This window comes from Trichomycterus rosablanca, chromosome 1 (genome assembly GCF_030014385.1).
Source record: "Trichomycterus rosablanca isolate fTriRos1 chromosome 1, fTriRos1.hap1, whole genome shotgun sequence".
NCBI classification, from domain to species: domain Eukaryota; kingdom Metazoa; phylum Chordata; class Actinopteri; order Siluriformes; family Trichomycteridae; genus Trichomycterus; species Trichomycterus rosablanca.
In genome coordinates, this window is record NC_085988.1 from 13534252 (window position 1) to 13606340 (window position 72089).

The 72089-nt window shown below is 40.9% G+C and overlaps 1 protein-coding gene across 1 annotated transcript; it reads right to left on the reverse strand.

Moving 5' to 3' along the window:
* Window positions 1–8351: 8351 nt before the first annotated feature.
* Window positions 8352–56288, reverse strand: sncb (synuclein, beta). The gene is made up of 6 exons (XM_063000052.1): window positions 56223–56288; window positions 47663–47797; window positions 35901–35930; window positions 22481–22599; window positions 14992–15081; window positions 8352–9175 (listed from the first exon to the last, which is right to left on the reverse strand). Exons 2-6 carry the CDS (start codon window positions 47781–47783, stop codon window positions 9143–9145), a joined length of 393 nt encoding a protein of 130 aa, XP_062856122.1. The 5' UTR covers window positions 47784–47797; window positions 56223–56288; the 3' UTR covers window positions 8352–9142.
* Between the last annotated feature and the right edge of the window lie 15801 nt (window positions 56289–72089).

Consider the following 72089-nt stretch of genomic DNA (forward strand, 5'->3'; position numbering starts at 1 on the left):
ACGGGGAGAACATGCAAACTCCACACAGAAAGGACTGTATACTGTAAGTCGCTTTGGATAAAAGTGTCTGCTAAATGCAGAAAATGTAAAAGTTCACCTTGGGTGCCCTGGAGAACACATGCTGCCATCAAGGCGACATCTTTCTCTGAGAAGTCCATGCTCATTTCAGCAAGACATGTTGGTGGTGCAGCTATAAATTGCAGTGATCCAGGGTTTGAATCCAGTGGTGCTATCAGCCAGGTTTGGCTGCTTTTGGGGGGAATGACTGAGGACACACAATGGATTGGCGTCCTGTCCAGGGTGTGTTACTGCCTGGTCCAAGCGATTCCGGGGAAACCAGAACCAGAAACATAAAAATGAAATGCCAGGCAATATTCGACATGCACTACAACAGCGGGACTTCATAGACACAGAGTATGTGTGCTTGATTGGCCTGCCTGCAGTCCAGATCTGTTGCAGATCTGCTTTTCTGCATATTTCTGATGTTTCTTTTTATTAGAAGTAATAATTTCTATTGAATTTATTTTATTATTTATTAATTCATTTTTTGTGACTTAACCGGTTGAATTTTTCCTGAGGTTTAGATCCCTGAGGTGGATCAACAGCCAATAGTCAGACATGGCCGATCAGATCATGTCTGTGTAGACTGAGCTGGTGTAAAGATCTGCTGCCCCTCATGAACGCCTACATGCCTGTTTACTGTTTTTGAAGTAGCTTGTAGCTTAGCTTATTTTATTTTTGAAGCATCCTCTTGTCTGGGGCATTGTGAATGAAAGCTCATTGTCAGATGTGTGTTATAGTATCACCATAGCTACTAATAACTACTTCTGTTTAGTGCTCTTCTACTGACCATGAAAAGACCAAAAACACATTATACCTTTGGATGAGAATAATAAAGCTTTACAGGCTGAGAATTCTACTTTCACCCTCAAATTATAAAAAATTATACTTGATACTGTTTTATCAAGTTATAGGTTATATAACTTTTGCAGCACTGGGAACACCCCACCAGAGCTGCAGTTTTGGAGATGCTCTGACCCAGTCGTCTAGCCATCACAATTTGGCCTTTGTTAAATTCACTCAAATCCTCATGCTCGTACATTTTTCCTGCTTTTAACATCAACTTTGAGGATAAAATGTTCACTTGCTGCCTAATATATCCCACCTACTAACAGGTGCCGTGATGAAGAGATAATCAGTGTTATTCACTTCACCTGTCAGTGCTCATAATGTTATGTCTGGTCAGTGTATGTGCCTGTTAAAATTCTGGCACATTCCTGTGCATGATCATGTCCCTTACAAGTGTGTACAAATTGTAATATTAATATTTTATTTGCAATTGCATTAAAAATGAGGGTTCATTCTCCTCAGGAGTTGTGGAAGCGTGTGTTGCTGGTTATGTTGGCCTCGATCTGTGCGAGGCTTGAAACCGCAGCATTAATGCATTCCCAGTACTGTAGTGTGTGCTTTATGAGCTGGTTAATAATGTAGACACAAAACAAGATCTATTTTTATTATTAGTCCACCATCACATTAAAAACCACAGCAGCTGGTGCCCAGGTGGTGCAGCGGGATATTCCGCTAGCACACCAGCGCAGAGATTCTAAGCTCCTCGATTCGAAACTCGGCATTGCCATCGGTTGGCTGGGCATCTAGCGGGCATAATTGGCAGTGACTGCAGCAGACACGGTTCTGCTAGGGCGGGATGACCGGACTATGTGGGTGGGGTCTTTAAACCCTGTGTAAGGACCCCGATTGGCAGATATAGAGGCGCCTGTGCAGAGTGTATAGGTGAAAAAGGGTTCAGCTAAGGGCTGCGCGTGTGTCAGAGGAGGCATGAGCAGCAATATACCCACCTCAACTGCAATCAGGGATCCACCAGCAGTGGAAGACAAATTGACTGATTGAGGAAATTCAACAAAAAACACACCAAGTACATCCAAATAAAAGATTTAGTTTATTTAATCAGATCTGTTCTCAGCTTATTACTCTCAGAGCTGTTATTTGGTCCCCAGTTTTTGTCCGAATTCCTTTATGGTGTCGGAGGCTTTGTCTGCTGCTGTGTTTATAGCAGACTGAGTCTGTTTGGATGCTTCCTCAGCAGCTGCACACACACACACACACACACACACATCATTAATATAAAGTATACAAGTCCATGTAAAAAATATGCACATTTATAGCAGAACATAAGTAGTTCATTTGTTTATTTTTGCTGTTGGGTTGTAAATGGTCCAAAGCATACACATACTCACCTGTGCCTAGTGTAAATTTAAAGCAGCCAATCCACCTACTTCTTCAGCAATTTCAGCTACAGTAGCTCGTCTGTTGGATCGGACCACACGGACCAGCCTTCACTCCCCACGTGCATCAATGCACCTTGGCTGCCCATGAACCTGTTGCCGGTTTACCACTGTTCCTTCCTTGGACCACTTTTGATAGATACTGACCACTGCAGACCGGGAACACCCCACAAGAGCTGCAGTTTTGGAGATGCTCTGACCCAGTCGTCCAGCCATCACAATTTGGCCCTCGTCAGACTCGCTCAAATCCTCACACTCGCCCATTTTTCCTGCTTCTAACACATTAACTTTGAGGATAAAATGTTCACTTGCTGCCTAATATATCCCACCTACTAACAGGTGCCGTGATGAAGAGATAATCAGTGTTATTCACTTCACCTGTCAGTGGTCATGATGTTATGCCTGGACGGTGTAATTCAGTGTCAAAAAAGATTCCTTTCACATTGACTTCACTTTTAAACTGGTAGGTCATTTGGACATAAATACATTTTGCTGTTTTAACTTTGTAATGTTTATGTTTATTGCATTTACTTTATTTTTTTATATATATATTTTCCTTCCTTTTTCTCCTGACTTTAGTGCGTCAAATTACGCGACTGCATTATCCTCTCCACTGATGCCAATCCCCGCTCTGATTGAGGAGAACGAAACTGACACACTCCCCCTCTGACACGTGTGCAGTAGCTGACTGCATCTTTTCACCTGCACTAGGATCAGCTTTGTGTACGAAGAGACACACCCTGATCATCACACTCTTTCCCCGTCTCTGTGCAGGCGCCATCAATCAGCCAGCAGAGGTAGTAACTGCATTAGTTATGAGGTCCCTAGCCGGCTTTCCCACCCTGTATGAACAACAAGCCAATCGTTGTTCATATAGCCATCCAGCCCAGCCGGATGGCAGAGCTGAGTTTCGAACTGATGAGTGGCTTGCAAATACTTTATTCACATGATGATTTACAAAACCCATTTCCTGAGAATGTTGTAAAATGCAATATTTACCTGATAAAAGTACAGAGAAAATACTTCCAGTGTTTTCACTGATCGTTGTACTTTGTAAATATTAGCACATTTAGAATTTAATGCCTGAAGCACACTCTAAAAGTTGGGACAGAGGTGTGTTTACCACTATGTTACATCAGCTTTTTTTATTAATGAGATTTTTTTAAGGTTTGGGAACTGAAAACACTAATTGTTGCAGTTTTTGATCATTTTTGCTAAACCATCTCGGGACCCCACAATCATGTCTGTGTATGTAATTCTACCATTAGTTAGTTAGATAGTTAGTTAGACCATAGTTAGTTAGATTTGTTAATGAAATGAACTGAATGAATTAACACTATACAAAGCTACTGTAGATGAAATAAATCAGATAAATTTGTAACCTTGTTCCTTACCAATATTGGTGCTTTCTTTGGATGACTCTGCCACCTGGTGCACAGCATCTTGGGCCGTTTGCACTAAAATCACATTATCACACAAAAGTCAAGCTCTTCATCCATGACCTGCATTCCACATTGTTCTAGCATGACTAGAATAATACTGAAAAAAGGGACTTATTTCTTAAAATAACCATAAAAATTGTGCATTTCTGCACATTTATATTTCATGTGGTTTAATACAACATTTGCATGATGCTCTTACATGAAAACATAGCAGATTTGTGAAATGACTAGAATGTAATACTGTAAATGGCAGGTTTTGAGAGGTAGTGTGCTGTAGGTAAAAATAATTTATTTTTCTCATTTTTATTTTTAACATTCTCAAATGTTCTTAACTCCATCTCTAGAACACACTTAATCATTGTTCTCCTTCTTCACCCCCAAGACCTCACCAATCAATACAGAGTCAGTGAACAGACAAAAGCAATCATACCATTCCAGCATATAATCATCTTTGTTAAATCAGATCCAGCATATGATTACTTTTTTCTTCTGCCTCTGTAAAGCAACCTTGGGTGTGACCTAAAGGTAGTTTTAGCCTAGCGGTTAAGGTACTGGACTGGTAATCAAAAGGTCGCTGATTCAAGCCCTACCGCTGCCGATTTGCTACTGTTGGGGCCCTGAGCAAGGCCCTTAACTTAAATGTAAATGAGAAAGGCACTATATGAATTGATCTTCTTATTAATATTTTCTTAACTGAGAAATTAATTACTATTTTAATTAATCCATTTCAATTAATTATCCTATTATTCTTATTCTTTTTTTTTTTTTACATTTTCTTTATGCTTTCTCTCCACCCCTATATGAATAACAGGCCAATTATTGTTCATGTGGCCGAGCTGAGATTTGATATGATGTATTCGAAATCCCACCTGAGCGGCCAGCTATTATTATTATTCTTAACTGAGAATTGTAATACTATTTTAATTAATCAGTTAACCATTTTCATTAATTACCATATTATTATTATTATTATTTATTTCATTTCATTACTATTGTAATTAATCCATTATCTATTTTAATTAATTACCTTATTATTATTATTATTATTTTCTTAACTGAGAATTTCATTACTATTTTAATTAATTAACCTATTATTATTATTATTATTATTATTATACCAAATTTTATGCCAATAACAAATAATACAGTCTTTTTTTAACATTTAGAGTACTGTGGTTATGAGAAGAAACATGATTTGCTGTTCTAGATGCCCGATCTGGTATCTTTTTTTCTTTAAGTCAGGACTTCTCAACTTATTTTGGCCAAACACCCTATTTTATATTTACACTGGCATTTACTTTAGTTTTAAGTTTAAATTTTTTATTGACTCCACCACAATCCCATAATACAACACATTCAGTCACAAAACTTATATATACTTATGTATACTAAAATGTTACTGATATATTGAGCATACCATATTTCAGCTGATGAAATCACATTTAATGGTGATTTCAAGTAGATAAAGATCACTCCCACTGGGTCATCTTTTCAGCTAGAACAACAGTCGCTCTTCTGAGAAGCTCCTCTTAAGACTTTGAAATATGTCTGGTTTGCACTGCTAGTCAGTGAGCATGTGAATAATAATTACTTTGGGTTTAAATCATGAACTGTTCTGTTTATTTGCACAATACCTGCTGTGTCAGTGACGTTTTTGGTAGTCGACTGTGCGGTGCTCTTCAACCCCTCCAGAGACTTCTTAAAGGATGCCATGTTCTTCACAGATGGTTCTCGTGGATCAGCATGGCTTGTGTGAGCAGTCAAAATTCGAGTGGGAGGCAAGAATGCCTTTTAATACCCCACTGAGGTGCAGGGGGGCAGTTCAACCCTGATTATACACATGAAGTGGACAATAAAAATAGGCTTACGGGAGGAATGAAAACGATTTGCTTCTCTCAGCAGATTTTCTGTCTCTCAGCCAAACATCCTGTTTCTGGGGTACTGAGAGACAGAAAGGACGGGTGAGAAGAGGGGTGCAAATAGTAGATTCAGGAAGTATTCACACCCCTTAATTTTTGCACACTTTACTGTTTTGTAAACTTGATTTTAAATTTATACAATTACTAATTTTCTTTTATCCGTCAATCTCCCAAATCCTAATTAATAATCAAATAAAAAAAATCAATAACCAATCAAACCAAAATAGCTGAGTGAGATTCTCCCTTTTTACTGCACAGAAATGTATTCCAGGAAACAAAGGTTTCCGTTTCTTTGCCAGTTTGGGTTTTCTTTCAGACCTTCGGGACCCCCACAGGACCACTCCAGAGCAGGTATTATTTAGGTGGTGGATCATTCTCAGCACTGCAGTGACACTGACATGGTGGTGGTGTGTTAGTGTGTGTTGTGCTGGTATGAGTAGATCAGACAGAGTTTTTAAATACCGTGTCCACTCACTGTCCACTTTATTAGACACTCCTACCTAGTTGGTTCACTTTGTATATGTAAAGTCAGAGACGATCGCTCATCTATTGCTGCTGTTTGAGTTGGTCATCTTCTAGACCTTCATCAGTGGTAACAGGACGCTGCCCACGGGGTGCTGTTGGCTGGGTATTTTTTGGTTGGTGGACTATTCTCAGTCCAGCAGTGACAGAGGTGTTTAAAAACTCCAGCAGTGCTGCTGTGTGTGATCCACTTATACCAGCACAACACACACTAACACACCACCACCATGTCAGTGTCACTGCAGTGCTGAGAATGATCCACCACCTAAATAATACCTGCTCTGTGGTGGTCCTGGGAGAGTCCTGACCATTGAAGAACAGCATTAAAGGGGGCTAACAAAGCATGCAGAGAAACAGATAGACTACAGTCAGTAATTGTAGAACTACAAAGTGCTTCAGTATGGTAAGTGGAACTGATAAAATGGACATTGTATATATACAGGGGTTGGACAAAATAACTGAAACACCTGGTTTTAGACCACAATAATTTATTAGTATGGTGTAGGGCCTCCTTTTGCGGCCAATACAGCGTCAATTCGTCTTGGAAATGACATATACAAGTCCTGCACAGTGGTCAGAGGGATTTTAAGCCATTCTTCTTGCAGGATAGTGGCCAGGTCACTACGTGATGCTGGTGGAGGAAAACGTTTCCTGACTCGCTTCTCCAAAACACCCCAAAGTGGCTCAATAATATTTAGATCTGGTGACTGTGCAGGCCATGGGAGATGTTCAACTTCACTTTCATGTTCATCAAACCAATCTTTCACCAGTCTTGCTGTGTGTATTGGTGCATTGTCATCCTGATACACGGCACCGCCATTGGATGCACATGGTCCTCCAGAATGGTTCGGTAGTCCTTGGCAGTGACGCGCCCATCTAGCACAAGTATTGGGCCAAGGGAATGCCATGATATGGCAGCCCAAACCATCACTGATCCACCCCCATGCTTCACTCTGGGCATGCAACAGTCTGGGTGGTACGCTTCTTTGGGGCTTCTCCACACCGTAACTCTCCCGGATGTGGGGAAAACAGTAAAGGTGGACTCATCAGAGAACAATACATGTTTCACATTGTCCACAGCCCAAGATTTGCGCTCCTTGCACCATTGAAACCGACGTTTGGCATCGGCACGAGTGACCAAAGGTTTGGCTATAGCAGCCCGGCCGTGTATATTGACACTGTGGAGCTCCCGACGGACAGTTCTGGTGGAAACAGGAGAGTTGAGGTGCACATTTAATTCTGCCGTGATTTGGGCAGCCGTGGTTTTATGTTTTTTTGGATACAATCCGGGTTAGCACCCGAACATCCCTTTCAGACAGCTTCCTCTTGCGTCCACAGTTAATCCTGTTGGATGTGGTTTGTCCTTCTTGGTGGTATGCTGACATTACCCTGGATACCGTGGCTCTTGATACATCACAAAGACTTGCTGTCTTGGTCACAGATGCGCCAGCAAGACGTGCACCAACAATTTGTCCTTTTTTTAACTCTGGTATGTCACCCATAATGTTGTGTGCATTGCAATATTTTGAGCAAAACTATGCTCTTACCCTGCTAATTGAACCTTCACACTCTGCTCTTACTGGTGCAATGTGCAATTAATGAAGATTGGCCACCAGACTGGTCCAATTTAGCCATGAAACCTCCCACACTAAAATGACAGGTGTTTCAGTTATTTTGTCCAACCCCTGTATATATATATATACACAGTATCTCACAAAAGTGAGTACACCCCTCACATTTCTGCAAATATTTCATTATATCTTTTCATGGGACAACACTATAGACATGAAACTTGGATATAACACTTGGCACTTTGGGCACAATTTGGACATGTTCACTGTGGGGTGTACTCACTTATGTTGCCAGCTATTTAGACATTAATGGCTGTGTGTTGAGTTATTTTCAGAAGACAGTAAATCTACACTGCTATACAAGCTGTACACTGACTACTCTAAGTTATATCCAAGTTTCATTTCTATAGTGTACAGAGATGATGAATAATGGAGAGCAGTGCAGACTCTCAGTAGGTGATACTGGTTAAGTGGGAGGGTTAAGTGTTAGAAACAGCTCGGCTCTTCTCGTTGCTGTAGATACAACAGGGTAATTGGATACAGTTAGATTAAAAAAAGTATAAAAATGCAGAAACATAATTAAAAAGTAACGTGTTTTGGTTTTTGTTTTGTTTTATTTGTTTATTTACACAGAGGATTTGCTCGTCTTGCCTGACACAGAAACCTGTATATTGACATTTCCAGCATTGCGAAGCACTACTCTGACATCCATAGACACTTTTACAATAACTTTTAAAATCTTCAGTACACAAACACACGCCCACAAACGCACGAGCACGCACAAACAAACTGCTCATTTCTAACAGAGCTCACTGGAATGATTTTACAAGCAACTATAAAGTTACAATGTATAAAACTTGTACCTGAAAAACATTAAAATAACAACTTTATTATCGAAAAAATACAATTAAAAAAAGAAACCCACAAACAGGCATCATACACAGCTCTACACACATCTGTTTACCCCCAATATGGCATTGGAAGATCTGGAACATCTATTACACAGATACAAACACACGTACACAGGCACAAAGAGGCACGAAGGGCGAGCGAGTCGCGTTTCTTTGGGAGGGAATCAAGGAAACGAGATCTGGCGTCGCCCGGCAGTCGATAAAAAGAACTATACCCACCACGCTACAGGACATTTACAATAGATCATATTAAAAGTATATTTATATTTATTTATACATACAGATCTTATAGGAAGAACATGTTTAGCAGGAATAATTGGTTTTTTTTGTTTGTTTATTTGTTAAGTTTTTTTTTAAATGTATTTATTCATTATTATTTGTAACAGGGGTTATTGGAATGAGTTCGATGCTTGTCCTTTTATTGATAGAAACATTATTGTGCTGCTGGTCAGACGTTGTGTTGGAATGACTGCTTTATGCTTCAGGTTCGTAGTCCTGGCTCTGCTCCTAAAGAACATGAAACAAAGGCATGATTAATAAAACGTTTCTGAAGAGTAAAGTGTCAAAATACAACCCCAAATCAGAAAAATTTGGGACGGCATGGAAAATGCAAATAATAAAAACCACAAAAGTTTCTTACATTTACTTTGACTTTTATTCGATGTCAGACAGGATGAACCTGAGATATTTCATGTTTTATCTGCTCAACTTCATTTCATTTATTAATAAACATCCATTCCTGCATTTAAGGTCTGCAACACATTCCGAAAAAAGTTGGGACAGTAAAGCATTTACCACTTTGTAATGTTGCCGTTCCTTTTCACCACACTTAAAAGACGTTTTGGCACCGAGGAGACCAAGTGATTTAGTGTTTCAGCTTTTATGTTGTCTCCTTCTTCCTGCAAACACGTCTTACGATGTGCAACAGTTTGGGGTCGTTGTTGTCACATTTTCAAAATTCTCCACACATCCTCTATTGGGGACAGGTCAGGACTGCAGGCAGGCAGTACCTGTACCCTCTTCTTCCACAGCCATGCCTTTGTAATGTGTGCAGCAGGTGGTTTTGCATTGTCTTGTTGAAAAATGCTTGGACGTCCCTGGAAAAGATGACGTCTTGAAGGCAGCACATGTTGCTCTAAGATACTCTAAGATGTACTTTTCTGCATTAATGCTGCCATCACAGAAGTTTTATTGACCTTTGCGAAGGGCACTGACACCGTCCCATACCATGACAGACCCTGGCCATATTAACGAATGAAATGCAGTTGAGCAGACAAAACATGAAATATGTTTGAGTTCAAACTGTCTATGTAAAGTAAATGTAAGGAACACTGCATTTTTTTTTTATTTGCATTTTCCATACTGTCCCAACTTTTTCTGATTTGGTGTTGTACATACTGACGCCCTCATTTGCGTTTACCATAAGCTTTTTTTTGTTTGTTTATTTTTTTAAGTGACACTGAAACCAATGCAAGAAATGAAGGGTTAAGGGCCTTGCCCAGTGGTCCAGCAGTGGCAACTTGGCAGTGGTGAGGCTTAAACCAGTGACCATTTGACCTACTTCACTAGTCTAGTACCTTAACCACTAAGCTACCTCTCACAATTGTATGCAGAAGTGTAAGCACCCCTAAATGTCTTACTTCTTTCTGTCTTAGGACGCATTCACATGAGAAGCGTTTTGCGCTTCGTTCACTGCGAGCCTCGACTCAAATTGCGACTTTGTTCAGTGCTTGGCTTGAGCGGTGAGGTAAAACGTCATCAAAGTGCGATCATGAGACGAATCTGCATTTGTGTGGAATAACCGTCAAATCCATTTTGAATGCATTCACATGTGTCTGTGTTTAGCTGGAGTTTCCTCACTGTTTCACTTTTAAACTTGTGTTACAGCTTGGGGGACTGAGAAATTGTGAGAATCAGCTTTTCCGAGAGTCTAAAACGCTTATCGTTTCGCAGTCCAGCACTCATCACTGAGGGAGCATTTACACCATGAGCCTTACAAGTTCTGCTGTATTGTCCTCACTGTGTGGTGGTTTTATTTTCAAACTTGTGTTTTACAGCTCAAGGTGCTGAGAAATGGTAAAAATCAGCTTCTGCAGGAGAGTCTTATTGTGCATAACAAACATAACATGATTTAATGTATTAAAAGAAGGAGACAGGAACACTAAATTTGTTGTTCGTACAGACTGAGTCACTTTTACCACGTCATATCAAACAGTTCATCTCATTGGAGGCGCTTTGAAAAGGTCAGCGGCAAACGAGGTCGAAGTTCAATCAGGTGAACTTTAAGTCCAACGCAAAAAAAGCAGTCGATTAAGAAAACTATACCCACCACGCTACAGGACATTTACAATAGATCATATTAAAAGTATATTTATATTTATTTATACATACAGATCTTATAGGAAGAACATGTTTAGCAGGAATAAGTTGTTTTTCTTTTGTTGGTTTTATTTGTTAAGTTTTTTTATGTATTTATTATTTTTTTGTAACAGGGGTTATTGGAATGAGTTCATATTAAACAGTTCATCTCATTGGAGATGCTTTGAAAAGGTCAGCGGCAAACAAGGTCGAAGTTCAATCAGGTGAACTTTAAGCACTGCAGAAAGTGCAAAACTCCAACGCAAAAAAAGTGTGCAGTGCGACACGCAAAAGTGGTTTTGCCGCTTGTCATGTGAATGCGCCCCTACCCTTAGAAATCAAAAAACAAAAGAAGAAGCTTTTTAATGTAAAAGTCCGGCTTATACAAAAACAAACCCGTGAAGATTTTGCAGTTTTGATTGATATACTGTTGATATACTGATGATGTAACGTTAAGAGTTGTGCACTTCTGCATTCCCATTTTGGTACAGATGACTGATGTGTCAGTTTGTATTGATTGACAATCATCTGCAATCAACCTTGTGAGCATTAATTCGCTCCAGGTGGATGTTTTCCTATATATATCACGGTTTCTCCCTTTTTGGCTGTGTTTACGGTTGTAGTTTGCTTCCCTTGGTCCATGCCAAACAAAAAAATGATTCATTTTAGTTCTGGTTTGCAACCAAAACAAATCGAAATATGACGTACATATGTACACACAGGGCATGGAGATAAAATGGAAAATGGGATATTTTATAGGTCACATTTTTTTAACTGTTAGTTTTATGTTTTTAATATCACTGTCATTAAGAAAATTGTATCCACACTAGCACACCAGAGCTGACATCTTGAACTTGTGAGTTTAAATGCAGTTGGCTACTGCACACGTCAGAGGGGGCGTGTGTTAGTCTCGGCTCTTCTCAGTCAAAAGTGAAAAGTCAAGATCAGTAGAGCGGAAGTGTAATGCAACTGTGTAATTGGATCTGACTGGATAGGGAGAAAAATTGGGGGGGAAATGCAAAAAAAAAATGCAAAGAAAAAAAAGTCACCCCTGAAAGTATTTAAATAAAAAAATATTAATACAACAATGTTATTACTGTGGTAAAAAATTTGGTTTTATGGTTTAGAAATCAAAACACTGAAAGAAGCTTTTAATGTAAAAGTTATTTCAGGAATTTCAGTGCGTAAAGGCCAAGGGTGCAAACTTAAGCTGAACGCCCGTGACCTTCCATCCCTCAGACGGCACTGCATCAAGAACCGCCACTTAACAATAGCTCATATAACCACATGGGTGAGGGATTATTTTGGCAAACAATTGTCAAGCACTACAATACAGAGTTACTGCACAAATGCCACATCTAGGATGGACCATTACACAGTGGAAACCTGCAGTATCTGAGTGAACTTATTGATCACTACAGCCCAGCATGTTCACTTCGCTCACAAGATGCAGGGTTACTTATAGTTCCTAGAATTAAAAAGATCATGGCTGGTGGAAGAGCATTTTCTTACAAAGCTCCAAAACTCTGGAATAATCTTCCTGCATCTATCCAGGACTCGGAAACAGTCTCAATGTTCAAGTCTAGATTGAACACATATTTATTTACTCAGGCTTTAGATTAGTCTTTTTAAACTAAACAAACTGAGTTATGCTGTAATAATCAGGGGTGCCGGAGTCTAAAGATACTCTCTGTAAAACTGACTTTTTACTCTTAATGATTTCACATTGTAACTACATTTTCTGTTGTTTTACCCAGAGGTGGTTCTGATGGAAACCTGTTAACCCACCCGAGGTTAAAGACTGCAAGTCGAGACTGCAGTGCCAATAATGCTGCTTCTACTAGATGTGATGGGGGACGACCATGTATTTTTCAACAAGACAATGCAAAAATCACATGCTGCACACATTACAAAGGAATGGCTGCGGAAGAATAAGGTACGAGTACTGGACTGGTCTGTCTGCAGTCCTGACCTGTCCCCAATAGAGAATTTTGAAAGGAAAACTGCGACAACGACGACCCTGTACTGTTCCACATCTTAAGACGTGTTTGCAGAAACTCCTCGATGCCAAAACATCTTTTAAGTGTTGTGAAAAGGAATGGCAACATTACAAAGTGGTAAATGCTTTACTGTCCCAACTTTTTTTTTTAAATGTGTTGCAGGCCTGAAATGCAGGAATGGATGTTTATTAATAAATGAAATGAAGTTGAGCAGATAAAACATGAAATATCTCAGGTTCATCCTGTCTGCAATCAAATAAAAGTCAAAGTAAATGTAAAGAACTCTTTTCTGATTTGGGGTTGTAGATGCAAAAGAATTACTATGTACTAATCTATGAAAGTGATTAGTAAATGAAATAAAAAGGAAAACACAAGATTAATTCATGTCTTCATTGTCCAAATAAATGCATTATTAAAATAAGGGAGTGAAATAAAGAGTGAAATATGCTCTTTAAACTTTGAACATACTACAGGCATAAAAAGTGTAACAAAAGCAATTCATTTCAATTTAGAACAGCAAAATCATGTTTTGTACTGTTGTTATATTCAGCTCAGCCCCAATAAATATTAAAATCATTTTACAATAACTGACTTTGTTTCTCTTTTTCAACAGCAGGGGGCAGCAAAAGGCTACAACAGAGCCCTATCACACATGAACGGGAACAAGATCACATGGCAAATACAGTGATCACATGAACTTCAGGAAGAATCCATTCCTGCAGGGAGGAGGGGGATTTGTGCGTAATTACCCACAATACACGAGACCTTGGTCGTCACTACCACACCTTATGTAGTAGACGGTGAGGTAATGATGGACAAAGAAATTAAGGAGCAGGGTCTGATAACCCTTTTCCACCGATGCGGATCCGGCTCCGTTCTGGTTCGCAAACTTGATTTTGAACTGGTTCCGCGTGTTTCCACCGGAAAAAAAGAGGTTCCAGACAGCGAACTAGCGGGCCAATCTGGCACCACAGAATACTCGGTTTTCCAGCGCGAACCGTGAAGTCATCTGTGGGCGTGTCACAGTGTAGCGGTTTGGAGTGGACGCTTTCACATGGGACATTATAACATTTATATAACATTATAACAAGAATTTACACCACTTTCAGCTTTTAAAGTTCACCTGATTACATTTTGATCCGGTTTGCCGCTGATATTCACTGTTTCAAAGAGATGAACTGTGTGATATGACGTGGTAAAAGTGACCCGGACAGTACGAACAATGCTTAACGTGAAAAATAAAGCGTAACGTGGCATGTCGTACTAAAACTATGACCGATAAATTTGGGCAGTACAGAGCGCTTATAACCAGTAATAATGGAGAGAAATTGAGTGTTTGTGTCGTACTTTTAGTACATTCAGCCACGTTACACCATTTAGGTGAAGCTTTTTGTGGATTCAGAACTCAGAGCTGTATAAACACCACACGTGAAGTAAATCCAGCTAAACACAGATACATGTGGAGCTTTTATAGTGGATTTGATGGTTATTTCACACAGATGGATGTTCGTGTCGTGGAATTTTAGTGATGTTTTATCGTTCAAGCCGAGCGCTGAGCAAATCGGCTATTTGCGCTGAGGGTCACGGTGAAAGCGAAGCGCAAAATGTTTCTCACGTCAATAAACTAAAGAAAACAACAACTGCGACAAACACGTCTACGTCTTCTTATCACCAATAGTTGAGCGATGCTTTAAAATGAACATCTGTAACAACAGCACAAATGCTCACACATATGACTTTTTTAGCCATATCGCCCAGCCCTAAATTGAACCACTAGGCTACATAAAATAAACGATTAAAGCAGTAATTGCAACAAAAGCAAATGTTTTTTATGCACTTCAATGCAATTTCATTTACGTATGGATGTAGAACCACCAAGTGGACACACAGGATGTAGATTAAATACAAATAAATGCAGTGAAATTCTTGTTTTCCCCCTAGAACACAGAAGATCATTAAGTGTACCTGCTGATTCTCATCATATGCTTCCCCCTGTGGGTTCATCATGCCCTCTCCCATCTGCTCCTCAGTGGCCTCCTGTCCGTACTCCTCAGTCTACACATAAAACACAAAGAGATCACACAAGTCACACAATTAGATCTACTACGGAATCCACTATTTATGAAAGTGTAGGAATAATTATGTAGGGACGTTGAAAATAATCTACAGTGTTTAAAATACTTTACAAAAGTAAGCCCTTGTATATTTTTAAATGCTTTGATGTATGCCCAAGTACACTATGAACCCCATTTCCAGAAAAGTTGAGACATTTTTTAAAATGCAATAAAAAGAACAATCTGTGGTTTGTATTTTATCCTGAGTCTTTATTTAAGTGACAACATATAAAAGATTTCCTGTAATAGTGTCAGTCTAATGGCGGATTTGAACCCAGCACCCCTGTGTACCACACTGGTGCCTTTACTGGGTGAGCCACCAGACTATTTAAAAGCAGGACCCAAATGCTTAGCAGACTGATCGTGAAACCAGATAATTAAACTCAAAAAATAAAAGACTCTCTAAGTGAGAGACAGGAACTTGAGACAAGAGAGAAATGAGGTGAGAGTGAAAACTCTCAGTCCTCTATCTAGGTTACTGGCTGCATGTGTTTCTCGCATGAGACAAAGACCCAGCAATGTCTGCTCGCTTCTCTGTCTCTTTATAGGCCTGTGCACAGGTGTTGTGCATTAGGCCTGATTGCCAGCTCACTGTTGACCCCTAATGGCTGGAGTCTGCCTTGCCCCAAGACCACCCCTTTACATTTCCAGTGTTTTAACCGTTTGTCATTGTATTTTGTAAATATAAACACATTTCGAATTTGATAACATATTCCAAAAAAATTTTGGACAGAGGTGTGTTTATCACTGTGTTCCATCACCTTTCTATTAATGAGACTTTTTATGGTTTGGGAACTGAGGATGCAGGCCAATGAAGCACATGCGCTCTGTGTCTATAAAGCTACGCTGTTGCTGAACATGCAGAATTAAAATAAATCAGTGAAATTTTTCGGTGAATTTAGTAAAGCCCTATTTATAATGTAAATATGATCAATACAATTATCATAAAATATACAATCCAGCTTTTTTAAATATTAAAATATTCGAACCAGGACTGGTGCTGTGCCTACTACTGTTTTCCTTCACAAAATACAAAAGAATGAATTTGGATCTATCTCACATGCTGATTCTTTTATTCTTTAATTCCTGCCTGTCATATTTCTCAGAAACAAATGATAAACTAGTGATAATTGAGATGTTGGAGTAGCACACTGAGATAATGAGACATTTTTAAACTCTGCTAATTTTAGCTAATTAGAATAAGCTTCAGCGGCGTGTAATCCCAAGATCCCAACACAGCATGTTCTATCAGACATGCAATCTACATGCCATTACACAGTTTCCAAAATAGAGGCACTGCAATAAAAATGCAATAAAAATAGAATCTGTGATCTATTAATTCTTTTAAACTTTTATTTGACTGACGAAAGTATGAAAGGAATGTTTTTACTGATCAACTTCATTGTATTTTGCATGTCCTCCTTCACCACACCCATTGTCCTCTCCTTTTCAACACCCTACTCCTTACAAAACACTCACCCTTTCTCTGCCCAAACCATCTCATTATCTCCTTTCTTTGTCTCCAAAACATTCTACCTGCTCCCTTCCTTTAATACACCCCTTCCTAAACTCGTCCATCCTAGTCACTTCCAACGAGAATCACAGCATCGTCATCTCCGCCACTTCCAGCGCCACGCAAAGGTTGGTTTGTTTATTAGGATTTAAACGTCATGTTTTACACTTTGGTTACATTCATGACAGGAACAGTAGTTACTCATTACACAAGGTTCATCAGTTCACAAGGTTATATCAAACACAGTCATGGACAATTTAGTGTCTCCAATTCACCTCACTTGCATGTCTTTGGACTGTGGGAGGAAACCAGAGCTCCCAGAGGAAAACCACACAGAAAGGACCCGGACCGCTCCACCTGACATTTTTGGCATTTAGCAGATGCTTATGTCCGAAGCGACTTACAGCACTGTGACAATATACTGTCTAAGCAATTGAGGTTTAATTGAGGGTCTTGCTCAAGGACCCAACAGTGGCAGCTTGGCAGTGGTGGGGCTTGAACCAGCAACCTTTTGATTACGTATTTATTTATTAGGATTTTAACGTCATGTTTTGCACTTTGGTTACATTCAAGACAGGAATGGTAGTTACTCATTACACAAGGTTCATCAGTTCACAAGGTTATATTGAACACAGTCATGGACAATTCAGTGTCTCCAATTAGCCTGGCTGCATGTTTTTGGACTGTGGGAGGAAACCGGAGTTTCCAGAGGAAACACACACAGACTCCACACAGAAAGGACCCGGACTGCACCACCTGGGGATCAAAACCAGGACCTTCTTGCTGTGAGGCGACAGTGCTACTCTCTTAGCCACCGTGTCACCCTGCACCACGTAAATAAACACCAAGTCAGAGCACACTGTCCATAGATCAGTCCAAACTGTCAGTCTTTAAAAGCTTCATTGGAGAAGATATCGAAATTGATCACAGATCTTGTTCATTAGGTTGTAAAGCTTTGCTTCTTAAACTTTTTCGGCCACTGAGCCTATTTTAACGGCTCACTACAACCTAATTATTTAGCTATAATAATTGGGCTATAATTCCAGTACAGTACTGTATATTTTACAGAATTCTGGCTAAACGATTGTCTCAACGTAACTAAAAGTGGTGTTTGCACCAGAGTTGGGGTTTCGAATACATCGTATCAAATCTCAAATCTCAAATCTCCGACTGGGTTGGGCAGCTGCATGAACAACGACTGGCTGTTGTTCAGGGTTAGGGGTAAAAAGTCGGACCATAGGTCCTCATAACTGGTGCGACTGCGGCCCCTGCTGGCTGACTGATGCTGCCTGCACAGGGCTGAGGAATAATGCTGATGGGGGTGTGGCCCTCCGTGTGCTCGTCGGTGTACGAACTCGACTCGTGCAGGTGAAAAATGCAGTCTGTACTGACTGTACAGGCGTATGTCAGTTGAGAGGCGTCCTCAGTCAGCGGTGAATGGTGAAATCAGTATAGAGGACGCAATCAGGGTAATTGGGCACGACTAGATTAGGGGAGAAAATTGGGGAAAAAGTGGGAAAAATTAAAAAAAAAAGTGGTGCTCGGGTGGTGCAGCAGTCTAATGCGCTCGCCCACCACAGCTGTGCTATCGACAGCGACAGTACTGGTTTTAACTGGACGTTGGTAGCTGAAAGTACTACATTGACGTTTTTGGCATTTAGCAGATGCTTATGTCCGAAGCGACTTACAGCACTGTGACAGTATAATGTCTAAGCAATTGAGGTTTAAGGGTCTTGCTCAAGGACCCAACAGTGGCAGCTTGGCAGTGGTGGGGCTTGAACCAGCAACCTTCAGTTTACTAGTCCAGTACTCTAACCACTAGGCTACAAAGTATGTGACGTAAAGGTTGTTGGTTTTAACTCCACCACTGGCAGGGTGACAACGCAGACCTTTGGCTGTGCAGATTTAGCAGGGTTGCAATTATAGCTCCTGCAATAAGGACACTAGCTGGCTGGTCAAGACGCCTGCACAGGGGGCGGTTGAGACTACGCATCTATGAGTCCCTCCTCAGTCAAAAGGTCAAATCAAAAGAAATTGGATATGTCTAGATTGGGGGGAAGAAGGGGAACAATCTTCATGCTGCTGATATTTCATGACCATGAGATTAGCTGCAAATTAGATGAACAGCCCATCCGAATGAAATTCCATTTTCTGCGTTCTATTCAGGGTCACGGTGGGTCTGATTTACTGGGTGAAAGGCAGGAAACACCCAGTCCATTACAGGGCAAACACACATACACACACTCATATCTAGGAGCACATTAGTGTCTCAAATTAACCTGACAGACACGAGGAGAACATGCAAACTCCAGAAGGGACCCGGACCGCTCCGCCTTGGAATTGAACCCAGGATTTTCTTGCTGTAAAGCAACAGTGAACCCAGGACCTTCTTGCTATAAAGCAACAGTGTGCTAAGCCGTAGCCTAGTGGTTAAGGTACTGGACTAGTAACTGTAACTGTTATGTAAGTCGCTTTGAAAAAAGGTGACTGCTAAATGCCAAAAATGTAAATGCCACCCTCACCACTTCATAAGTGGGATTAATTTGTTCAGAATTGCATATAAACGGTTTGTTAAAAGTCTTGTTATGAACCTGTGTGCAACTCAGACGACCCCACATGGGTCCCAATCCTAAAGCTGAAAACCACTTTACTGGTTTAATTGTGTTACCAGAATTATCAGATTACTAAAAGATTAGATTAGTCCTAAATTGGTGTGTCAGGGTAATTTAAAGGGAAATTCCAACAACAGAACAGAATACCATTACATATTGATATCAAAGTGACATTATGGATGGGCAACTCCTAAATAATGACCACATGCTTGGCTTTCCTGTTAGTAGTGTCTAGCATATTACGCACATAGCTAGATAACCCTCAGCAAGGTCAAACGTGGGGAAGGGGGAAGAGGATATGAAAAACAGATGAAAGGAGAGAGATGCTATTTCTGTGTAGATGAACGGCATGTCGGTGTATTACATGTAAAGCGATAGTGTACTGTAATCTTAGATCTGCTGCTCTTTCTCTACACATAATTCAGCCATTGTTCATAAGCCTTTCATAATGCCTGTTCACCTAGCAAGTTTTGCTGTATTTTCCTCACTGTATGGAGGTTTTACTTTCAAAAAGCTTATTGTGGCTTAATGTATTAAAAGAACGACACAGGAAAACTAAACTTCTCTTAATTATTACTGCTCATAAGTTCTCTCCACTAATGAAATTCCTCGCTTGTTGTTTTAGTTTTGTTCACGTTAAGCATTGTTCATACGACCCGAGTTGCTTTTACCGTGTTGTATCAAACTGTTCGCCTTATTGGAGGAGCTTTGAAGAGGTCAGTAGCAAACTGGGTCTGAGTTTAATCAGATTTAACTTGGACAGCACAACACGGCAAAAGTGCTCTCAGAGAAACGCAGCGGTAAGCTAAGCGGCACCACCACACTTCACAGGAAACAACAGCACAGTCGGCGAAAATGTGAACCGCTTCTTATGTGAATGCGCCCTGACCCTTCTAACGACTGGTTAGCGTGGGGAAGCTCCCTTGGAGAGAGACTAATGGTGGTTAGCTACTTGCCCTGTCCTCCGAAAAAAATACACACAGGAGACGACCAGTGCAGGGTAATGGAGAATATTTTTTAGGCATAGGAGCACCCACACTTCCACTCATCACACTCCAGGATAGCAGCAATACAGTACAACAGTCAGGCTACAACCCAAGCTAATCACCATGCGTGCTTATCCATCGATGTCTGAACACTCTCTCGCACAGGAATGCACATGCTCATACCACTTAAAGGGACCGATACACTCTAACGAACCCTCGGTTGAGCAGCAACAGTCCTGGTTTTACCTGGCCAGTGGGAGCTCAGTGGTTAAAGTACTACATTTACATTTCCAGCATTTAGCAGATGCTTATATCCAAAGCGACTTACAGCACTGTGACAGTACACAGTCTAAGCAATTGAGGTTTAAAGGTCTTGCTCAAGGGCTTGGACCAGCGACTTTCTGATTAAAAGTCCAGTAACCACTAGGCTACAAAGTACAAGACCTTCAACTTTGAATTGCTCAGATTGTGGGGCAATGGTGGCACTGGGCACTTGAGCCAGATCCATAGCCCTCAAATGCCAGAAATCTGAATGCAGTGTAATTCACACAGGCAGTAAATAAACTGTATGTTTTTAGCGATGGTAAGAGCTCAGTGGTTTGGGTACTGGGCTAGTGATCAGAAGGCTGGTAGTTCACATCCCCATCCTGACAACTTGCTTAAACTTTATTCAGTCAAAAACCTAAAAAAAAAAGTCAAAACATTGACATACACTTGTAAGGGGCATGAATGTCATGACAGTTCTGGAACTTGTGTTCTGGGATAATGATTTCTGCAAATGTTATTTTCTGTGACTGAATAACTGGATCTACATAACTTAAAACACATAAAACACTCAGTAAGCAGAACAAACTGTAATCCTATTTCATATATTTCTCCTCTTCTCCAATTCTTGCTCTGGTCAAAGTCGGTGGCCACTTCTTTTCACCTGTCATATGTTGATTCTCATAGATGGAACCCCCTAAACCTCCCTCCATTTAGCATGACCTAGTGTTAGACAGCACAGCTAAGATTCAAACTCTAGAGCTCAGCAGGTTAGTAGCTTTCAGCAGGTATGGGCTAGTACATTACACGACTGCGCCGCCCAAAGCACCCAACAGTATGTAAACTTTAAACTTTAGCTTTTTATTGTGCGGCAAATATGCATATATACACAGATCAGCCATAAAATTAAAACCACCTCCTTGTTCCTAAACTCACTGTCCATTTTATCAGCTCCACTTACCATATAGAAGCACTTTGTAGTTCTACAATTACTGCCTGTAGTCCATCTGTTTCTCTACATACTTTTTTAACCTGCTTTCACCCTGTTCTTCAATGCTCAGGACCCCCACAGGACCACCGCAGAGCAGGTATTATTTAGGTGGTGGATCATACTCAGCACTGCAGTGACACTGACATGGTGGTGGTGTGTTAGTGTGTGTTGTGCTGGTACGAGTGGATCAGACACAGCAGCGCTGCTGGAGTTTTTAAATACCGTGTCCACTCACTGTCCACTCTATTAGACACTCTTACCTAGTTGGTCCACCTTGTAGATGTAAAGTCAGAGAGACGATCGCTCATCTATTGCTGCTGTTTGAGTTGGTCATCTTCTAGACCTTCATCAGTGGTCACAGGAAGCTGCCCACAGGGCGTGTTGCTGGATAATTTTGGTTGGTGGACTATTCTCAGTCCAGCAGTGACAGTGAGGTGTTTAAAAACTCCAGCACTGCTGCTGTGTCTGATCCACTCATAACAGCACAACACACACTAACACACCACCACCATGTCAGTGTCACTGCAGTGCTGAGAATGATCCACCACCTAAATAATACCTGCTCTGTGGTGGTCCTGTGGGGGTCCTGATCATTAAAGAACAGCATGAAAGGTGGTAACAAAGCATGTAGAGAAACAGATGGACTACAGTCAGTAATTGTAGAACTACAAAGTGCTTCTATATGGTAAGTGGAGCTGATAAAATGGACAGTGAGTGTAGAAACAAGGAGGTGGTTTTAATGTTATGGCTGATCAGTGTATATCAAAATGTGGATTTTGTATCTCTACACCTGTACTTAGGGCAGGATAGAATCAAACTAAGAGTAAATGCACTTGGCAGCTTGGCAGTGGTCAGGCTTAAGCCCTCAGCCTTCTAATCAAAAGTCCAGCACTAAAACCACTAAACCATGACTGCTGTTTGAAATATTCATATTATATTACATATAAACATAAATTGGACAGTAGCAAACATACAGTCATGTCGGTGGGGAACTCGTCTTTCTTCATGAGGCCGGTGGCAGCAGCAATGTTTCCGGCTCCGGAGAGGACCACCCCGCCCAGCTGAGACGCCTGCTCCTTTGTCTTCTCAGCCACTGATGGAGAAAACACACAGATCAATGAAAACTGGGCTGTTCGAGTACCGCCAGCGAAAAGTGCAAGTGAAGTGGTGCCCGAGGAAAGTAACCCCATTTAATCAGCCGCTGTTAATGGACCGGGTGTATTTACAGTAATGCTAAATGTGTGTTGGAGTTCTACTTAGGATATTATTGATCCTGGTATCATAATATGCCTTTTAAATCATAATATTTCACAAGGTGTTTTAAAGTGGATAATGCTTTTACTAGGTTAAGCATCTTTATGCTACATCATCAAGCACGAGTCTGAAGTTGTTTATTCCTTTCACATAAGTTCTATTTAAAAGTAACCAGAAAGAGCCACTCAGGTGGCGCAGCGGTAAAAACACACGCTGCAACCGGAGCTGGATCCTGAGTACGTCATTTCTCTTGATGACTCCCAGATCAGACCATCTGATCATGTAAGAAGCCTTGGTGTTGTCCTGGATAACCAGCTGACCTTCTCTCCTTATATAGCCAACATGACGAGATCGTGCCGGTTCCTCCTGTACAACATCAGGAAGATTCGGCCATTTCTCTCCAGGGAAGCTACCCAGATTCTGGTCCAATCACTTGTATTCTCACGGTTGGACTACTGCAACTCCCTCCTGGCAGGAGCTCCCATGTCCACTATTAAACCTTTGCAGCTCATCCAAAATGCAGCTGCCCGTCTGGTTTTTAAACAGCCCAAACACTGCCACATCACCCCACTGCTGCGTTCTCTTCACTGGCTTCCTGTAGCTGCCCTCATTCAGTTTAAAACACTGATGCTCGCCTACAAAGCCAAAAATGGACCAGCCCCAAGCTACCTTCGTGGTCTAATCAAACCCTGTTCTGTAACACGCAACCTCTGAGCCACTAGTCTCGCTCGACTTGAGCCTCCACCCAGGACTAAAGGAAGACAAGCATCAAGGCTCTTCTCTGTTCTAGCACCCAAGTGGTGGAATGAACTTCCTTTGTGTGTCCGAACATCTGAGTCTCTTGCTGCCTTTAAAAAACGATTAAAATCTCTTTAGCACTTCTGTATGTCGCTCTGGATAAGAGCGTCTGCTAAATGCAGAAAATGTAAATGTAAATGTTGTTCAGATGGGCGGGACTAAGGTCGGAATTGGGTCTCTCTCTGTCAGAATGGTGCGGTTATGACCTCTGCTGGCTGATTAGAGGCGCCTACACGGAGATGAGGAAGGAGTGCTCTTAGGGTGTGTCTCTCCGCACGCAACGCTACGTGGCGCAACACTCATCAATGTGTGGGTGGGTAGATGCATACGGCTTGCTGCTCACGTGTCGGAGGGGATGTGGGTTAGCTTCGATCTCCTCGGTCAGGGCAGGGATCGGCAGAGGCAGAGAGGAGGCGTGATGCAAATTGGGCAATTACACGCGCTAAAAATGTGGAGAAAATGCATAAAAAAACCAGAAACCAGAAGTAACGGTAACGGTAAAGTAACCAGAAAGCAAAAGCTAACCCGGTAAAAAAAAACTGCCCAAACCAGCTTAGAATGGTTTGACAACCTTAGCTATGCTGAACTGGTTTAGGTGGTCTTTTAGTGTGAACAATCTGGTGTTGAAAGTAGAACAACGCCTTGATTGTCTCATATACACACATCCAATATAATGAAAATCTATTTCTTGGGTTATCCCACATAGCTAGACATATTTTGGTCACAGTTCTTTGGCGTGTTTGGATCCAGGTGGGCTAATGTTGTAGCTCAAGGAAGCAGCAAGAACTGAGATTCCAGTAGTCTGGCTGGTCCAGCTGGTTGCCCAGCAGATCTTTCAGCCTGACCAGTTGGAACCTGCTGGACCAACATTTAAACCTCATAGAACAGGACAAGGTTATTTCCCTGTTAGTAATAAGCTGGTTAGCTGGTGTGTGGCCTGCTCTGTGTGCCAAAATAAATAGGGCTAGTTTGATTACAGCCATCAATTAGACAATTAGATGTAATCTAAACAAACAGGGTTGCTATTAATTACAAGCTGAGGAATCACAGGGGTCTCTGTCCGCAGTCAGGCAAGCTTTATGTCTACATGGGCTTAATAATCATCACAAGAAAGAAATACTTCCAAGCGTAAGTGTATTTTCCAGTAGATTGATCCTTCTCATAGTGTGTCCAGAATTAAAGAGCTTCACTTGAGTTATCTAGGTTAGTTAGGTTTGATTTAGTCAATAATCCATTTGTTTCTCTTCTTTGCCGTCCAAGTTCAAAGGCATCGATATTCTTTCTGTCCAGCTTTTTATTGTCCAGCTTTCACATCCATGAAGAACCACGGAGAAGATCATAGTCTGGACAATTCTGATTTACATTTGAGGAGACGAATCTGCACATTCGAAGATCTTTTCTAGTTCCTTCATGCTTGTGTTGTATTTCTTGACCGCTGGATCCTTCACTGTTAATAATTAATCCAAGTAGATAAACGCTGTCCACCACTTCCACATCCTCTCCATCAGTGGTTGGTGGTTTTTCACTCTGTTCTTTTACTTTCCTCTTAAGAGCCTACAGGTCCTGATCTTCTGCTATAATGACTGAAGGTAGGTAACATTACTCCTATTATTAAATTCAGATGTTTCAGCCACATCCATCTGCCTGACTGTGCTCTCTGAGCTTAAGGTCCATAAAGACAGGTGCTCTCTACCCACCCTGGAGAACCTACACAGGTCTCGTTGCCTTTAAAGCGCTCACAAAATTGTAGTGGACAAGTCTCACCCCAGACACCATCTGTTCGAGTTGTCAGATGGTATAGAACCATCAAAACAAGGACAAACCAGCTCAAAAATAGCTTTTACCCCACCGCAGTACGAACCCTAATTACTTCTATATAAGGTGATTTCACTAACGCATGGGACTGTGCAATTTCACTAAACACATGTGACTGTGCAATTTCACTAACACATGGGACTGTGCAATTTCACTAACACATGGGACTGTGAAATTTCACTACACACATGGGACTGTGAAATTTCACTAACACATGTGACTGTGCAATTTCACTAAACATATGGGACTGTGCAATTTCACTAACACATGGGACTGTGCAATTTCACTAACACATGTGACTGTGCAATTTCACTAAACACGTGACTGTGCAATTTCACTAAACACATGGGACTGTGCAATTCCACTAACACATGGGACTGTGAAATTTCACTAAACACATGAGACTGTGCAGTTTCACTAAACACATGGGACTGTGCAATTTCCCTAACACATGTGACTGTGCAATTTCACTAAACATATGAGACTGCAATTTCATTAACACATGGGACTGTGCAATTTCAATAAAGACATGGGACTGTGCAATTTCATTAAACACATGGGACTGTGCAATTTCACTAAACACATGGGACTGTGCAATTTCACTAAACACATGGGACTGTGCAATTTCACTAACACGTGACTGTGCAATTTCACTAAACACATGGGGCTGTGCAATTTCACTAACACATGTGACTGTGCAATTTCACTAAACATATGAGACTGTGCAATTTCATTAACACATGGGACTGTGCAATTTCAATAAAGACATGGGACTGTGCAATTTCATTAAACACATGGGACTTTGCAATTTCACTAAACACATGGGACTGTGCAATTTCACTAACACGTGACTGCAATTTCACTAAACACATGGGGCTGTGCAATTTCACTAACACATGGGACTGTGCAATTTCAATAAAAACACATGTGACTGTGCAATTTCACTAAACACATGGGACTGTGCAATTTCACTAAACACATGGGGCTGTGCAATTTCACTAACACATGGGACTGGGCAATTTCACTAAACACATGAGACTGTGCAGTTTCACTAAACACATGGGACTGTGCAATTTCACTAACACATGTGACTGTGCAATTTCACTAAACATATGGGACTGTGCAATTTTATTAACACATGGGACTGTGCAATTTCAATAAAGACATGGGACTGTGCAATTTCACTAACACATGGGACTGTGCAATTTCACTGACACATGGGACTGTGCAATTTCACTAAACACAAGAGACTGCAATTTCACTAACACAAGGGACTGTGCAGTTTCACTAACACGTGACTGCAATTTCACTAAACACATGGGACAGTGCAATTTCACTAAACACATGGGACTGTGCAATTTCACTAAACACATGTGACTGTGCAATTTCACTAACACATGGGGCTGTGCAATTTTACTAAACACATGGGACTGCATTTTCACTAAACACATGGGACTGTGCAATTTCACTAAAACATGGGACTGTGCAATTTCACTGACACATGGGACTGTGCAATTTCACTAACACATGGGACTGTGAAATTTCACTACACACATGGGACTGTGCAATTTTACTAGCACATGGGACTGTGCAATTTCACGAACACATGGGACTGTGCAATTTTACTAACACATGGGGCCGTGCAATTTCACTAAACATATGGGACTGTGCAATTTCACTAACACATGTGATTGTGAAATTTCACTAAACATATGGGACTGTGCAATTTCACGAACACATGGGACTGTGCAATTTTACTAACACATGGGACTGTGCAATTTTACTAACACATGGGACTGTGCAATTTCACTAAACACATGGGACTGTGCAATTTCACTAAACACATGTGACTGTGCAATTTCACTAACACATGGGACTGTGCAATTTCACTAACACATGGGACTGTGCAAATTCACTAAACACATGGGACTGCAATTTCACTAAACACATGGGACTGTGCAATTTCACTAACACGTGACTGCAATTTCACTAACACATGGGACTGTGCAATTTCACTAAACACATGGGACTGCAATTTCACTAAACACATGGGACTGTGCAATTTCACTAACACGTGACTGTGCAATTTTACTAACACATGGGGCTGTGCAATTTTACTAAACACATGGGACTGCAATTTCACTAAACACATGGGATTGTGCAATTTCACTAACACGTGACTGTGCAATTTTTACTAAACATATGGGACTGTGCAATTTCACTAAAGACATGGGACTGTGCAATTTCACTAACACATGGGACTGTGCAATTTCACTAACACATGTGACTGGTAAAATTTCACTAACACACGCGACTGTGCAATTTCACTAAACATATGGGACTGTGCAATTTTACTAAACACATGGGACTGTGCAATTTCACTAACACATGGGACTGTGCAATTTCACTAACACATGTGACTGGTAAAATTTCACTAACACATGTGACTGTGCAATTTCACTAAACATATGGGACTGTGCAATTTCACTAACACATGGGACTGTGCAATTTTACTAACACATGAGACTGTGCAAATTCACTAAACACATGGGACTGCAATTTCACTAAACACATGGGACTGTGCAATTTCACTAACACGTGACTGCAATTTCACTAACACATGGGGCTGTGCAATTTTACTAAACACATGGGACTGCAATTTCACTAAACACATGGGACTGTGCAATTTCACTAAGCATATGGGACTGTGCAATTTCACGAACACATGGGACTGTGCAATTTTACTAACACATGGGACTGTGCAATTTTACTAACACATGGGACTGTGCAATTTCACTAAACACATGGGACTGTGCAATTTCACTAAACACATGTGACTGTGCAATTTCACTAACACATGGGACTGTGCAATTTCACTAACACATGGGACTGTGCAAATTCACTAAACACATGGGACTGCAATTTCACTAAACACATGGGACTGTGCAATTTCACTAACACGTGACTGCAATTTCACTAACACATGGGGCTGTGCAATTTTACTAAACACATGGGACTGCAATTTCACTAAACACATGGGACTGTGCAATTTCACTAACACATGGGACTGTGCAATTTCACTAAACACATGGGACTGCAATTTCACTAAACACATGGGACTGTGCAATTTCACTAACACGTGACTGTGCAATTTTACTAACACATGGGGCTGTGCAATTTTACTAAACACATGGGACTGCAATTTCACTAAACACATGGGATTGTGCAATTTCACTAACACGTGACTGTGCAATTTTTACTAAACATATGGGACAGTGCAATTTCACTAAAGACATGGGACTGTGCAATTTCACTAACACATGGGACTGTGCAATTTCACTAACACATGTGACTGGTAAAATTTCACTAACACACGCGACTGTGCAATTTCACTAAACATATGGGACTGTGCAATTTTACTAAACACATGGGACTGTGCAATTTCACTAACACATGGGACTGTGCAATTTCACTAACACATGTGACTGGTAAAATTTCACTAACACATGTGACTGTGCAATTTCACTAAACATATGGGACTGTGCAATTTCACTAACACATGGGACTGTGCAATTTTACTAACACATGAGACTGTGCAATTTCACTAAACACATGGGACTGTGCAATTTCACTAACACATGGGACTGTGAAATTTCACTAACACGTGACTGCAATTTCACTAAACATATGGGACTGTGCAGTTTCACTAACACATGGGACTGTGCAATTTTACTAGCACATGGGACTGTGCAATTTCACTAAACACATGGGACTGTGCAATTTCACTAACACGTGACTGTGCAATTTCACTAAAGACATGGGACTGTGCAATTTCACTAATACATGTGACTGTGCAATTTCACTAAACACATGTGACTGTGCAATTTCACTAACACATGGGACTGCGCAATTTCACTAACACATGGGACTGTGCAAATTCACTAAACACATGGGATTGTGCAATTTCACTAGCACATGGGACTGTGCAATTTCACTAAACACATGGGACTGTGCAATTTCACTAACACGTGACTGTGCAATTTCACTAAAGACATGGGACTGTGCAATTTCACTAATACATGTGACTGTGCAATTTCACTAAACACATGTGACTGTGCAATTTCACTAACACATGGGACTGCGCAATTTCACTAACACATGGGACTGTGCAAATTCACTAAACACATGGGATTGTGCAATTTCACTAGCACATGGGACTGTGCAATTTCACTAAACACATGGGACTGCAATTTCACTGAACACATAGGACTGTGCAATTTCACTAACACGTGACTGTGCAATTTCACTAAACACATGGGACTGTGCAATTTCACTAACACATGGGGCCGTGCAATTTCACTAAACATATGGGACTGTGCAATTTCACTAACACATGTGATTGTGAAATTTCACTAAACATATGGGACTGTGCAATTTCACGAACACATGGGACTGTGCAATTTTACTAACACATGGGACTGTGCAATTTCACTAAACACATGGGACTGTGCAATTTCACTAAACACATGTGACTGTGCAATTTCACTAACACATGGGACTGTGCAATTTCACTAACACATGGGACTGTGCAAATTCACTAAACACATGGGACTGCAATTTCACTAAACACATGGGACTGTGCAATTTCACTAACACGTGACTGCAATTTCACTAACACATGGGGCTGTGCAATTTTACTAAACACATGGGACTGCAATTTCACTAAACACATGGGACTGTGCAATTTCACTAACACATGGGACTGTGCAATTTCACTAAACACATGGGACTGCAATTTCACTAAACACATGGGGCTGTGCAATTTTACTAAACACATGGGACTGCATTTTCACTAAACACATGGGACTGTGCAATTTCACTGACACATGGGACTGTGCAATTTCACTAACACATGGGACTGTGAAATTTCACTACACACATGGGACTGTGAAATTTCACTAACACGTGACTGCAATTTCACTAAACATATGGGACTGTGCAGTTTCACTAACACATGGGACTGTGCAATTTTACTAGCACATGGGACTGTGCAATTTCACTAAACACATGGGACTGTGCAATTTCACTAACACGTGACTGTGCAATTTCACTAAAGACATGGGACTGTGCAATTTCACTAATACATGTGACTGTGCAATTTCACTAAACACATGTGACTGTGCAATTTCACTAACACATGGGACTGCGCAATTTCACTAACACATGGGACTGTGCAAATTCACTAAACACATGGGATTGTGCAATTTCACTAGCACATGGGACTGTGCAATTTCACTAAACACATGGGACTGTGCAATTTCACTAACACGTGACTGTGCAATTTCACTAAAGACATGGGACTGTGCAATTTCACTAATACATGTGACTGTGCAATTTCACTAAACACATGTGACTGTGCAATTTCACTAACACATGGGACTGCGCAATTTCACTAACACATGGGACTGTGCAAATTCACTAAACACATGGGACTGCAATTTCACTGAACACATGGGACTGTGCAATTTCACTAACACGTGACTGTGCAATTTCACTAAACACATGGGACTGTGCAATTTCACTAACACATGGGGCCGTGCAATTTCACTAAACATATGGGACTGTGCAATTTCACTAACACATGTGATTGTGAAATTTCACTAAACATATGGGACTGTGCAATTTCACGAACACATGGGACTGTGCAATTTTACTAACACATGGGACTGTGCAATTTCACTAAACACATGGGACTGTGCAATTTCACTAAACACATGTGACTGTGCAATTTCACTAACACATGGGACTGTGCAATTTCACTAACACATGGGACTGTGCAAATTCACTAAACACATGGGACTGCAATTTCACTAAACACATGTGACTGTGCAATTTCACTAACACATGGGACTGCGCAATTTCACTAACACATGGGACTGTGCAAATTCACTAAACACATGGGATTGTGCAATTTCACTAGCACATGGGACTGTGCAATTTCACTAAACACATGGGACTGTGCAATTTCACTAACACGTGACTGTGCAATTTCACTAAAGACATGGGACTGTGCAATTTCACTAATACATGTGACTGTGCAATTTCACTAAACACATGTGACTGTGCAATTTCACTAACACATGGGACTGCGCAATTTCACTAACACATGGGACTGTGCAAATTCACTAAACACATGGGATTGTGCAATTTCACTAGCACATGGGACTGTGCAATTTCACTAAACACATGGGACTGCAATTTCACTGAACACATGGGACTGTGCAATTTCACTAACACGTGACTGTGCAATTTCACTAAACACATGGGACTGTGCAATTTCACTAACACATGGGGCCGTGCAATTTCACTAAACATATGGGACTGTGCAATTTCACTAACACATGTGATTGTGAAATTTCACTAAACATATGGGACTGTGCAATTTCACGAACACATGGGACTGTGCAATTTTACTAACACATGGGACTGTGCAATTTCACTAAACACATGGGACTGTGCAATTTCACTAAACACATGTGACTGTGCAATTTCACTAACACATGGGACTGTGCAATTTCACTAACACATGGGACTGTGCAAATTCACTAAACACATGGGACTGCAATTTCACTAAACACATGGGACTGTGCAATTTCACTAACACGTGACTGCAATTTCACTAACACATGGGGCTGTGCAATTTTACTAAACACATGGGACTGCAATTTCACTAAACACATGGGACTGTGCAATTTCACTAACACATGGGACTGTGCAATTTCACTAAACACATGGGACTGCAATTTCACTAAACACATGGGACTGTGCAATTTCACTAAACACATGGGGCTGTGCAATTTTACTAAACACATGGGACTGCATTTTCACTAAACACATGGGACTGTGCAATTTCACTGACACATGGGACTGTGCAATTTCACTAACACATGGGACTGTGAAATTTCACTACACACATGGGACTGTGAAATTTCACTAACACGTGACTGCAATTTCACTAAACATATGGGACTGTGCAGTTTCACTAACACATGGGACTGTGCAATTTTACTAGCACATGGGACTGTGCAATTTCACTAAACACATGGGACTGTGCAATTTCACTAACACGTGACTGTGCAATTTCACTAAAGACATGGGACTGTGCAATTTCACTAATACATGTGACTGTGCAATTTCACTAAACACATGTGACTGTGCAATTTCACTAACACATGGGACTGCGCAATTTCACTAACACATGGGACTGTGCAAATTCACTAAACACATGGGATTGTGCAATTTCACTAGCACATGGGACTGTGCAATTTCACTAAACACATGGGACTGTGCAATTTCACTAACACGTGACTGTGCAATTTCACTAAAGACATGGGACTGTGCAATTTCACTAATACATGTGACTGTGCAATTTCACTAAACACATGTGACTGTGCAATTTCACTAACACATGGGACTGCGCAATTTCACTAACACATGGGACTGTGCAAATTCACTAAACACATGGGATTGTGCAATTTCACTAGCACATGGGACTGTGCAATTTCACTAAACACATGGGACTGCAATTTCACTGAACACATGGGACTGTGCAATTTCACTAACACGTGACTGTGCAATTTCACTAAACACATGGGACTGTGCAATTTCACTAACACATGGGGCCGTGCAATTTCACTAAACATATGGGACTGTGCAATTTCACTAACACATGTGATTGTGAAATTTCACTAAACATATGGGACTGTGCAATTTCACGAACACATGGGACTGTGCAATTTTACTAACACATGGGACTGTGCAATTTCACTAAACACATGGGACTGTGCAATTTCACTAAACACATGTGACTGTGCAATTTCACTAACACATGGGACTGTGCAATTTCACTAACACATGGGACTGTGCAAATTCACTAAACACATGGGACTGCAATTTCACTAAACACATGGGACTGTGCAATTTCACTAACACGTGACTGCAATTTCACTAACACATGGGGCTGTGCAATTTTACTAAACACATGGGACTGCAATTTCACTAAACACATGGGACTGTGCAATTTCACTAACACATGGGACTGTGCAATTTCACTAAACACATGGGACTGCAATTTCACTAAACACATGGGACTGTGCAATTTCACTAACACGTGACTGTGCAATTTCACTAACACATGGGGCTGTGCAATTTTACTAAACACATGGGACTGCAATTTCACTAAACACATGGGATTGTGCAATTTCACTAACACGTGACTGTGCAATTTTTACTAAACATATGGGACTGTGCAATTTCACTAAAGACATGGGACTGTGCAATTTCACTAACACATGGGACTGTGCAATTTCACTAACACATGTGACTGGTAAAATTTCACTAACACACGCGACTGTGCAATTTCACTAAACATATGGGACTGTGCAATTTCACTAACACATGGGACTGTGCAATTTCACTAACACATGTGACTGGTAAAATTTCACTAACACATGTGACTGTGCAATTTCACTAAACATATGGGACTGTGCAATTTCACTAAACACATGGGACTGTGCAATTTCACTAACACATGGGACTGTGCAATTTCACTAAACACATGGGACTGTACAATTTCACTAACACATGGGACTGTGCAATTTCAGGTTTGTTACTGACAGAAGGTCTAGTTGTGTGTTATTGTTATTATTATACAGTAGTACTGCACCTTAATTTCATTATACCTGGTATAATGACAGTAAAGATAATCTGATTCTTCTTCTTCTTCTTCTGACATGGTTTGATCAGTTTGGTGTGGAGGAACTCTAGTGACCTGCACAGAGCCTTGACCTCAATCTTACTAAGCACCTTAGGATTTATTTAGATTATCGACAATAAGAAAATCGTTGTTCATGTGGCCGCTCAGCCTTAGACGTCAGGCAGAGCTGAGATTCGATACGATGTATTCTAGATCCAGCTCTGGTTCCAGCGTGTGTTTTTACCGCTGCGCCACCTGAGCGGCAAAATGTAGAGTTCTTAACAAGACATGGACGTCTAAGTATTTATTTATTTAAGTCAGATGTAAAGCTGTGTGTTTAGTTTGTGGAGAACAGACCGCTGTGTTTAAGGATTCCAATTTAAATCACCATTACGGTTCTAAACACACAGAGAAATATAAGAAGAGTGCTCACATCTGAACTGCAAAAGCAACAAGTATTAGCCTAACAGCACTTTGTGTAAAGTTAATTTAAAACCTACACTTTTGTTAACAATTGTTTGATTAAATAGTAAAATAATGTGGATGTTTTTACTCTGCCTGCTTTTCATTTTCATTGTCTGATTGTTACATCTACTCTAACAGTAACAGCTTATTAAAAACATACAATTTACTGCCTTTATAAAGAAATAAAAATTAATATTGAGAAGAATTAAGATCAGCCTATTGCTCCAGCCTTCCAAAACAGTCCCGGTTTCTCATGTGGCCCTTTGCAAAATTTATTTGCACACCCCTAAAATAATGCATCCTTATTTGTAGTGTTTTAAGGTAAAGATAGAAGAAGAATATATACTTTATTTGTCATATATACATATACAGTTGTACAGTACAATGAAATTCTTTCTTCGCATATCCCAGCTTGTTTGGAAGCTGGGGTCAGAGCACAGGGTCAGCCATCGTACGGTGCCCCTGGAGCAGAGATTACAGGGTTAAGGGCCTTGCTCAAGGACCCAAAGGTGGCTGCATAGCAGAGCCTGGATTTAAACTGCCAATCTTCCGGTTGATAGCCCAAAGCTCTACCCACTAGGCTACCACTGAAAGATACTATTATTAAAGCTAAAAGTCAATATTTACAACATGTCCATATTCCATTTAGAACCGAAGGTTATATCCTCAGTTAAATTTGATTCAGTGAAGGTGAAATAAATATTTAACTAAACCTACACTAAGTTTGCTGAATAAGCTCTGTGAGAGCTGGAACGGACTCAGCGTGAGTGTTATACTATAACTGAGAATGTAATTCCATCCTGCTGGAACAGACCACAAGTTTACAATGCTACATCTGTTGTTGGCTCCATGCTGCGAGGCAGCTGTGTGCCAAGACAATCCAAACTAACATTAAAACGGAGCGGTTCATTATTTATGGGGTTCAAAGAATTGACTCACAGCACATCACCACTGGGGAGGCACAGTTGGCAGTGCCTGAAGCAGACAAATTTGGCTAATAGTCTGTTGGGTGGGAGAAGACAGGACTACTAGGTGGGTGGGGTCTTCGACACCGTAAGAGTTCTGGTTAGTAGCCTGAGTCACCTGAACAGAAGTGGATGAAAGTGGAAATCAGTGCGTAACTCTCCATACGCAAGACCGGCCTCACACGTGAGTCCACCAAAGTATGAGCGAATAAGAGGGGGTCAGTGGACTGAGCATGCATCAGAGGGAGCATGTGACATGCAAATATACCCTCCTCGGGCGTGATCTGGGTCCCCAGATAAAGGAAAAAAAATCCATAAATAAATAACCAAGAATTGACTCACCCGTCGCCACACTGTCTTTGGTCTTGCTCCCTAGAACACAAAGGAGACACATAAGGTTTGTTATTTTTATATACATCATAAACAGACATAGTTGGCCAATATATTGTGGCGATAGCGAGGAAAAATACACCGACCACTCCAGCTATAGACTGATGAGCCATAACATCAATGTGCATCAATGAGCCTTGGCCGCCCATGACCCTGTCGCCGGTTTACCACTGTTCCTTCCTTGGACCACTTTTGATAGATACTGACCACTGAAGACCAGGAACACCCCACAAGAGCTGCAGTTTTGGAGGTGCTCTGACCCAGTCGTCTAACCATCACAATTTGGCCCTCGTCAAACTTGCTTAAATCCTGACGCTTGTCCATTTTTCCTGCTTCTAACACAACAACTTTGAGAATAAAATGTTCAATTGCTGCCTAATATAACATATCCCACCCACTAACAGGTGCCGTGATGAAGAGATAATCAGTGTTATACACTTCACCTGTCAGTGGTCATAATGCTATGCCTGGTCTGTGTACAGTCTAAGCAATTGAAGGTTAAGGGCCTTGCTTAAGAGCCCAACAGTGGCAATTTCAATTGCTAGTCTAGTACCTTAACCACTAGGCTACTAGGTATTCAGACCCTTGGCTATGCCACTCAAAATTGTAGTCAAGTGCATCCTGTTTGGTTTCATTATTCTTGTGATGTTTCTAGGACTCATTTAGTGTTCACTTGTTGCAATTTGAATTGATTGGACGTAGTTTGGTAAGGCATGTCTGAGTCTATAAGGGCCACTGATATACACTTCATCAGCATTTAAAAAACAAGCTGTGAAGTCCATGTGAAGAGCTGTCTGTGGATCATTACAATGAAAATATGGCAAGGCATAGATGAAAGAATAAAAAAACAAAAAAACATCCATCCATCCCAACCTTTCAGCCTGTGGTGCCTTTAGTAATTTTGAAATGTAATAAGCTTAGCAGAACCTTAAATTAATTGTTATAGAGTTGGACCATCAAACTGGACAAGAAAATCCTTGGTCAGGGAGGTAAGAAAGAACCCATCAGGCTAAAAAAGCTGTAACCATCTCTATAAAAAGCTGTAAACTAAAACTCGCAACAGTTCACCTCTAAGCATGACAGTGACCTGAAGCTTAAAGCCAAAACAACACTAGAATGACTTTGAAAATTGTTGAATGTCCATGAATGGCCCAGCCAAAGCCCAGACTTAAACCCCATTGAATATCTGAATTGAGACCTGAAGATGGCGGTTCACAGACGTTCGCCATGCAAACAATACTTCAGAGGACCTGATATGAGGAATGGGATAAACTGCCCAAATCCAGGTGTAGTGTGCAAGGTGCAGTCATTGAACAGGAAGTCTTCCCCAAATTGTTACACATTCTTTAGTTCATGTAATTACTTTTTACATCTGTTAGCAATGGGTGTGGCTAAAACATGTGAACTTCATATTAGGAGGGTTAACACCACACTTTTGGCCATATAGTGCCAATGTCCAAGCTTTGTTAGGATCAAAGAGAATTACTTACACCGATCAGCCATAACATTAAAACCACCTCCTTGTTTCTACACTCACTGTCCATTTTATCAGCTCCACTTACCATATAGAAGCACTTTGTAGTTCTACAATTACTGACTGTAGTCCATCTGTTTCTCTGCATGCTCTGTTACCCCCCTTTCATGCTGTTCTTTAATGGTCAGGACTCCCACAGGACCACTACAGAGCAGGTATTATTTAGGTGGTGGATGATTCTCAGCACTGCAGTGACACTGACATGGTGGTGGTGTGTTAGTGTGTGTTGTGCTGGTATGAGTGGATCAGACACAGCAGCGCTGCTGGAGTTTTTAAACACCTCACTGTCACTGCTGGACTGAGAAAAATATCCAGCCAACAGCGCCCCATGGGCAGCGTCCTGTGACCACTGATGAAGGTCTAGAAGATGACCAACTCAAACAGCAGCAATAGATGAGCGATCGTCTCTGACTTTCCTACCTAGTTGGTTCACCTTGTAGATGTAGTGTCTAATAGAGTGGACAGCGCTGCTGTGTCTGATCCACTCATACCAGCACAACACACACTAACACACCACCACCATGTCAGTGTCACTGCAGTGCTGAGAATGATCCACCACCTAAATAATACCTGCTCTGTGGTGGTCCTGTGGGGGTCCTGACCATTGAAGAACAGCGTGAAAGCAGGTTAAAAAAGTATGTACAGAAACAGATGGACTACAGTCAGTTATTGAAGAACTTTAAAGTGCTTCTATATGGTAAGTGGAGCTGATAAAATGGACAGTGAGTGTAGAAAAAAGGAGGTGGTTTTAATGTTATGGCTGATCGGTGTATATGCCTTTTATTTGTGAGAGAGTTTCTGCATGAAGACGTTTTAATCATGATTGTGGAGACCGAGTAGGGGTGCAAGAATCACTGCCTCTTTTATCATCCACATTTTCTGGAAGTTTTTAATAGAGAAGCAATAAAAACAGTGAATTCAGCCCTGGAGATGTTAAACGGATATGAGAGAAGCATCCCTTCACAAAGCTTTCATCAGGATAAAGAGAAATATTGATTTTTGATGGCTGGTTGTTCCCTTCAGGATCGTCTGAGCTGGATGTTTGTCTGTCTCAGCCATGAGCTTTGTGTTTCATAAATAAAGCCATAAGGAACAAGAAAATCCTCATCGTGTTATCAAGCACTCCACTGTGCAGGGTATTCCGGCCATAAACCTGGTAATGATGTTGGTCAAGAAAGCCTAAATTGTTCCAGTTCATTCCAAAACTGTTACAGTCCCAAAGAGAGAGGGACTCCATGTTTTGGAGTGGTCATGGAATGGTTAGTAATACCAACAGGCTGGTTTGAGTGTGTTAGAAACTGCTGATCTTCTAATACTGTAATGTACAACACTTTCGAGTTTCCACAGACAAAAAACATCCAGTGAGCGGCAGTTTTGAAGTCACAGATGCCTCATTGATAAAAAAAAAACAAAAGTCTTCCAACACTAATCAAACTAGTTCAAGCAAATCAAGACCCTGCTGCTTGGGTTCCATCCTGGCACTGTACATTCCCACCTTAAAACACATACCAGTGGGTGGATTAACTGCCTCTAGGTGTAAGTAAGTAAAGAGAGTAAAGGTATGAGGAAGTGTTGTTGAGCAATGAATTGACACCCTGTCTGGGGTGAGTTCCTGACTGGCGGCCAGTTATTTTGGGTGGACACCTACCACCACTCTGATCATTGCTATACTATGTGGTCAAGGTTTGCAGAGTAAATCACTCAGATCTGGGTTTAAATCTCAGCGGTGCTATCATCTGACTGGGTGTCTTCACAGACATGATTGGCTAGGCCATGGACTGGTGCCCTGTGTTGAGTATGCCTGCCTTGTGTCCATTTATCCCAGTGAAACCAGACCTGCCACGACCCTGACCAGGATAAAGTCATGGAATACAATGCAAGACAACTAGTAGAGTGGGTGCCACACAGCTCCCAAATTTTGGGACCTAGCTTTGATCCTGGCGTACCAAGTTTGTCAAGTTCTGATTTGAGTTTCTATTTAGGTATTCCAGTTTCGTCTCAGCATAGCTGGAATCTGGCAACTCTGCTCATAAAGCACAGTGACCCGTGGTAAGCTTACGGTCAGGGACGCCCATGAGTGACAAGCACGCATAAATTAAAAAAGAAACTCATTGATGCTGTGAACCTGTGTGGGGTTAGACAGCTGTGGAGCTTTCAATAAACAAGTCAATATTTATTTATTTATTGAGCCTTTTAATTATCACTTAATCAAAATCGCCAGTCCACATTTTGCCTGTGTTTGGAAAATGGGAGAAAACCGGATTCTCTGGAGGAAAGAACAACATGCCAAACTTCTCACAGGGTTTAAACCTAGTGGGTTTAAAAAACATAAAGTAAAATGAATGTATGTATGATAAAAGGCAGTAGTGGCTCCGTGGTAAAACTAATAGGCTAGTAATCTAAAGATCACTGGTTCAAACCACACCACTGCCAGGTTACCACTGCTGGACCCCTGAGCGAGGCTCTCAACCCTTAGTTGCTTGCATTGTATACGGAATAAAAGCGTCTGCTAACTGTAGACTGAAATGCTATTATTTAGTATTTTAAAATGACAGATGGTGAGGAAACCAAGTAACCATCACGCCATACTAATCCTAATAGGAGGAAGCTAAGGTACCTGAGTACCCTTTGTTCAAGCCACACCACTGCCAGGTTGCCACGATTGCCCTGAGCAAGGCCCTTAACTCTGAATTGCTTGCACTGTGTACAGGGTAAAAGCATCTGCTAAACGTAGACTGAAATGCATATTACTCAGTATTTTAATAAGTAACCATCACACCATTTACATTTTTGGCATTTAGCAGATGCTCCTATTCAGAGCGATTTACAGAAGAGCTTCCATATTAAACATTTCCCTACTCTAGTTTATGTAGACAACAGTCCAAGAACACAAATCTGTTGATACCCTGTTAGAACCAAGATAGTAAAGAGGTGATAAAGGTTTTTATTCGTCTTTTGAAGACACTGACACCCCTTTTCCACCGACGCAGATCCGGCTCTGTTCCGGTTCGCGAACTTGATTTTGAACCGGTTCCGCATGTTTCCACCAAAAAAAAAGAATACTTGGTTTTTCAGCACGAACCGTGACGCCATCTGTGGGCGTGTCACAGCGTCAAGGTTTAAGAAGCTGCTAAACCGTGTTTGCGCTGCACTTTCATCTTTTAAAGTTCACCTGATTCAATTTTGATCCGGTTTGCTGCTGATATTCGCTGATATTTTCAAAGAGATGAACTGTGTAATATGACGTGGTAAAAGTGACAGAACAAACACCGCTTAACGTGAAAAATAAAGCGTAACGTGGCTTGTTGTACTAAAACAACGAGCAATGAATTTGGGCAGCACAGAGCACTTATAACCAGTAATAACGAAGAGAAATTGAGTGTTTCTGTGTCGTACTTTTAGTACATTCAGCCACGTTACGCTTTTTTAGGTGAAGCTTTTTCGACTCGAGAAGCGGATTCAGAACCTCGAGCTGCAAAACCACCACATGTGAAGTAAATCCAGCTAAACACAGATACATGTGGAGCTTTTAGAGTGGATTTGATGGTTATTCCACACAGATGGATGTTCGTGTCGTGGAACTTTAGTGATGTTTTATCGTTCAAGCCGAGCGCTGAGCAAATCAGCTATTTGTGCCGAGGGTCACTTCAATAAACCCACTTCAATGAACTAAAGAAAACAACTGTGACAAACACGTCTACGTCTTCTTATCACCAATAGTTGAGCGATGGTTTTTGCATAAAACGAACATCTGTAACAACAGCACAAATGCTCGCACATAATCTACACGCTCCACCATCATGATACTGCTCTTTACTTTCTTTATGTAACGCCCACCGTTGATAAAGCAGGCTTGGTTCTTAAAAACTGGTGGAAACGTGGGTCGGTTCTCTACAAAACACCAAGGTTCGAAGAAACCTGAACAGAACCGGTTCAAGAACCATGGTTCTTTTGGTGGAAAGGCGCAGTGGGGTGATGTGGCAGTGTTTAGGTTGGTTGAAGACCAGGCGAGCAGCTGCATTTTGGAAGAGTTGCAAGGATTTAATAGTGGACATGGGAGCACCTGCCAGGAGGGAGTTGCAATAGTCCAGCCCAGAGATTACAAGTGACTGGACAAGAATCTGAGTGGCTTCCATGGAGAGAAATGGACGAATGTTCTTGATGTTGTAAAGGAGGAACCGGCACGATCTTGTCAAGTTGGCTACATAAGGATAGAAGGAGGGATACTAATCTTACTAATCTTAGTAGGAGGAAGCTAAAATACCTAAAGGCAACCCACACAGACACGAATCAGTTTATATCAACGATTAAACTAAATCATTTTCCAGAAATGCTGGAGCACTGATGGTGGAAGATGTATTAGTAATTGTGTGTGAATAGTGGGAGGGCCAAATGCTCATCTAACAGCTCAGCGTGTGTGTGCGTGTGTGTGTTTGCGTGAGCAGCTGGCAGCCATGGAGGAGTGAAAACGATCGTGCTCGCAGCTCACACCCCTCCTCCATCCCTGCATCCTTCCATCTCTCCATCCTCACCAGCACATTGTTCTACCAACATCAATCTCCATCTTGCTTTTCCCTTCACGCTCTTTCCATCGTGATGTTTCTCTCTCTTCCGCCTCCTCCCCCATTCTCTCTCTCTACATCACGCTAACCGAAGCGTAGCTTTCTAGGGCATCATGCTCTCGGTGTGAGTGTTGCATGTTGAGCTGATCAGAGTCTGGATCCAGACAACTGGGCTAATGGTCTCTCTGAGATATGTCGTCGGCGTGGTAAACATCTGTCCATGTGTGTATTATCTGGCTATAATTCTGATCATGAATGGATGAGCGGCGCCGGGTTCTGTCTGGGTTCTCCGGTTGGCGAGATGAATGAAGATGTGTGGAGTGGTGAAGCAGCGCTACCGACGCCGCAGGGCGGGTGTTAGGCTGCTGGTTGAAAGCAGGTCGATGGAAATCTATTTTTCATCCGGCCGTACAGATGCTGCAGCCAATGAGCGGGAGGTTTACAGCTCAGTGTCTCGTTAAAATGCGCCTCATGGGTCTCTGATCGACAGGGGGGTTCGAAATACAGTTTAAACACTTTCGACTGCCGGCGTGTTTCCTTAGAATTTAAATTGGATTAGCAGTCTGTGAAACGAGTCGCCAAGAAATCCATAGCTGTCTGTCTGCCTTCCCTTTTATTTAGTCATATCCAATTACCCGATCTCATTCCGCGACCTCTACTGCTACAGATTTACACTCCTGACTGAGTATGGACCTGACCATGAGTAACTCTTGCCCCCATCATGTCTTATTTATTAGTTAATTTATTAGAGACATACTTTGGAGTATGTCTATGGGAATTTGAGCCCATGTTGGTCAAGAAAGCCTCAACTGATGTTCCAGTTCATTCCAGTGCATGGGTTTTGCCATTACATGTCTGTCTACTGTATTTGACTCACTATCTGCATGTCTGTCTGTCCATCTACATGTCTGTCTGTCTGTTTGTTAGTCTGTCCATCTACCTATCTGTCTGTCTGTCTCTTTGTCCATCTAAATGTCATTTTATCTCTCTGTCTACCTGTATATATTTCCATTTACCCGTTTGTCTACTTGTTCTTGTTCTCTTTTTACATGTCCGTCTGCCCATCTCCATGTCTGTCTGTCTATTAGTCTACCTGTGCGCTGCCCATCCACCTGTCTGTCTACTGTCTGCTTTTGTTACTCGATCTACATGTCTGCCTGTCTACAAGTGTGGTCATCTTTCTGTCTGTATCTACGCCTGTTAATCTATTCACCTGTCTGTCTGTTTTCCTGTCTATCTACTTGACGGTCTGTCTGTCCAGCTACATGTCTGTCTGTGTCTACTTGTCTGTCTATTTACAGGTCTGTTTGTCAATCTAAATGTCTTCATATCTCTCTGTCTACATGTATATCTTTTTATTTACCTGTCTGTGTACTTGTTTGTCTGTCTGCCCATTTCCATGTCTCTCTGTTTGTCTACCTGTGTGTCTGCCCATCCACCTGTCTGTCTATTTGTCTGTCTGCTTGTTACTCTATCTACATGTCTGTCTGTCTACTAGTCTAGTCATCTTTTTGTCTGTATCTATGCCTGTTAGTCTATTCACATGTCTGTCTGTTGTCCTGTCTATCTACTTGACAGTTTTATGTCTACATGTCTGTCTGTCTACTTGTCTGTTTCTCTATCTACATGTCTGTTTGTCCATCTAACATCAAAATGTCTTTATATGTCTCTGTCTGTCCACCTGTGTATATGTCAATTTACCTGTCTGTCTATTTGTCCGTTTTGTTAGTCTATTAACGCGTCTGTCTACACGTGTATCTACATGTCTGTTTGTCTACTGGTCTAGTCACCTTTCTGTCTGTATCTACGCCTGTTAGTCTATTCACCTGTCTGCCTGTCTATCTACTTGGCTGTCTGTCTGTCCAGCTACATGTCTGTCTGTCTTCTTGACTGTCTCTCTATCGACAGGCACATTTGGCAATCTACATGTCTTTTATCTCTCGGTCTGTCTACCTCTATATCTTTCCATTTATCTGTTTGTCTACTTGTTTTTATTCTCTTTTTACATGTCCGTCTGTCCATCTCCATGTTTGCATGTCTGTCTGTTTACCTGTGTGTCCGTCTGTCTATCTATCTGTCTGCCTATTGTCTGCTTTTGTTACTTTATCTACATGTTTGTCTGTCTACAAGTGTGGTCATCTTTCTGTCACCTGTCTGCCTGTCTTCCTGTCTATCTACTTGACTGTCTGTCTGTCCAGCTACATGTCTGTCTACTTGTCTGTCTCTCTTTGTACATGTCTGTTTGTCCATCTAAATGTCTTCATATCTCTCGGTCTGTCTACCTGTATATATTTCCATTTATCTGTTTGTCTACTTGTTTTTTTTCTCTTTTTACATGTCTGTCTGCCCATCTCCACGTCCGTCTGTCTGTCTACCTCTGTGTCTGCCCATCCACCTGTCTGTCTAGTGTCTGCTTTTGTTACTCTATCTACATGTCTGTCCGTCTACTAGTCTGGTCACCTTTCTATCTGTCTCTTTCTCTCTGTATCTACGCCTATTAGTCTATTTACCAGTCTGTCTGTTTTCCTGTCTATCTACTTGACAGTTTTATGTTTACATGTCTGTCTGTCTACTTGTCTGTCTCTCTGTCTACAGGTCCGTTTGTCCATCTAAATGTCTGTCTACCTGTACAGAGTACAGAGCCATAATGTTTTTTTTAGTTACAGCACAGCATGACCGGCTGAGTTACCGGCTGCTGTGGTCATGCACTCAGACTTGTGTCTTTCTCTTGGTGTATGTCACATACGCACTCACACACTTGTCTATGATGTACTAAGGGCTGGTAGGATGTCGTTCTTCATTCGTTCTTTGCCTGTTTTACTGATTCACTGGGCGAAAGGCAGGAAACACCCTGGACAGGTTGCCAGTCCATCACAGGGCAAACACACACACACACACACACACTTACAATTAGGAAGACTTTAGTACCTCCAATCAACCTGACTGCATGTCTTTGTACTGTAGAGAGAACAGGGAGAACATGCAACACACAGAAAGGACCTGGACCTGGGAATCGAACCCATGTCCTTTTTGTTGTAAGGTGACAGTGCTACCCACCAAGCCACCATTCCACCATTGGTAGGATGTTCATTGCTCAAGTGGATCCTGGATCTTGTTTCTTTACTGGACTAGTAATCATAAGGCTGTCGGTTCATGCCCCACCATTATGAGCAAGGCCCTTAATGTGCCACCTGTCTAGTTCATAGTGTTTGTATTTTTTTTATATAAATGTAGGAAAAGCGCCAGCTTACTAATTTGCGCTCAGCTAGACATGCTGGGAATGTGTCAGTGTACCATGCAAACACACGGCTGCGCACACACACACACACAAACACCCAAGGCCAGACTCCTGCTACATTATACAAGAGGACACCTGCAGCACTGAGACACACACACAAAGGTCACACATTGTCCATCACACAATAATGTTAATTGTCGGGTAAACAAACACACATCAGAGCAGTGTGTGTTGCATCAGATGAGGTACGTGTACTAAAAGCAATGGACTCTGAGATCATGGAATAGTGCGACATGTGGGCCGGCAAGGATCTAGTCCAACCCGAGCAGAAGGGCATCGCTGAGTAAATGGAGCACGGCCAAGTTTTGCCATCTCTGTTACCAGGGTGCATGGCAAAATAAACACACACTATATATACATCATATAGCCAAAAGTATTTGGCCACCTGACTATGAGGTTATTGGACATAATTTCAAAAGCAAATGATATGTGATCATATCTGCTAGAACATGGGCCGCGTGCGCCCAGCTGGTGCAATTGCATATTTCGCTTGCACACCAGCACCAAGATTCTAAACCCCTCGGTTCGAAACTCGGTGTTGCCACCAGTCGGCTGGGCACCATCTGGCGGGCACAATTGGCAGTGCCTGCAGCAGATACTAATCGGCCACCGTATCTGCAGGGTGGGGGCCGGACTATGTGTGGGTGGGTGGGTTTTCATACGCTGTGTAAGGACCCTGATTGGCAGAAGAGACGCCTGTGCAGAATGCAGGGGCAAGAAGAGGAGGGCTGTGCACATGTCGGAAGAGGCGTGTACAGTGGCGTGCTCTCCTCAGATGCAATCTGGTATCTCTCAGCAGCCTAGGACAAAATTGAGTGCGCGAAATCGGGAGGAAAATGGGGAGAAAATGCATTAAAATAATAATAATAATAATAATAGAACAACGGCCGCTCTTCTGAGAAGGCTTCTCACAAGACTTTGAATTATGACTGAGGGAATTTGTGCCTATTCAGACAAAAGATGACAGCATTTTTATGTCTGGACCGTTACTGTTAAGATCAATTCACATTTACATTTTCGGCACTTAGCAGACACTTTTACCCAAAGCGACTTACAGTACAGTGACAGTATACAGTCTGAGCGATTGACAGTTAAGGGCCTTGCTCAAGGGCCCAACAGCAGCAGCCCTGGAGTTGGGGAACACGAACCAGCAACCCTCTGCTTACTACTCCAGTACCTTGACCACTAGGCTACAACTGCCCCTAAGGCTTCAAAACCCCAAACCCAGTGGTGCTATCGGCATCTACATACAGACATGATTGATTGACAGGATAAGAGTTAGTCTTTTCAAACTAGGGGTGTGTGGCTCTGGTCCTGGACGTCTGGGGTCTGGGCAGTCTGGTGTTCTCATGTTCGTCAGATTTACTGGCGAGCAGAACTTACAACAGAATTTATCACAAACTGGACTGAACAATGAAGAACTTAATTTTTTTTTTCTAGATACAACTCTCAGTTCATTTTAATTTTGTGTGTGTATGATTTGTGTAAATCCTATTTATTTAAAGTATCCTCCAGGCCACCCAAAGAGGATGAGTCCCTGCTGAGTCTGGTTCCTTTCAAGGTTTCTTTCTGTATTTTAAGGGAGTTTTTACTTGCCACTGTTGCCCTCGGCTTGCTCAGTGGGGATTTTTGGTCTGTTGGTCCTGGATCCTGTAACGTTGCTTTGAGACAATGTCCATTGTAAAAAGCGCTATATAAATACATTTGACTTGACTTGATTGGCTATGTCATGAAGGTGGTGGCCAAGGCCCTACAATGGACTGGTGTCCTGATCGAGGAGTGTTACTGCACTGCACCCAGTGTTTCAAGAGAAACCGACCCTGACCAGGACAAAGCTGTGCATGCCTATAGCTTCATACGTTATTGTAACTTACATGATGGGTTGCTGTTGTTCTGCCTTTCTCATGCGATCACTCAGGTTTCTTTATAGAGCGTGCTTTTTGCACACGGGCAGAGTTACACTGAAACAGGAAATGGCCTTCCCTAAACCATTAAAAGCATATAATTTCCTTTCTAGAACTAATTTATCACACCTGTTAGCAATTTTTCTGACTCTAAGACATGAATTCAAAAATTAAAAGAGGTGTCCCAATACTTTTGTCCATATAGTGTAAATACATTTGAATAAAATCAATGCAAGTGTTTTTTTAATGATGCACAGTATGCCATTCGGAACAGACACCCACAGGCACCACCCATCCCCCCCTCCCCCATCTGCACACAAGCCGATGACTTTAAGGCCCTTACCCACCTGCCCAACACACACACACATATATAGACACTCAGTCATGCATCTGAGTCGCGTTCTCTCTGTACTCACCCACGAACATCACGCCTTCCTTGGTCTTCTCGGCCGCCACCGCCACTCCTTCCTTGGTTTTCTCAGCAGCCACCGCCATGCCTTCTTTAGCTTTAGAAAGCCCCTTCATGAAAACGTCCATTTTGGCCCCTCTGTCTAAAAATACAAGCATTATATGAGTATGATAGCATATTGATCAGCTGGTTATACGATAATGACCGAATATATACAGTCCATCATCTATAACCTGACACTGATTACATTACGGGATGAACACAACGTTACAGAAAATACATCAATGTCATTTTGAGGCTTTTCTATTAAACAGCATTTTCACATACAGACAAACACTGCAGAGTATTTATTTAACATGATGCAGTAATAATAAGCCAATGAACAGACAACCAGCCAAGATCTCCTTGTTTATAAAAGCTGTTGATTAAAAAAAGGTCGTCTACATGAATTTCCTACAGCTGATGGTTGACACTGAAATCAAGAGCAGAGTTGTGCAGAGAATAGGATGAGTCTCTGGCACCACTTATTACAGCAGAACTATGGCTATTTGGGGACATCGGATCCCACCTCACCCACCGCCAACAAACCTGAGTGATCGCATGAGAGAGGCAGAAAGACAAAGCACTCATTGCCAGTTGGGCAACTCAGATCCAGATATTTGACAAGCTAGATATCTCTCACACATAGCGATTGAGAGCCGAGTTTCGATATCGCCGAGTAAACGCCGAGTTTCTCCCGAGCTGGCAAATCTAGCGCAGACCAGTCGGTGAGCGAAAATCAGGGCAAAAATCGTGTAGTGTGAACTAGGCATTAGTAGACAGTATTTTAAGGCATCTAGGAATTCGAACAGCCTGCCTCTCTGGAGCGTGCGTTGGATGTTGTAGGATGCATCTATGTAAAGAGCTCACTAGGTTTTTGAAAACACCCTTAGTCTCTGAGAACTCTAGGAAGCTCCTTCACCTGTGTGGCGTGAAATCTTCCGAAGCCAGATATCAGTGACACTGACATGGTGATGGTGTGTTAGTGTGTGTTGTGCTGGTATGAGTGGATCAGACACAGAAATGCTGATGGACTTTTTAAACACCTCACTGTCACTGCTGGACTGAGAATTGTCCACCAACCAAAACCATCCAGCCAACAGCGCCCCGTGGGCAGCGTCCTGTGACCACTGATGAAGGTCTAGAAGATGACCAACTCAAACAGCAGCAATAGATGAGCGATCGTCTCTGACTTTACATCTACAAGGTGGATCAACTAGGTAGGAGTGTCTAATAGAGTGGACAGTGTTGATCCACTCATACCAGCACAACACACACTAACACACCACCACCATGTCAGTGTCACTGCAGTGCTGAGAATGATCCACCACCTAAATAATACCTGATCTGTGGTGGTCCTGTGGGGGTCCTGACCATTAAAGAACAGCATGAAAGGGGGCTAACACAGCATGTAAAGAAACAGATGGACTACAGTCAGTAATTGTAGAACTACAAAGTGCTTCTATATGGTAAGTGGAGCTGATAAAATGGACAGTGAGTGTAGAAACAAGGAGGTGGTTTTAATGTTATGGTTGATCAGTGTATATATTATCAACCTGTTTACCAAATAAATGCTATAATTTGATTCTAATAGACTAGACACACCCAGAATTACGGCAGCTCTTCCTCAGATAGAATCTCTTCAAAAAATGTAAAGTAGCTAAAAAAAATCAACAAAGATCACATGATTAAAAGAAATTGTGAAAGATATCAAGTCTGGAATAGAGTTACACCACTGAACCACAGTAAGGGCTATTACTTTTAAATAAAGCACATATGAACCAGTCATAAATCAAATGGCCTGCCCACTAAAATCCCAACCCAAATTCAAATCAATGACTCAGAAAGTCATAAAAGCACCCGTGCAAACATCTAAGGACCTCCAGACCTTGCTCGCCTCTGGTAAGGACAGTGTTAATGATTTTAAGATCAGAAAGACACGGGACAGTATTGATCTCCATAGAAAGGTTGCAGGGCAACTAACCATGGGGTATAAAGGCTTGATGATCCCCAAGGACTTTTTCTCAGTCAAAATTGGTACTTATTAAAAGACATTTCCTGTAAAGCTAACACATTATTCCTCAAAAAGAGCCTCATACCAGTGGTCAAACATAATAGTGAAATACTGGTGGTGATGTTGTCGGGATGCTTTGCGGCTTTAGGGCCTAGGTAACTTGCTAAATTAATACAACCATAACCTCTGCCTTCTACTAAAATTCTTGAAGCATAATGTCCAGGCATCTGTCTTTATCTGTATTTTATCACGGTATTTTAAATGCAGTTAATGGTTTTAAGGCATTTAGGCCAATTGTCAGAACTTAGTTGTAGCATGCAATGTTAGAATATGTCAGGAGCTACACTCAACATGCAAATGCAGTGTATTTAATTGCACTGTAGCATCTAAGTTAATTGGTGTACATAAACTGTAGCCTGCAATACTAGAATATACACGTTTAACACCTGGATTGATTTAATTTGGATTGCAGAATGTAGGCTGATGTCAAAGATAAAAAAAGTTTTAATATATACATTTTTTGTGCTTTTTTATTGTGCAGCATTGTGGCATGTAGGCAAAAGACCAAAATAAAAAAAAGGCTAAACTATCTGGTGTGTTTTACTCTATTTCATTAATTAATAATGCAGCATTACTTTACCACAAAAAGCCATGTAAATATATAGTACCATAGACTCTAAAACCTCTTTTTCACTGTATTCATAAAGTAAGCATCCAAATCCAGAACTATCTGTATCCTACCTAATGTACTATATGGTCCTATTCCATTGCACCCTATAGTACAATACAGTATTAATCAAAATCCAGAACTGTGTGTACCATACCTAATGTACTCTATGCTCCCTTTTTAATGAAAGATACCCTACACTTCAAGTACAGTGCTCATCTAAATCCAAAACTATCTGTATCATACCTAATGTTCTGTGTTCATTTTCCATTAAACGGTACCCTACAGTACAATACAGTACTCATCCAAATCCAGAACTATCTGCACCCTACCTAATGTGCTATACGTTCCTATTCTCTTGCACAGTACCCTACAGTACAGTATAGAACTCATCCAAATCCAGAACTATCTGTACTGTAACTATTGCACTATATGATCCTTTTCTATTGCACAGTACTCATCCAAATTTAAAACTGTGTTGTACTGGGAACCTTCCAATTTATAGCTCAAAGTTCTATCCACTAGGCGACCACTGTCCCATGGTATCTGTATCATACCAAATATACAATACAGTACTAATTCAAATCCAGAACTATCTGTACCACACCTAATGTGATATATGTTCCTTTTCCATTGCACAGTACCCTACAGTACAATACAGCGTGCATCCAAATCCCAAACTATGTGTTGTACTGAGAATCTTTACTGAGAATCAAATTATAGCCTAAGCTCTACCCACTAGGCTACCACTGTCCCATGATATCTGCATCATACCTAATGTACTATATGCTCCTTTTTCCACCCTACAGTACAATACGATACTCATCCAAAACCAGAACTATTTGTACTGTACTTAATGTGCTATAAGCTAAAAGCACACAATACTCTACAGTACAATGTACAATGTAAGTACTCTACTGTACTTATCCAAATCCAGAACTATCTGTGTTGTACCTTCCCATTGCACAGTACCTAATACTACAATACTCATCCAAATGTAGCATTATCTATACTGTACCTAATGTACTACATGTTCATTTTCCATAGCACGGTACCCTACAGCAGAGCCAAAAAATGGGTCACAGAAAAAACAGTAATAATTTAAAAAATTACATTTTAACAGGCACAAAAACACGAAACGAACTTGTACACGAACGCCCCCTTGTGGAGGCTTTAAGTTACACCTTGTTAACCACAGTGGGACCAGACTGCCACAATTTTTATTAAATAAACATATTTTGATTTGTGTTTCGTTTTGATGCCTAGTTTGTGTTGCCTGGGTCACAGTAAAAATCATGGACAAAATGTGGATTGATTGAAAAAAAGTTTGAAAAACCCTGATCTACAGTACAACATGGTACTCATCCAAATCCAGAACTATATGTACCCTACTTACTGTACTATATGTACATGGTACTCTACAGTACAATACTGTCACACCTATCCTCACTCACACCTAATCAGGGTGCTGGAGGCTATTCCAGCTCTCAATGGGCGCAAGACACACAGAAACATCCTGGACAGGGCGCCAGTCCATCGCAGGGCCAGTACAATATAATACTCATCCAAATCCACAATTATTTGTACAATACAGTACTTATTCAAATCTAGGACTATCCAATCGTACCTTATGTGCTTTATTTCCCTTTTCCAGTTCCAGGGCTTCAGAGTTTGCTGACGGTGAGCCTCAACAGATGCTGAGAGCAATTATACCACGGTAACTGTAAACAACAGCAGTAGCAACAGCAGGATGATTTGCGATTTGCCTCACTGCACTTGTTGTGGTGTTTTATTTGTTTTCTGCAGCTCTTTTAAAGTTTTTGTGTTTTTTTATGTCACCACTTTAATAAAATCCATAGCAGTTTGGTTTTAAATGAGGTGCTTGTATTGTCTCACTTTAGCTGCGATTCTGTTTAACCAATCAACAGTCTGCAGTCTTCAGTACAATTGGTCCCTGGTCAAGAGGAAAAGCCAAATTTACTCTCTTACAAATAAAATGTAAGGGTCACTTGCCGATGGAAAAAAGAACTAAACATTGGATCACAGATTAAAAACAATCTTTACTATAAAACAGGGTTTTTTTTTAAACCATGGTTCACAGGCAATAGTAATAATAATACAAATAATTAAATAAACAAATATTAACAGACACATAAAAAATTTACATGAACGCCCCCTTGTGGAGGCTTTATGTTATATCTTGTAAACCACAGTGGGGCCAGATTGCCACCATGTTCACTAATTAAGTATATTTTGTTTTGATGAATGTGATTTGCCTGGTCGTGGCAAAAATCATGAAAAAAAAATGTGAGCCACTGAGAGGTGCACTGTATTGTCTGTGCGCTCTCAGAGTCAGTCCCAAGCCCTGACAAAAATAGGAAGGTTGAGTCAGAAAGGGCACTCAGCTGATCCTTTGTGGTGAACACTAAATACAGGAGCAACTCACATATGCCACGTTCTACTCTGGTTTATATAGCAAAGCATATAGCAGATACTTCTAAATGTACTGTATTTAATTAGAACGTGGCATATGTGACTAATCTGTAAATGTTATAGTGGAATATATGAGCTGTTACACTCTTTTTGGTTGCTCCCGTATATGCTGATATTCAGGCTATTACACTGAATTTATTTTATTATTTTATTTATTTATTTATTTTATTATTTAAGGCTCTCCACGGTGAAGCCCCATCCTATATATCTAATCCTATCTGCCCCCATTCTACCTCCAGAATTTTAAGATCCTCTGACCAGTTGCTTTTAACTGTCCCACGCATTCGGATGAGGTCCAAAGGTGACCGGGTTTTCTCTGTGGCTGCCCCGAAACTATGGAACAGCTTGCCATTTTTTATTAAGGCGTCCCCTACAATTGATCGTTTTAAAGCCAACTTGAAGACCTATTTATTTTCACAGGCTTTTGGGTTTTAGCATGGCTTTATTCTGTGCCAACTGTTTTATTTACATTGATTTTTATTCTTTTACTGTATTTAGTGTAACTGATTATTGTTCTGATTTTATTGTACAGCGCCTTGGATGACACTTGAGGTCTTTGAAGGCGCTTTATAAATAAACCTGACTTGACTTGACTACACTGCATTATTTTAGAGCATACCTAACTACATCTGTTCATTTAAAGCTTAAATTGGCTAGCGATGATCTTACACTCAAGCCTATTACACTGATTTATTTGACAGCATTTAGACTAATAACAAAATCTGGAGTCCTTCACGACGTTGAATGTAGGGTAAGAATTCTGGCAGTATATTTAATTCTTAACCTTTTTTGACCACCCATTACATTGCCAGTCAAAACCCCTGTGTTTTTTCCAGTGCTGGACTGTACATTGATTTATTTATTTTTTTTAATAAAGCCATGGTGTAAATTCTTATGTGCTTACACAATTATGGTATGCTAATTACTTTGGGAGCTCGGGTGGCACATTGGGGAACCCTGGGTTTAAATCCCCAGCGGTGCTACTGGCCGGCTGGGCATCTACATACAGACAGGGTTAGCTATGTCTGAGACTCCGCCATGTTTTGACATCCTGTCCAGGGTGTGTAACTGCACTGTGCCTAGTGATTCTGGGGAAACCAAACCCACCACAACCCTGATCAGGATAAATCAGTGGTAAAAAAATGTCAAATATATTTTATTTATTATAAATATTCCATACAATTGATTTATCTGCTCTGAACTCAATCTAAATGTTTTTTTTTTTATATTGTGTGACTACGTTTGCATTCCAGATGGCCCCAGATTGAGTATTAGGTGGAAAACTGTCGTAGGATGCTAGAATATATGAGGTGTTACAAAATACATCACCGTGATTAATGCTGCAGCATGAAAATAAATAATTAATAATGGCATTGGATTATGTAGGCTGATAACAGAGCGTGACTGCATGACTATATGGCATGCATTGTAGAGGTGATAACCTAATGTAGCATGCTATGGTGTAGCATTTCTATGGTGTTACACGGCATTGCATTCATTTATAGAAAATATAGGTAGAATATTTAAGGTTACACTCCATTGCAGTTTGGCACACATGGGGCACACTCCATGATCCTACCACATACGATGTAAATTGATGTATTTGTGGGTTGCATTGCATGGTATTGCACTGGAATCAATACATCCAAGCAAAAAATAATGAAATAGACTATATAATGTTATAGTGCAATTTAGCGCATCCAATTTCTACCCGTCAATCATCCTCTCACTAATGCTGGTCCCTGCTCTTGATTGGGGAGGACGAGGCTGCTCCACGCCCCCTTCGACACGTGCACAGCAATCGAACATCTTATCACCTACCCTTTGACGAGTGCAGTGCATTACAGTGCTGTGTACGGAGAGCCACACCCTCTACCGCACTCCTTTCCCATCTCCGTGCAGGCACGACCAACCAGCCAGCAAAGGTCGTAATCGCATTAGTCTGAGAGAGAGTGCCCATCCGGCTTAATCCCGCCCCTTATCTGAACAACAGGCCAATCGTTGTTCATGTAGCCGTTTAGCCTCAGCCGGCAGGCAGAGCCAAAATTCGATACTATGGAACAGCTTGCCATTGTTTATTAAGGCGTCCCCTACAATTGATCATTTTTTAATCCAACTTGAAGACCTATTTATTTTCACAGACTTTTGGGTTTTAGCATTGCTTTTTCTGTGCCAACTGTTTTATTATTATGTAGGCTGATAACAGAGCGTGACTGCATGACTATATGGCATGCATTGAAGAGGTGATAACCTAATGTAGCATGTGGTGTGTTTTCTATGGTGTTACATGGCATTGCATTAATTTATAGAAAATATAGGTAGAATATTTAAGGTTACACTCCATTGCAGTTTGGCACACATGGGGCACACTCCATGATCCTATCACATACGATGTAAATTGATGTATTCGTGGGTTGCATTGCATGGTATTGCACTGGAATCAATACATCCAAGCATAAAAAAAAATAATGAAATAGCCTATATGATGTTATAATGCAATGCATCAATGGTGCAATCAATGGATCTGTATTGTACTTGCAGCAGACATGTGTACACCTTCATTCCTTCTATATCAAAACCTGCTATTTTATAACATTAAACGTTGGGGCTTTAATTAATTAATTTATTTATATATTAAAGGCTGGAACCGTGGTTCTCTTTTAAACAGCCTAAACAGTTCTAACCAACACCTTACCTGCTCATTAATGATTACTCTGTGGAAAGATGACACCCCTGGTGGAAGACCGAACCAAGTAGTATAACAGTATTACAGCCTACTAGTATAATAAAGGTACAGAATGGGATCATGGGTGTATAGTGGGAATTGGACATGAATAATAAATCCAAGGCACTTCCCACCGTTACATCACAACCTTAGACAATAGTTTCTTTCTCAATAGTAAAGCCTAAGCACATAATATGCTCTAAAATATGAGCTCATATGATGTTACAGTATGTAATATAATAAAATACAATAACACTCGGGCATTTATTATAAATGGAAAATGAACAATTGGGGCGCTTGACGTAGTAAAAGGAAGATGGTATCTTCCACGGTTACATGCAAGCAGTCTGTAGGTCACGACTGACACATATCCACAGACGAAGCACATTATAAACACAAATATAAAAAATAGGAATAACGTTTTCTAATGCGCGTTATTGCGCGCATCACGCACAATTTACGCGTATGTGATGCGCACCCAAATGCGCGCCTCTATAATATTATAATTATACATATTTAAAGCTCACATTTACAACCTAATTTTTATCCAACCATTTGCCAGTTTTCCTTTCATATATTTGCACAAATCCAGGGTAATATTAATATTTAGAAATAAAACTAATACTCACTGTTTGAAGCAGCTGCTGTGCGCTGAACGGTTCAGTAGATTTAGTTACGTGGATTAAAGCAGCGCTCCTGTCTCATCTAACCGTGGCCTCCTGCTCCACCAATAGCACCCCGATCCGTCCAAAACCACGCCCCCTGTGGCGGCCTGGCTTCATCTGATTGGTCCTTTTTGAGCGCTTGAGAAATATTCATATGGGGATCATCATCACAGACCACATCGTGCGCATTATTCCACTTGGCGTACACTTTTATTTCCGCCAGCCAATCCTCAGCAGGCCAGTACACACCCTTTTACTCACATCTGAAGGGGTTGCGGAAGGGGGGGGGGGGGAGGTAGAGTAACCAGCCTGCATGAATCCACCTTCTGCATGAATTAGGGATTTATTTACATTCACATTTGTCACATAATTCAGAATCAGAATTAGACTTTATTGGCCAAGTATGCTCACACATACAAGGAATTTGTTTTTGGTTACACAGATGCTTGCAGTGCACAAAAATACAATGAAGATAATCTTATTCCACACAGCTCACGCTCTCCTTAACACACACACATTCATACCTGTAAACGTTGTAAACATTGGCATGGGCAATTCACATTTTGGGTTTAAATGCAGGGGCGGCTCGTTCCTTAGGGAGATCGGGCGACGCACCACCAAAGGGCGAAAGGGAAGAAATTTTTCTATCACAGCTGTGACTGTTCTGGAGTCTGTCTTGCCTCTGAATATCGTAGTCCAATATCGTAGCGAATCTGCGCCCCCCCCCCTCCCAATCCTACAATCCGTCCAGGTTGAAGACCCCTGCCGTACAGTACCGCCCCTTTAGGGGCGATTTTAGTCTGATTGAAAATCGCCCTGGATTGCTCTCATAGGCTCTCAAGTTAAGGCTCTTTTTTTTTAACTGCAGGCGCTGCAATACAATCTGAATGGGTTCCGGGAGGGCTCGCACTTACATGCTTGCATCACACGTAACCTGGTGTCGCGATCTCGTCACCATGACTACCATTACCTCAGTTCGGAGCAACTCCATCATGTCATTAAGGGAAATGCCATTCAGTCATTGTAGTAATCAGGATAAATGAGCAACTAAAGAATTAGGGCCACCCAGACCAAATTTAAACATCAAGTATCTACAAAGGGGGGGGGGGGGGGGTAAATTACAAATAAGTAATGTAATTTTTAAATAATGAATTGTGATTGCACTTATTTTATCTCCCCAATTGTTTAATTGTACTTCTTTATTTATTGCACATCAGCCCCGATGCCAATCTTTATTCTGGATCTGCTGCACCTAAAATAAAATGCTATCTGATGAAGACTGAGTTAAACTAACTAAGTTAGTGTGAAGGCTTTACTTCATTTTATGATTAATGGTAAAGCTGGTCTCTCTCCATGTTCAAAGTTATTTGTGAGGGCAAACTGACAGATGACTTAAAATGTTAATTATTTAAGCTTTAATTTACCCATTGAACCGGTCACCTTGGCCATCATCGCAACAATTGCCCCCCCTGAGAGATTTGGCAGGAATCTCCACTGTTTAAATGGTAATATAAAACTATAGAATTGCAATATAAAAACTATAGAAAAATATATAAATAAGAAATGGAAGTGAACATTAAACACTGCGGACTTCACCTACAATACAGCAACCTGTCACCTTCAGAAGTTCTCCGATGACTCGGCTGTTGTTGGCTACATCCTGGATGGAAGCGACAGTGTGTATAAGGAACTCACCAAGAACTTTGTAGACTGGTGTGAAATTTTTTTTTATTTTTTACTGCTGCGCCACCTGAGCGGCTCACTTGTATTTTTTATCTTTATATTCTTGAAAGCCGCTGTAACACTGCAAATCCCACCCCACCCCCACCCCCGGTAGGATAATAAAAGGCTATCTTATCTTATCTTATTCCTGTGTATGCAATGTTGTGTGCCATTATATACAGCGGGGGAAATAAGTATTAAACGCATCAACATTTTTCTCAGTAAATATATTTCTGATGGGACTATTGACATGAAATTGACATGAAACAACCCAAGTAATCCACACATATAAAGCAGTCAAAACAAATAAGTCCAAAAATTAAGTTATGTGTAATAAAGTGAAATGACACAGGGAAAAAGTATTGAACACGCATTGAACTGAAATTTATTTAATATTTAGTAGAAAAGCCTTTGTTGGTAATGACAGCTTTAAGACGCCTTCTGTATGGAGAAACTAGTCGCATGTATTGTTCAGGTGTGATTTTGGCCCATTCTTCCACACAAACTGTCTTCAGATCATGAAGGTTCCGGGGGCCTCTTCTATGAACTCTGATTTTCAGTTCTTTCCATAGATTTTCAATTGGATTCAAGTCGGGTGATGGACTGGGCCATTCTAGCAGCTTTATTTTCTTTCTCTGAAACCACTTGAGAGTTTCCTTGGCTGTGTGTTTGGGATCATTGTCTTGCTGAAATGTCCACCCTCATTTCATCTTCAGCATCCTGGTAGATGGCAGCAGATTCTTATCAAGAATGTCTTGGTACATTTCTCCATTCATCCTTTCTTCAATTACATGAAGTCTACCAGCACCATATGCTGAGAAACAGCCCCACACCATGATGTTCCCACCTCCAAACTTCACTGTTGGTATGGTGTTTTTGGGGTGATGTGCAGTGCCTTTTCTCCTCACACTGGTCTGTGTATAAATTTTAAATTATTGTATTAATTTTATAGCTTATTGACATGTATTGTTCTCTTTTTAACTGCCTAGTAAATGTTTTGAATTGAACTCAATGTCACATCTCTGGAAACTTTCTGAAAGTACCTGTGTGCTTGTGGGTTTAACCTGCATTAAATTTCCTGGGGTGTAATTCCCTAGGAGGTGTAGTCGGGTCAACAAATCAAATTAATTTAAATACCTTAACCAAGCTAATCGACAGGGCCACATCTGTGGGTTTCATTTGCATTAAACTTCATTAAACAGGATGAAATTCAACAAATTAAATTCATTTAAATACCTTACCTAAGCTAAGCGACAGGGTCACATTTGTGGGTTTCATTTGCATTAAACTTCCTGGGGTGAAATTCCCTAGGTGCCGTTGTCAGGTCAACAAAACAGGACAAATTAATTTAATTTAAATACCCTAAGCCACACTTACAGATGTGTAAAATCAGTTATTTAGGTCATTCCTTTACTGTTCCAGTATGATTGTGCCCCCATTGACCCTCATACATAAACCCAGTGGTCACTTTATTAGGAATACATGCACACCTGCTTATATACACTATATTGCCAAAAGTATTCACTCACCCATTCAAATCATTGAATTCAGGTGTTCCAATCACTTCCATGGCCACAAGTGTATAAAACCAAGCACCTAGGCATGCAGACCGCTTCTACAAACATTAGTGAAAGAATGGGTCGCTCTCGGGGGCTCAGTGAATTCCAGCGTGGTACTGTGATAGGATGCCACCTGTGCAACAAGTCTAGTCGTGAAATCAGTGGTATTATAACCACTTATATATTATATATTATAAGTGGAAGCGATTGGGAATGACAGCAACTCAGCCACAAAGTGGTAGGCCACGTAAAATGACAGAGCGTCAATCGCTACAGACCTTCAAACTTCATGTGTCCTTCAGATGAGCTCAAGAACAGTGTGTAGAGAGCTTCATGGAATGTCAAGTCAAGTCAACTTTATTTATATAGCGCTTTTTACAATAGACATTGTCTCAAAGCAACTTTACAAAATCCAGGACCAACAGATACAAAAAACCCCTGTTGAGCAAGCCGAGGGCGACTGTGGCAAGGAAAAACTCCCTGAAAATTACAGGAAGAAACCTTGAGAGGAACCAGACTCAGCAGGGCCCATCCTTCTTGGGTGGCCTGGAGGATACTTTAAATAAATACACGATTTACACAGAGCATACAAACACAGAATTAAATGATCTAAAAGTTATAACTGGTAATAAATAGATAAATAGATAAATAATAATAGAGTTGTTCTTCGCTCTAGTCTTCAATAAAGTCTGTAGTGATTTCTTGTCATTCTTAATGCAATTACTCCAGACCCGTCACATCCGGCAGGAGCAGCATCGTTGTCACGGCAGTCTTGACTTTAATCCTTAACCTCGGCGGGTAAACAGGTTTCCATCAGAATGCCCTCGGGGTAAAACAACAAAGAATGTAGTTAATAATGTACAATGCTAGTTGAGTAAAACAGTTTTACAGAGAGTTTTAGACTCCGGCAGCCCTAAATATTAAAGCATAACTAAAAGGGAGAGCGAGCAGGTAACAAGGTCATGAAGGCTATCACAGGACATCAGCGCCCACCTCTCCTACCCAAACCGGAGTGATTGGACAAGAGAGGCAGAACGACAGCAACCCAACATCCCTGATCACCACAAGTTTCTATGACCAAGAACCCCCAGGCTCTGCGCCTTTGTCTATATTAATCAAAAGCCTGAGAAAATGAATATGTTTTCAGTCTAGACTTGAACATTGAGACTGTGTCCGAATCCCGAACAGAGGCATGAAGATTATTCCAAAGTTGTGGAGCTTTGTAAGAAAATGCTCTTCCACCAGCCGTGGTCTTTTTAATTTTAGGAACTATAAGTAACCCTGCATCTTGTGAACGAAGTGGACGCGCTGGGTTGTAGTGATTAATAAGCTCACTCAGATACTGTGGAGCCAGACCATGTAGCGCTTTATAGGTTAGTAAAAGTATTTTGTAATCAATGCGGAATTTAACTGGCAGCCAGTGTAGAGATGATAGAACAGGACTGATATGATCAAATTTTTTAGTTCTAGTTAGCACTTGAGCTGCAGCATTCTGAACTAACTGGAGTTTGTTTATGGATCTACCAGAGCATCCAGTTAGAAGAGCATTACAATAATCTAACCCAGAAGTTATAAACGCATGGATCAGTTTTTCAGCGTCATTAACAGATAGTATATTTCTTATTTTAGAGATATTACGCAAATGATAGAAAGCAACTCTAGTAATATTATTAATGTGTGTATCAAATGAGAGATCTGAATCTATTGTGACACCCAAGTTTTTTACATCTGGGCTGGGAGTAACAGAGAAAGTGAATGGGTTTCCATGGCCAAGCAGCTGCATCCAAGCCTTACATCACCAAGCGCAATGCAAAGCGTCGGATGCAGTGATATAAAGCACGCCGCCACTGGACTCTAGAGCAGTGGAGACGTGTTCTCTGGAGTGACGAATCACGCTTCTCTGTCTGGCAATGGTTGCTTGTCTGATTGCATTGTGCCAAGTGTAAAGTTTGGTGGAGGGGGTTGTTTTTCAGGAGTTGGGCTCGGCCCCTTAGTTCCAGTGAAAGGAACTCTTAATGCTTCAGCATACCAAGAGATTTTGGACAATTTCATGCTCCCAACTTTGTTGGAACAGTTTGGGGATGGCCCCTTTCTGTTCCAACATGACTGCACACCAGTGCACAAAGCAAGCTCCATAAAGACATGGATGAGCGAGTCTGGTGTGGAAGAACTCGACTGGCCTGCACAGAGTCCTGACCTCAACCCGATAGAACACCTTTGGGATGAATTAGAGCGGAGACTGTGAGCCAGACCTTCTCGTCCAACATCAGTGTCTGACCTCACAAATGCGCTTCTAAAAGAATGGTCAAAAATTCCCATAAACACACTCCTAAACCTTGTGGAAAGCCTTCCCAGAAGAGTTGAAGCTGTTATAGCTGCAAATGGTGGGCTGACATCATATTAAACCTTATGGATTAAGAATGGGATGTCACTCAAGTTCATGTGCGTGTGAAGGCAGACGAGCGAATACTTTTGGCAATATAGTGTATGTATTTATCCAATCAGCCAGTTATGTGCATAAGTCATACAAACAAGAGCTTCACTTGTTACATAAAACTAAAATGTGCTGTCGTACCTGACAGACGATGCTCTTTTTGAGCCTTTTCAGTCGGAGTTTCGTGTGATGCACAGTACTGAGACAGCCCTCTTGTGGGTCTTAAATGATCTTCTACTTGCTACTGACTCAGGTGCATTCAGTATTCTTCTCCTTATAGACTTAAGTGCTGCTTTTAATACGGTTAATCACAGACATCCCAAGTTGCAAAAACTCATTTCAGGGAGGTACCCCCGGATCCGGATCTCGACCCCTCAAGCCCCCCCCCCCAAAAAAAAAAGCTAAAAAACCTCTCACACACACCAAAAGTTATGGGTGATGACAGAACTTTTAGGAGCTGCTAACTGAGCTACTAAGCTAACTGTTGGCGTCACAAACACATTAATGTGTACTACATAGTGCACTAGATAGTGTGAAATATAACAGCTTTATGTTCCCTACATAGTGCACTAGATTGTATATTAGAAAAGAATTTATGTTCCTTACTTAGTGCACTAGATAGTGTACTAGATAATAGACTTATGTTTCTTACATAATGCTTTAGGTAGCGTATTAGTTAACGGATTTAGGTTCCCTACATAGTGCACTAAATTGTATATCAGATAAGGGATTTAGGTTCCCTACATAGTGCACTACATAGTACTTTAGATATGCATTTATGTTCCCTACGTAGTGCACTAGATAGTGAATTAGACAATTGGTTTATGTTCCCTACACAGTGCACTAGACTGTATATCAGATCACAGATTTATGTTCCCTACATAGTGCACTAGATAGTGTATTAGATAACACATTCATGTTCACTACATAGTGCACTAGAAAGTATAGCTAGATGATGATTTGTGTTCCTTACATAAAGCACTAGATAGTGTATTACATAATTAATGCACTAAATTGTATATCAGATCACGGATTTATGTTCCCTACATAGTGCGCTAGACAGTATATTATACAATTGATTTATGTTCCCTACACAGTGCGCTAGCTTGTATATCAGATAACGGATTTAATACGCGATCGGGGAAAAAAGTCTGTGTCGCCTGCGTGAGCGTTTGTGTCGCTCTTGGCCGCTCGTTCTAGATTCCGGGAGATTTTATCTGACTTGCGGGCATCAGGGAGCCGCTATGTATATGCGGGAGACTCCTGGAACTTCCGGGAGACTTGGGATGTCTGTAATCACAACATACTCATCTCCCGCCTCTCAGCTATGGGCATTACTGACACTGCCCTTTCCTTTATTTTATATCTCACCAGTAGAATCCACTTTGTCGCTTTAGGCAAACACAGACTTTCTTCTGTGCTGTTACCCAAGGAGTTCCTCAGGGCTCTGTCCTAGGCCCCCTTCTATTTATCATTAACATGTTACCTCTTGGTCAGATAATCTGCAGCCATGGTTCTAACTTCCACTATTATGCTAATGACACACAGATCTATGCGAGCACTAAAACTACCTACCCTATATCCTGCATTTCTGATCTCAGACACTGGATGCACGCTAACTTTCTCAAACTCAACAAAGAGAAAGCCTGGCAGCTGTCAAATCTGCCATGATTCAATGAGGTTAACACGGACCAAAACCTCAAAGGATTGTTTCCAGCACTGTGCGGTATCCACACCATGAAGAACTGAGACTGTTCTGTAAGCAAAGTTCGACCACAGTGCTAGTATGGTGTTCCTAATAAAGTGGCCGGTGAGTGTATATACGTGTATACCTAAGCCAGTGCCGTAAATCGTGTCTTATTCTCGTCTACACTTATCACGAGCACGGCACGCGAATAAAGGAAGTCGTAACCACAGTCACTGATGCAGCGGTCTTATCACCATAGCAACCAACCAACGAACAGCTACACGTTTACATAGAGATGAGGGTTGTGGTCCCTTGACATGCAATGTTGGGTAAAGTTGCTTACAGAAATGTAGGGCAGCTACAATCAAACATCTTCAAGTACTTGTACTTGATTTATCCTGATCCAGGTCACAGTGGTTTCAAAGTCTCAAGGCAAAAATACACCTGTTCTTTCACTAACTCCATGTGGATGCTGTCATGTACTGTAAAAATCTAAAACTACAAACACACCGCCTATGTCAGGCTGCCCATCTTAACATATCTAATGAATCACAGGGTTACTTGTTAGCTGGTGTCACAGAAACCGTTCTATCACTCTGGATACGTTGCAAAAGTCTTTGGGTGCAGCTGAAGGCAAACACATCCAAGGTGTAACACCACAAAGACCTTTATAGCAAAGCTACAATAAAAAGGTCAAAAATGCAAACGAGCGTAATAGGAAGTCATTTCTGCCCACAGCGGTGGCAACCTATAATAACTCTCACTGGTGCAAGAGAAGGACGCAGAACCTATAACACCCACGAAAGACAATTAAACTTACAATTTGCACAGGGTACTGTTTTATTTGCACAGTTTTAAATTGCACGTCTGTAACTTTCTTTTGTTCTTGTCCTGTTAGATGTTTTTATATTCTTAGTTTTTATATTATTATATTTTATTTTCTTTATATATGTATTTTTAGATTTTTATTAATTTGTCTTAATTTTTTAATTCTTTCATTTACCTCATTGTAATGTCATTTTGTGATTTTTTTGTAATAAATGTTATTGCTGCTGTGACACCACAATTTCCCTTCGGGGATAAATAAAGTACTCAATCAATCAATCAAAGATGCGAAGGTAGGATTTTAACGTCATGTTTTACACTTTGGTTACATTCATGACAGGAACGTCAGTTACTCATTACACAAGATTCATCAGCTCACAAGTTAATATCAAACACAGTCATGGACAACTGTATATTTTCAATTCACCTCACTACATGTCTTTGGACTGTGGGAGGAAACCGGAGCTACCAGGGAAAACCCACGCAGACATGGAGAGAACATGCACACAACCCCCCCATCCCAGGGATCAAACCCAGGACCTTCTTGCTGTGAGGCAAAAAGTCACAAACAGGTTAAAAAACATTTGGCTTTCTGCTTTTAAGAAGAAAACATAATCTAAATCTAACAAGACACATCAACTAGTTAACAACCTCACTGTAGTTTATACCAGTGGCCACGAAACAGTACCGGTCCGCGGGTCATTTATTACCGGGCTGCAAAGAAAAATAAATAATGTATTTTTTCTGTTATATTGACAATCACACTCTAAAAGATGTTTTATTAAAAAAAAAAACTGATTCTATTTTAATAACTTCTGTCTGTTCCTCGTGATGCGTTTGACACCTATTTCAGTCAAAGCAGAATATCCAGTGATCACTACAAAAGCAATGAAAACACTGCTTCCATTTCAAACATCTTTGTGAAGTGAGGTTTTCTGCAGTGATGGCAACCAAAACAAAGTTACGCAGTACACTGGAAATAGGGTGAAAAACTTGGGGTGTTATTGTCTCCTATCACCCCTAGATGGGGGCGTCTCATTGCAGCAAAAATGATATTGGTTCACGATATGATTTTTTTCCAATTTTTTAAACAAAATGAAATTGAAGACAAATTATGACGTTTCCTTTTATTATTTCTCTTTAAAAAATGAAATAAAGGCCGCTCAGGTGTGCCGCGGTAAAAACACACGCTGGAACCAGAGCTGGGATCTCGAATACATCGTATCGAATCTCAGCTCTGCCTGCCGGCTAAGGCTGAGCGGCCACATGAACAACGATTGGCCTGTTGTTCAGATATAGCCGGATGGGGTCTCTTTCCCATGACTGGTGCAATTACAACCTCTGCTGGCTGATTGATGGCACCTGCACAGAAATGAGAAAAGAGTGCTCTCAGGGTGTGTCTCTCCGTACACAACACTAGTAGTGTTGTTATGCACTTTGTGTTTTTTCTTATGCTTGTCGAATAATTATATTTTAAATCCTCCCACCCCGCCAGTCCATGAAATTATAACTTATAATAAAACCGGACAGCTGGTATATGCTATATGACCAAAAGTATCCGAAGAGCTTGTTGGACACCCTATTCCAAAACCATGGGCATTCATATGTTGTCATCACTACCCTCTTTTTTAAAGTACTGAAAGTGTGCCTCCAGGAATTTAGGTCTATTCAGTCAATAGAACTACAGTATGTTTTAGCCACCACAATTTCTAACAGGTGAAATAAATCAATTATTCTGCATAAAGGAACTGATATGCCTCCAATGTTGCATTAACAGCTTACTTACAATTATGACTGAATACAGTTTGAGAAATTGAGCATTAAGGGTGTAACAGTGGCAACTTGGCGGTCGTGAGGCTTGAACCTGCAACCTTCTGATTACTAACCCAGTACCTTAACCATGCTCACCCACGACCCATGCTCCAAATGATACAACTGTTACTAAATGTAAATATTATGAAGCAGTAAACCTTGTGCTCCAATTAGATTTGAACCTTTACAGAACGTGCAGTGATATTTCTATTAGGATCTTGTATTGCTCAGTGTCTGTTCTGTGCAAAGTCGATAGCTTATTTGCAGTTAATCCCTCACATCTAACATGCGTGGCTGTAATTACCCAGTCATTTAGAATAATTACCCATTTGGCGGTGGATCCCTGCTGTGGGTACTGTACATCTGGAGTAGACCAGCTGTGTAGATTAATGTGACATTGATTTTTTTCTTTTTTCAGAAAATCTGAAAGATTTATTTTCTGTGTTTGAAAGCACAAAGGTCCATTCAGTGCTTAATGAGTAAAGGATATTTAATGATAATATTTACAACATTTATTTATTTATTAGGATTTTAATGTCATGTTTTACACTTTGGTTACATTCATGACAGAACAGGTAGATACTGGTTACACAAGATTCATCAGCTCACAAGTTTGGACAATTTTGTATCTTCAATTCACCTCACTTGCACGTCTTTGTACTGTGGGAGGAAACCGGAGCTCCCGGAGGAAACCCACACAGACACAGGGAGAACATGCAAACTTTACACAGAAAGGACCCGGATCGCTCCACCTGGTAATCGAACCCAGGACCTTCTTGCTGTGAGGCAACAGTGCCACCCACCATGCCACCGAGCCACCCTAATGTTTACAATAAATGACGTTATTGCTTACTTCTGTCTATGAGGCGGTGGTGACATATTGTTATATATTTTGCAGCAAGTGTTGCTGTGTCCTTCCCCAAGGAAAATAGCTTTCCTTGGCTGGCATGTCTTTTAAATTTAGGGTTATAGTTTCAAATCTGAATATAAAACTTCATTTCAGTATGTACACAGTCTCTCCTCTCTTGGCAGCCCAGAGTTTTTTGTGTCAGCACTTCTCAATGGCGAGGCTTTGGGCACTGAGCCTGTACTTAGTCAGGAGTCATCTCTGCTTTGTATCTCTCACACTGATGAGATATTCTATCATTCTGTATCCATTTTAATCTCAATTTATCTTGACCTGCTGTTTTACACTGATAAATGTATTTTTAGTGATGAGTTGTAGAGCACTGCTGGACTGTGTGTACTTGGTGTTAGTTTCTGTTACAGCACACCTGGGTATTGTACGGCTCCCGGGCCACATCTGTCTTCTTGGCTGTCCCTGACAGCATGAGGTCAGTGGTAATTAGAAAGCATTGTTGCAGACCATGTACACCATTTCATGGAGACGGTACTGTGTTCCCTGATGGCTGTGGCCTCTTTCAGCAGGATAATGCGCCCTGCCACAAAGCAAAAATGCTTCAGGAATGGTTTGAGGAGCACAACAACCAGTTTGAGATCTTGACTTGGCCTTCAAATTCCCCAGATCTCAATCCAATCGAGCATCTGTGTGTGCTTGGTGTTAGTTTCTGTTATAGCAAACCTGGGTATTGTACGGCTCCCGCGCCACATCTGGCCCTTTGGCTGTCCCAAACCGGCCCACATAAAGTCAGTAGTAATTAGAAGTAAGACATAAATAAGTGTACATCACACATGCAATGTAATAGCATTGTTTTTAAAATGTAATACAATTATTTGGAACACCTCCCTAAGTTACAAAAATGAGGTTAAACATGTGGCTTTATGCTGTTAAGAACAATGCAAAACCTAAATCTAACAACACGCATCAACTATATTGAAATATAGACTATTCTATTATAGATTCTATTATAAACTACTCTATTATTCTAAACTATTCTACTCTTTTATAATAATTATAAATATTATAAATATTATTATAAACCATTCTACAGTATATAACTATTCATGAGGTCAGTAGTAATTAGAAATCATACATGTGTCACGACTCCAGCCTCCCAGTGTTCCTGAGCTCTCAGAGACTGTAGACTGTTTATGTGCCACGCCCACCTCTCTGGGAGCACTCTCACTGAGCCCTGGGCCAACGCCCCCTTTTTCATTGGTTCTCTTGGCCAATTATCTCCAGCTGTCCCTCATTTGAGGGTGTATAAGAGGGGAGCTAGTGGAAGGCTCAGTGGAGGTTATTTTGCTTTGTTTTTTTTTGTGACTCTCTGGGTTTGGTTTGGATTTGCTCCTTGTTAGCCCAGTATGCTGGTTTAGCCTTGTTTAGCCTTGTTTAGCCTTGTTTAGCCTTGTTTAGCCTTGTTTAGCCTTGTTTAGCCTTGTTTAGCCTTGTTTAGCCTTGTTTAACTGTGCTTAGTTATGTTTAGCCTGCTTAGCCTTTGTTTAGTCTTGTTTAGCCTCGTTAAACTTGTTTTACCTTGTTTAGCTGTGTTTTCACCTTTAGTCCTGTTCTCTGTTTGTCCTGTCATTTGGTCATTAATAAATCTTAGTTTTGTTACATCTTTGCATGTGTGTCTGCCCTCTTTGTCTAGTCCTAGCCCCCGTGTTACAACATGCATACAACAGGATTGTTTTCATTTTAATTGGACTGTTACTTTCCAATTGACACAGTTCCATTTATGTAGAGTTTTTAACAAGATATTGACCTCTAGGTGTTTGGTATATGTTTAAGGATTACAATTTAAATCGCCATTACGGTACTAAACACACAGAGAAATACAAGAACTTGAATGATGCTGAGTGGTCACATCTGAAGCTTTGTCTGCTAAACTGCAAAAGCAACAAGGACTTTTTATATAGCTTTACACATTCATGACTGGAGCAGTCAAGACCAGCTTTTCAGAAAAGACAATCCAACAAGAACAAAGGACCGAAACACAGCAAATGAGGTGATTAGACTCCAAACTAAATAGCAATAGCACTCTATATAAAGTTAATTTAAAAACCTGCACATTTTGTTCACGATTGTTGTCAAGAATATTGACTAAATAGTGAAATAATGTTGATGTTTTTATTCTGCCTGCTTCTCATTTCCATTGCCTCATCATAAAATCTATTCTTAACAGTAACAGCTTATTAAAACTGTTCTATGTGCTGTCTTTTAAAAAGAGATCAAATAAGTGTTAAGTCCAGCCTATTGATCTGGCCCTCCATAACAGTCTCACATCAGTTTTAATGTGTCCCTTTGCAAAACTCAAGCTTCAGTACCAGCAGACTAAAGACACATTGTTCAGGGTTTAGCTGCTAGGGCAGTTGTAGCCTAACGGTTAAGGTACTGGACTAGTAACTCAGAGGTCGTTGATTCTAGCCCCACCACTGCCAGGTTGTCACTGTTGAGCAAGGCCCTTAACCCTCAATTGCTTAGACAGTATACTGTTACAATACTATAAGTCGCTTTAGATAAAAGCGTCTGCTAAATGCTGAAAATGTAAATGTCTGTAGCTTTTTAAAGTGCAGCATTTCACTGGGACTGGTCTTTAAACATATCCTAAATTGAAGGAGTCTCTTTTTAATGTTTATTGACGGTGGGAATCGATATAATTCTGCACTGCCTGCACTGGTTAGAGAGCGTTAGAATAATTCACAAAATTCAAGTAGGCAGGGTGTCTGTTGGACGCTTGTCCCATCTAGTGTGGCAGTGGTAACTGGGTGGACCCCAACTCACTTTCATATAGTGCAATGGTGTGGATTACACATTTAAAATCATTTGCCCCAAATTGGAATCATAAAATCAACAGTGCCAGCACGGTGGCTCAGTGGGTAGCACTGTCGCCTCACAGCAAGAAGGACCTGAGTTCGATTCCCAAGTGGAGCAGTCTGAGTCCTTTCTGTGTGGAGTTTGTATGTTCTCCCCATGTCTGCGTGGATTTCTTCTGGGAGCTCCGGTTTCCTCCCCCAGTCCAAATACATGCACACAGGTTAAATGGAGATACTTAAAGTCCCCTAGATATGAGTGTTTGTGTATGTGTGTGTGCCCTGTGATGGACTGGTGACCTGTCTGGGGTGTTTCCTAAGGGTTATCTGGGGTTTTTCCATTTGTGCACGTACTGACACACTGAAACTCCCTGATGCAGTAATGATGAGGGAAAGGTGTGTTGAGTGCTCTAGTGTGGCGTTACCTGGAGTGAACTGGTGTCAGTGTGCCTTCTTTTGAAAGATTTAGACATAGGTCTTTTTCAGGTTCACTGTTATGGCCAGTATGTTTGAAGTATTTCTGCAGGTCCAGGTAGCACCAGGTCATCTCTCTAACGTAGGAATTTTACTTCCCTGTGTTGTAGAGTATGTACAGGGGACGCAAACTGTTCTAACTGCTCTGCTAGTTTGGAAACGTAGACGTTGAACAGTACTGGACCCCTGTCCTACGCCTGTTTCTTGAGAAAAGAGTTCTGTATGTACAGTATGTATGAGTCAAAGTCCATACCTTCAGACCTTAATTCTAAGCAGTGGACAATGTTTTTGAAGTGAAAGCGCAGCTCATTATAAATTTGAGTGGACAGTACTAGTCTAGCGGTACTGAATTAGTAATCGGAAGGTTGCTGGTTCATGCTTTTAGCTTTGCAGCAACAGTTTAGGGAAGGTCCTTTCTTGTTCCAGCATGACTGTACACAAAGCGAGCTCTATATAGACATGAAGAAAGCTTGCTTTAAAGAAACTCCAGTGGTCTGCACAGAACCCTGACCTGGAACTGGAACATCAGTGGAAACTTTCTAGACCAGCATCAGTACCCAGCCATACAGATGCTGTCATCTTTTTTTTTTAATTGAATGGACACAAAAAAAAATTACAATAAGCCCAGTAGACAGAGTGTAAAATTATAGACACTATGCTAAAATAAATACAACATTAAATGTTCACCATAGCCCACTACTATAGGTAAATATAACTTTTCCTTTTTTATGGCAGCAAAGGGAGAGGAAAATAGAAAAATAATTCATAATTAATATCATACATATTTACGCAAAGATTTAGTATCTGATTGGTGTTTTGCAGTGAGTGGAACAGCAGACCAGACTGTTCAGGTCTTTTTTGTTGAGGTGGCCCCCAAGTGGCTGGGGTCCAAAATTGCAACACAAAAATAGCCCTGAAAGCTAAACATTTAAATCTGTAGGTGTTTTGGCAGTAAGGTATGACGGCGTATTAGGGCCACTTTAAAGTTTCGATTTTGCAAAATTTTACAAGATTGAAGTGAAAATAATTACGAGATTAAAGTCAAAATAATTATGAGATTAAAGTCAAAATAATTACAAGATTAAAGTTAAAATAATTACAAGATTAAAGTCGAAATAATTACGAGATTAAAATCAAAATAATTACGAGATTAAAGTCGAAATAATTATGAGATTAAAGTTGAAATAATTACGAGATTAAAGTCGAAATAATTACGAGATTAAAGTCAAAATAATTACGAGATTAAAGTCAAAATAATTACGAGATTAAAGTCAAAATAATTACGAGATTAAAGTCAAAATAATTACGAGATTAAAGTCAAAATAATTACGAGATTAAAGTCAAAATAATTTACGAGATTAAAGTCAAAATAATTACGAGATTAAAGTAAAAAAAAATTATGGCCATAGTAACCTCCTTGTGTTAAAATGAGAGATGTTCATGATTTGTTATACTTTCATATCGGTTTCACAAATGAAGAAATCCTCAATCTCCTGTAACATCAGCACCAGTTTGTTATTAGTATAAGGACGCTGAAACGCCTTTGAAATAAACTGTGTTTATTTAGAAGAACGTGCGCCAACGTTGCGCTCTGCATCGTCGCC

Excerpts from the sequence above, each read along its gene's own strand:
- sncb (XM_063000052.1), bottom strand. The coding sequence starts at position 47,783 with ATGGACGTTTTCATGAAGGGGCTTTCTAAAGCTAAAGAAGGCATGGCG. Across the intron at positions 35,931-47,662 it reads GGAAGGCGTGATGTTCGTGG|GGAGCAAGACCAAAGACAGT; the intron begins GTGAGTACAGAG and ends TTTGTGTTCTAG. Across the intron at positions 22,600-35,900 it reads CAAAGACAGTGTGGCGACGG|TGGCTGAGAAGACAAAGGAG; the intron begins GTGAGTCAATTC and ends TTTCTCCATCAG.